The sequence below is a fragment of the Bos indicus x Bos taurus genome, chromosome 12 (genome assembly GCF_003369695.1).
Source record: "Bos indicus x Bos taurus breed Angus x Brahman F1 hybrid chromosome 12, Bos_hybrid_MaternalHap_v2.0, whole genome shotgun sequence".
In the NCBI taxonomy this organism is placed as follows: Eukaryota; Metazoa; Chordata; class Mammalia; order Artiodactyla; family Bovidae; genus Bos; species Bos indicus x Bos taurus.
This window is the reverse complement of record NC_040087.1, coordinates 78,826,641-78,898,729: the sequence shown is the minus strand read 5'-3', so window position 1 is coordinate 78,898,729 and position 72,089 is coordinate 78,826,641. Positions and strand designations below refer to the sequence as shown.

Sequence of the window (72,089 nt, the reverse complement as noted above, 5' to 3'; positions counted from 1 at the left end):
TTTATATATATTGTTATTTCTATCATCATCATCACCATCTCCACCAGACCACACTTTGGCACAGACCTCTGCCTTGACACTTCGCCCGACCCTTTGGGGATTAGCTCAGAGTCTCAGTCTGGCTTATTAGAGAGGGACCCCAACACGTCTCTCAAAGAAGCAGGAAAACTGTCCACAATTACTTCTCTCTGAGCCACAAGGATCACTTCGTATTCCAGAAGAGCAGTCTCCCCTCTGTGGCCCAGCACACAGCTCCCCAGCTGTGTTTATTCGCAGGGTCCCCTGAGCATCCGTTTCGTTAACGAGTGTGTTGCCCTCACCACGCTGACTCAGATGGATGTGAAAGGGCCTCGTGCCGACGTGCCTGAGATCTCAAATGTCCTTCCAAACAAGAGCCCAGGACCCAAAAGCCCATTTGTTGTTGAGACAGACGCATTTGTTCCCCTTGCTGAGCTGCAGGCAAAGTCCAGCAGTTCAGAACCAGGGAAAGGAAAAACAACTTTTTACATCGCTCTGTCCTGTGTATGATCTCCATCAAAGTGCCAAGACCAACCAAGTAACGAAACCAGACAAATGTATTTCCTTCACCAGTTTTAATATATTTGTGCAGATAGTTTGTGAAAAACTAACTCTTCGTGTTGTGAATTCCCAATCTCAGTAACCATCTATTTATGTTATCGATAAATCCTTGACAATATCCATGTGTGATTTTTGCCTCCTTTTCTAGGATGTGAATCTTGGAACACTGCCTTTATTACTTATTCACGTTCCTAGGCTCTTTACCTGCATAATTGCCTTTTTTTCTGTTTTCCTTTGTAAGCTAAATTCCAATGCCACCACTCCCAGACTGTGTAAGCTTGAGCAAGTCGCTCCCCCTCCTTCTACTTCAAGTTCTTTATCTATGAAGTGAGAATATAATAGCCCCAAACCCACAGGATTGATGAAAGGATAGAACATCTTGATACACTGAGAAGCACAAAGAACTGAGGTGGGCAGAGACCAGGGACATTTTCAGTTTGAATATCCATTCAGGAAGAGATCAAAACATCAGGTGACAATATCTGAAACTTCAGTAATACAAAATGAATATTAAAGAAGTATTAGCCCTCATTATTTATTACGCAAGGGCCTTGTACCCAATAGGGCCATGTTCCAGGCATCTCAGTCCTAGACAGTCTTTTTCTTTTTAATTTATTTATTTTAATTGAAGGATAATTACAGTAAAATCAGGCTTCCCTGATGGCTCAGGCTGAAAAGCGTCTGCCTGCAATGCGGGAGACCTGGGTTCAAGCCCTGGAACATCCCCTGGAGAAGGAAATGGCAACCCACTCCAGTACTCTTGCCTGGAAAACCCCATGGACGGAGGAGGCTGGTGGGCTACAGTCTGTGGGGTTGCAAAGAGTCAGACATGACTGAGCGCCTTCATTTTCTTTTCTTTTACAGTACAATATGTATGTACCTCCACCCTACATGAACATGAATCTGCCATAGGCATACATGTGTGCCCTCCCTCCTGAACCCCCCTTCCCCCTCCCTCCGCACCCCACCCCTCCAGGCTGTCACAGAGCACCAGCTTTGGGTTCCCTGAGTCATACATTAAACCCCCACTGCCTATCCATTTTATATATGCTAATGTGTATGTTTGGGCTTCCCAGTGGCTCAGCAGTAAAGAATCTGCCTCCAATTCAAGAGTCTCAGAAGCCTCAGGTTCAATCTTTGGGTCAGGAACATCCCCTGGAGGAGAGTAAGGCAACCCACTCCAGGATTCTTGCCTGGAGAATCCCATGGACAAAGGAGTCTTGTGGGTTACAGTCCTCCAGATCTCAAAGAATTGGACATGACTGAAGCAACTCGGCACGCGTGCACACGAGGTATATGTTTCAGTGCTGTTCTCTCAAATCATCCCACCATCTGCTTCTCCTGCTATGTCCAAAAAGTCCGTTCTTTACATCTGTGTCTCCTTTGCTGCCCTGCATGAAGGATCGTCAGTACCATCTTTCTAGATTCCATATATATGCATTAATATACGATATTTGACATTCCAATTTCAGTAAATCATTTTCCACCCATTATCTTCCCATCATTCATTGACTCCTGACTCTTTAGACTTTCCTCCCTTCTGGTACTGGAACCTCATGACAATTCATCTTCTGTGTTTCCACTTTTCATACTCCCAGCAGGGACGTTTTTGTGCTTGTCCTCTGGCCTCCATCTCTTCTGTCTTCAGTTGTGGATACCTGTCCTCTAATGCCTCCCTCAGGACACCCTCACCAAAGGTAACCAACCGATGAGAAATAAGAACTTGGGCAATGGAGGGACTGGCTCAAGTGCATGCTGGGAGGATGGAAGGGCCTCCTGTGCAGGACCAGAAAAATCAGCAGAGATGCACTTTTGGAGTTGGTTGGAACTCAGTCTTTCCTCTGGCACTTTGTGGTTGAAAGAGTGATCCATAGCATTTTTAAATGTTGCTTTCATTACATAGAAGCAGGAAAAAAGCTAGCCATCAAGTAGAAGCAACCTTGGCACATTCCCTACTTCTGTTCTGATTCCTGGCTTCCTAGGAAGGAGGAAGTGTTTGGAAGAGAAGTGTGAACATGTTAGTCACTCAGTCCTATCTAACTCTTTGCGACCCCAGGGACTGTAGCCCACCAGGCTCCTCTGTCCACGGTATTCTCCAGGCCAGAATACTGGAGTGGGTAGCCATTCCCTTCTCCAGGGGATCTTCCCAACCCAGGGATCAAACCCGGGTCTCCCACATTGCAGGCAGATTCTTAACTGTCTGAGCCACACAGGGGAGCCCTGGAAGAGAAGTGAGGCACACCAAATGTGAAGCAGCGATGAGCTGACTGCCTCAGACCAGCCAGTCCCCCTTGAAAGCCGGCAGGAGGCCCCCTGACTGGGTTCTCAGCTCTCCACCCCTAGGACCACCAACTCCCTTCCGGCTTCTTCAAAGCCCTCCCAAGTTAGCCCCCACCCACCTTCCCAGCTCCATCTACTTCAACTGCCTCCATACAGGATACCCTGAAGCAAGGCTGGAATATTTGACGTTCCCTGTGATCTCTCTCAATGATACATAATAATGTTTCTACCAGAAAGCTCTTCCCTCCTTTCTCCCCCCATCTCCCTCATTTTCCATATCAAATTTTACTTCCCCGCTAACCACAACCACTATGTCCTCCCACTCTCAGCACAAGATATAATCTCTCTCCATCAAACCGCTTTTAAAACTGTGGGTATACCTCTCCTTGGGCCCTTATTTCTTCTGCCCAATGCTATAATCATTCACATATTGAATCTTTTTTTCTCTTGCCACCATCAAACCATATTCACCTTCAAAGTAAAGACTGACTGTATCATTGTATTCCCTGCCATGCCTAAAACAGCTTGGCACGTGGAAAGCCTTGAGTAAATATTTTCCAAGTCGAATCGAAGATCGTATTTTGGATAAATATCCTTTGATTTACTTTATATTTGTTTATATTTATTTAATTTTATTCTGCAAACATTGCTGACTCTATCAACTTCGTATTTATTTTGCCCTTTTGTTCCTTTAACTGGCAATGAAGAATACTCTCTGTAGAGTGTATATATATGAAACTCAAAAGAGAAAAAAGAGTGAAAAAAATTAAAGAAGGAAAGAAAATGGTGAACCAAGCCTTGTGACATTCTCAGATAACTTGCATACTACACCAGCTATGGCTCCACTAAAATAAAATAATATTTATAAGCAAGGTTATTATTCTTTGAGATCATGCTTCTCAATTATCCTTTCATTTATCTCTAAATCATCTTTCATCCCTGTGAAGTTTAGCGTTCTGTCCCTTTTTCCTTTGTAAACAATTCACTTCACAAATGCTGAATAATGAAATTAGGTTTAATAAGAGAAGGTTATGAATGTTGATAGAAGATAATTCATCTCTCTTTATCCTCCCTGTGCTTTGCTTCTCAGTTTCTATGGTTTCTTCTTTCTGGATCTGTGTCTCTTCGATGCCTTAAGGTCTGAAAGTTGAAAAGTAGAAAGGATGAGAAGAATTTCTGCTAATGAGGACAATTGGGTACTGTGACTTTGTAGTCAATATTCTCAGCACAAAGCAAAAGAATGCTAATTTCAGAGCTAGCTTAAATGTTTCATCTTGTTTTTCAACAGGAGCACCTGGAAGAATATATTGGTTTTGTTTCAATCGATTTTTTATAAGGCCCATCCTAGCCCAGCATATTATGATGGAAAAATAGAGCATATGCTGAAAAAACAGTATATTATTATGGTATTGAACAGAAATAGTGTGATTGATTAAAAAAAAAACTGTCAATATTTTTGTTTCCAAATTATTTAAAAGACGTTGACTCACTGAACCAGTAAAGAGAGAGGAAGGAAGGAAGGAAGGGGAAAGAAAAGAAAGGGAAAGAAGAGAAAAGATGCTGACATGGGAGAAATAACTCAAGCTCTCTGTTATAATAAGTACATTGAAAGAGCAAAGACTTTCTACTAAATTACACAGTGCCTGTCAAAGTTCAGGGTTGAATCTATCTAAAGGAAACAATATGGTCAGTTTTTTATAGTAAAGAGCTCCAATAAAGCCATCTGAAATGTCTAAATGTTTGTTTCTTGTGACTCACATTTTTCAGGAACACACAGTCATGTACTATCTGTTGTATAGTCAGCGACACATAAGGTATTAATGTCTTTTCCAGGTTCAATGACCAAAAGGCTGCGTGTTGAAAACCCTTTGTCCTCCACTTTCAATAGCACTTGTGCTGATGTAAAGAGAATAAGGTGGGTGGAGGGTATTCAGAAACTGGAATATACATTTTTGTAAAGGAAATCAGCGTGCAAAAAGAGGGTCTCTTTCGAGCACTGCCCTGCATCACAATTCTCCACTCAGACGTTCTTACTCAAAGACTCAAATTCTCTTAAAAGCAAAAATACTCCCTAGTTTTCTCTCACCATTTCCTTAACTTAATATTCCATCTATTCTGTATTTCTCTTTTTAGTATTGCCAGATTTTGTGAATGTATACACAGGATGTCCAGTTAGGCTTGAATTTCAGACAAAAAAAAATTTTTTTTAGTATAAGTACATTCCGTGCAAACTGGGAAATTTTACACTTACAAAAAAAGAGTCACTGAATCATTGTTTTGAGTATAAGCATGTTCCAAATACTTCACAGGACACACCTACACTGAGAAGTCATTTTTGTTTATCTGAAGCTCAAACTGAACTGCACCTCCTGCATTTAATCTGTCAACTTGGCTCTTACGTCAAATCTGCCATTATCCAAGTCCAGACCAAATCCCATACCTTCAGGGAAATGTCTTCATACCTATCTTATTTCGAAGGGATTCATGCATTTATTCATCACCCCCTGCCAATCAACAAATATATATTGAATACCTATTTTCCTCCAGGAACTGTGTTAGGATCTGTAGCTAAAAGGCAGAGAGCGGCTAGAAGACAGGGAATAATGACACAGGAGAACAAGTGCCATGGAAAGAGACGCACAGGGTAGCACGGGAATTCCCCAGGTGAGTCTCTCAGTAGAACAGCTGACTGCCCATCCCTTTTTAAAAATCTCTTATCTAACTGTATCTTGTCCAAGGCCAAACACTATTTACATTCCTGGTTACTACCAGACAACAGCAGATCTGCTTGTTCTGAGAAACTAGAGTCATGAAAGCTTTTTAAGTAACTGTTTAACTTAAGGTTAATTATCATGTAATTAAAATATAAAAATATCCTTACACATTTGTTAAAAAAAATATTAGAGAAAACCAAACATAGTAAAGAGAGATATACTTGGGATGGAGTATTGTAACTTTATTACAAACCTAAGTAGGCTGAATGTTCTAAAGTCTTAGTGACTTCCAAAAGGTGACCTTATAAGGCTACGTAATGAATGTCAAAAATATCCATTTTTCCATTTGCCTAGAATGAGGATACTTAAAACATAAGAGATTAATTTGGATTCACTCCAAAGCTCCATTCTCTAACGAAGGGCCAGCATGTTCCCACTTTTTGATGCTCAAGGCTTCTAGCAAATGCGTCATGATTTAAATTTCAGCTACCTGGATACTGATAGGAACCAGAGAACAAACATTTTTCCCATGGAAAGAGACAGCCAAACTGACAATCCTCAGAGAGTTTCAGCTTCAGGAAATCACCTTTGTCTGTGAAAAAACAGAGGATGCTGTGGTCTGGTCTCAGTGTTCATGTTCCACTTAGTTTAATGCAGTAAAACAGAGAGGAACGTTAGCCCTGTGTAATCGTTGCTAATAATTAAGGGTTTCCCTGGTGGCTCAGACGATAAAGAATCCACCTGCAATGCAGGAGACATGGGTTTGATCCCTGGGTCAAGAAGATCCCCTGCAGAAGGGAATGGCTACCCACTCCAATATTCTTGCCTGGGAAATCCCATGGACTGAGGAGCCTGGTGGGCTAGAGTTCATGGGATCATAGAGTCGAACACGACTGAGCGACTAACACTTTCTTTCACTTTAAGGTATTAAAAGAAGCAAAGTTGGTATGGCTGAGTCCCTTTGCTGTTCACACGAAACTATCACAGCATTGTTAACCAGCTATATATTAATAAAAATAATACTATATTTTATTAATATAAAAAAGTTAGAAGTAAATAAATAAAATAAGCAAAAAACCAATGGGAAGAGCTGTTTGTCTCCAGATGGCATACTGATACCAAAGCTAAGACTGACATTAATTGTGAAATACAGTCTATGATCTCTCATTTCAGAGTCAGAAATGGAAAGCTATCATATCACATTTTAATACTCATACAAATAACATTTCAAAAATATCAAAAATACACAAAATCTTCTTATTTTGGGTAAATTTTCCAACATACACATTGGTATGAACTTCATATATAATTGATAATACAGAGTATGACCTTTAGAAAAACGTAAAATGTCAACAGAGACATCCAGAGTGAACATGTCACAAAAGCCTGTGTTTATCACAATAAAAAATAAATAGGTTTGGGGGAATAATAGAATCTCAGAGACTGAAAGAACTTTAAAGGTTATCAAGTTTACTCACTGGAGATTTAAAATACTCTCCAGTATCTTTTCCCAAATCTAGGCAGTTCTGGCTTAAGTATGAGTGACTGTGGTGTCACCCAGGAGTTTGCAGCCTGTGTATACTCAAAACCATCCCAGAGATTGACTTACTGAGAAAGAGAAAGAAAATGGGACCAAGACTGGGAAAGGATTTTGAAAGCATCTGTTTTCTACCAATTCCACAACAAGTATTTCTGTCTCTCTTTCAACTTCCACTCTGTCTTCCAACTCTTCGAAAGAGAACTTGGGCCCTTGGAGGAGGCCTGGGTGAGTTGGGAGTCATGGTTTATAGGGAATTGCTATGCACAGGCCTGTACTGTAATTAACAGAGCTTCTTTGATAAATAAGAATGACTTTCTCATCACCCCCAGGTGAAGGGCTGGGAGCAGTAAAAGTAATCGTGGAAAAAATATCTTGAAAACAAAATGTTTTTGTGACTTTTTACTGCTCCCAGCCCTTCGCCTGGGGGTGATGAGAAAGTCGTTCTTATATTTTCAAAGAAGCCCTGTTAATTACAGTACAGGCCTGTGCATAGTATATTCCCTACAATGGTTGTAAGGAGAGTGAGGGTGAGAATGAGTGTGAGGTCAGTGGAGACAGTGCGGAGTCCTGAAGGAGAATAGCAAGTGTCTCACCTTGGCCTGGAGATGGGGTGAGGCCATGTGATCAGAGACATTTCTTTTTTTAAAAACTGTAGGAAAACACACATAACGTTTACCATCATAACCACTGTCCATGAATACTGGTTCATCATCATGGTTCTCCTGTGTATTCTTGCCACCTCTTCTCAATATCTGCTGCTTCTGTGCGGTCCATACCGTTTCTGGATTTTATTGTGCCCATCTTTGCATGACATATTCCCTCAGTATCTCTGATTTTCTTGAAGAGATCTCTAGTATTTCCCAGTTCTAGTTTTTACCAGTTCTGGACTGAACTGAACTGAACATCATGGTTCAGTCATTACTCTCTCGTGAGTTGTTTTAAGGTGTCAGTGTTTGGAAAGTTGATGAACTCCAACCTCTCTGAGCCAGCAAACCAAAAGATAAGACTGTCATAGGAGGATCTCCCCAAAATTCTGCCACTTAAAGCACATTCCATGAGCAGCTGAACTCTGTCACAGGCTCATCTTTGGTGTCTAAATTTCATGTCGGGGTAAAGATATCTAGCTATCTACCTAGCAATAGTGAGGAATGAATCTCAGTGGGCAGATCTACCACAGGTTGTGAAGATCAAATCTTTCAACCTGAGATAAAGGATAGAACCTGGGACAGTACCTCATAAAAGCTCAAGTTTGGAAATGCACGCAGTCATGAAAACCAGGACATCCAATAAAAATGAAGAAATAAGCTGGACAGTCCCAAGCTATGACAGGCAGGGCAAAAAGAAGCAAAAGCAAGAATCAGAACCGATGTGCCTTTGACAACCTTCAGTCCTCTCCAATCGGCGAAAGTACCCCTCTGCCATCTTCACCTCATTATCCTTGATGTGAACCTCTCCTCTGCCCCCTTTCAGACGAAATTCTCAGAAATAAATATAAAATCAATCATTTATACCTTAACATGAAATATATTCTACTCAGTGGGCCCTGAGGATTGATTACTTGGATATTAAGCCTCACCTTCTATGATGAGGCACCACGGCAAGTTGAGTCCCTGGAAAAAACCATTTCGTGGTTGTTGTTCCATCGCTAAGTGGTGTCCAACAATTTGCAACCCCATGGACTGTAGCCCAGCAGGCTCCTCTGTCCATGGGATTTCCCAGGCAAGAATACCGAGTGGGTTGTCATTTCCATCTCCAGGGGATCTTCCCGACCCAGGGATTGAACCCACATCTCCTGCTTGACAGGTTGATTCTTTACCACTGAGCCACCAGGAAATAACCATAAAGGTATTTAAATGGTCAGCTGACAGAGGAACCAAATACAGTTATCAATAGGTGTCCCAGGCCCAGGTAGGCTAAATAGGTCCAGAATCAGAAACCCAGGCAAGTCAGAAGCTCAGATTAGAAACAGTTCTGACCTGTCTGGATGGATTTTGCAAGCCATCAGTCACTGACGCAGCTTTTATTTTGTTTCCTGGGTGTTTGTTTGTTTGTTTGTTTTCTTTTCTGTTTGCGGTTTTGATGTGTCTGGCATCCTGATGGTTGCTGGTGGGGATGGAATGAGGAAGAGAGTGGACTGTTCATTCTCTAAGATAAATAGACAGGGATGACCAGGATTCTGAGTCCTAGTTTTCACCAGTTGTTAGAGTATCTATAGCCACCTCCAAAAAGGCCTGGGGTAGTCATACACACGAAGGACAAGGATGCACAAAATTATATTGTATGACTTTAATACTCTGCTTCACAACCCTTAACCTAAAGTAACTCAGTACACCACTTCTGCCCTGTTCCTATATGCACCTATTTCAATGTCTGTTCTCTCTTACTTTAAAAATCTGCATAAAGTTGGTACATATACACAATGGACTATTACCCAGCTATAGAAAAGAAACATGTTTGAGTCAGTTCCAATGAGGTGAGTGAACCCAGCGCCTATTATACAGAGTGAAACAAGTCAAAAAGAGAAAGACAAATATCATGTATTAACACATAAATATGGAATCTAGAAAGATGGAACCAATGATGGGATGTACAGGGCAGCAAAGGAGACACAGACATAAAGAACAGATTTTTGGACTCAGTGGGAGAAGGAGAGGGTGGGGTGGCTTGAGAGAACAGCACTGAAGCATACAGATTACCATATGGAAAACTGATCGCCAGTGGGAGTGATGGATGGTGAAGGCACCCAAAGCCGCTGCTCTGTGATGACCTGGAGGGTTGGGGTGGCCAGAGAGGTTGGGGGAGTTCCCCAGGGAGGGGGCTCATGTATGCCTGTGGCCGACTCATGTTGATGTATGCAAACACTATCACAATATTGTAAAACAGTTATCCTCCAGTGAAAATAAATCAATTGTTTTTTAAAAACCCACAGAAGGACAAACCCAAGGTGAAAGCATGCCAAAAGAAGGAACGAATGCAGTCCTAAGACCACCTTTGAGAAAACAATGTAAAAAGCTAGAGCCATAAACAAAAACCAGCCCAGGCCATCTATTCCACCCTTCTCTCTCGATGGCCATCACCCTGGTTCCTATTTGAGAGTACAATTCCTCTACTACTTCCTGAGTTACAGAAACCCCAAAAGTGGCCAGCTGCTAGGAATAAAGATGGAACTCTTACGGTAGAAACAAACAAAACATCATACCTCAGAAATTATTTTGCCACACATGCAACAAAAATTCAAAATGCCCTCCTCAATAATTATCAAATGTTAAGATAATCTTCAGTGAAACAGATGGAATAAATCACTGTGAAATATTTACACATTTATTGGGGCTGCAGCAACTTCCCAGACAGTCTGAAATCCCAGAGTAATATTCCTCACGATGCAGCAGAGATTCTGGGGGAGTCATTACCACATCTGAGAAGCTCTGCTATTTCTATTTGGTCCTCAGGAACAGAGAAGGGCATTCTGATGGATGACTTCCAAATCAATGAGATCTTCTGTTTGTGGAAATAAGATATGCCGCAGGAAAATCAAGCTCATATGTGAGTAAATTGTGGTGCCTCACATCGCTTTATGGGAATTGACATCCATTGATTTTTTGAAAGTACACGCTTTACCAGAACTCAAGGATGTTTTTAAACACAGTTTTCTCATAGAGTATCATCAGCTTCCATCACTCTAAAATGAGATTCAATTAACATGTCCCAAGTGCCAGAGGGGCTGGCAATAGTGACAACGTTTAGTACAGTCGATCATAAAAATTAAAATGTTTGCTCTCCATAGCACTGCATTACATATGATATGCCTCTTAACTTCCCTAATTTTCCATCTTAGGAACCTTGAGAATTATGGTTTCTTATGGTCAGTCATAAGAAGAAGACGGAGAAGGCAATGGCACCCCACTCCAGTACTCTTGCCTGGAAAATCCCGTGGATGGAGGAGCCTGGTAGGCTGCCGTCCATGGGGTCGCTAAGAGTCGGACACGACTGAGCGACTTCACTTTCCCTTTTCACTTTCATGCATTGGAGAAGGAAATGGCAACCCGCTCCAGTGTTCTTGCCTGGAGAATCCCAGGGACGGGGGAGCCTGGTGGGCTGCCGTCTATGGGGTCACACAGAGTCGGACACGACTGAAGCGACTTAGCAGCAGCAGCAGCAGCATGGTTGGTGATACATATCAACATATTTTAAAGACAGGTTTCCTGGTAGATCACATAGTATGAAAACAGAACAATCAACTCATAACAAAAGTGAGAAGGTTCCATATCCAACCCTTCTTTCTTGTCAATTGCCGTGTTGAAATTAAGCTTCCTGGAAGAGATCATCTTTGAGGAGGAGAGAAGTGTAGTTTGAAAAGATGAAATGAAATATTCCTCAAGCTATGTAATAGCAACCTCCTGTTCTGCCAACGAGGAAGTATAAGATAAAATAAGATCTAAGCATTGTACAATCTTGCCTATAATATTTAGTGGCTTCATGAGCATGAGCAAAATAACATGATACGAGTAAAAACAGAAAGTAAATAGCAATAAACTACAGTGTGAAGTGTGAGGTCAGTATAGCTAACTGCCACATCATTGGACATGAATTTGAGCAAACTCTGGAAGAAAGTGGAAGATGAAGGAGCCTGGCAAGCTACAGTCCATGTGGTCGCAAAGAGTCAGCACGACTTAGTGACTGAAAAACATGTTATTTTCAGAATAAAGGTTAACATGTGAATTACTAATTTCAAATAACCTAATTCATTGACAGAGATAAATTCACATACAGATATTAATCAACTGTTGTCATTGTATAGTCGCTCAGTCATGTCCAACTCTTTTGTGACCCCATGGACTATAGCCGAACAAGCTCCTCTGTCCATGGGATTTCTCAGGCAAGAAGTGAGTGAGTTACCATTTCCTTCTCCAGGGAATCTTTCTGACCCAGGGATTGAACCTGTGTCTCCTGCATTGGCAGGAGTATCCTTTACCACTGAGCCATGAGGGACGCCCCAAAAAAGACAATTAGGAGAATCTATATATTTGGCAAATATTAATATATACTTCTAAGTAAACCTTGGATCAGAGAAGAAATTAAAATGAAAATTAGAAAAAGAAATTACACCCTAAAACATGCCTCCCTAAAGGCCATAGTATGGCTTTATTTCTTATTTGCATATTAAATAAATGAAATCACAGACTACAGTTTCTGGTATTGCCAGAATGTTTCATGGTGATTGATGTTTCATGATGATATCCTACAGACATCAATAATACATTTTGGCAAAAATATTAAAAAGAACTATTTGAAAGTAATGAGTAGTCGCCAAAGACAGGAAGAAACTAAAAGATATTTGATTTTTGATACAAAAATGAACCACCTGGATGAGATCTATGATGACAAAGCTTTTCTCTGAAGGCGGACGTCAGTCCCTGCAGCGCTGTGTGGGAGAATTAGAGCAGAGAGCCACGGAAGCTTGAGATACCTGAGAAAAAGAATTTGGAATTGCCAGAGGATCTAAAAACTAAGGGAAAATCCCGAGGAAGACATAGGCAGATCTCCCCAAGTCTGCATATATTCTTCCCTAAATCCTTGGCTGACTTCTGAACAGCTGAGGTGCAGGGGAGATTTCAAGGAGCAAACCATAAAGCCAGAGCTGAGAGTCTGAAAGAACAGGGCGTAGATTTCAAATTTTTGTCCACCACTGAAGGAACAACTTTCGATTTGCGTTCCAACAAATTAGAGGCGATTTGTAAACACTTTGGGCTTCCCATCAAAATCAAAGAAGGGCCATGCCTCAAAAATAAAATATATGTGTCAAGACGAAGCTGTCTAGACATCAGACTAGACTAAGTACAAAATCAACAGTCTCACTCATAAAATGAAAAGCCGATACAAGTTCAATGTAGTAAGCCAGTAATTTAACTGTCCACAGGATCAATAAGCAACACTCCTCAGAGGAAGATTCTATAATTAAGTTCTCTGCAACAAATAATGCACAATATCCAGTACCTATGAGAGGATAAAACCTAGGCATGTGAAGAAGCAGGAAAATGTGACCCATACTCCAGTGAAAAAAATAATGTCTAGAGAAGACTTCAAAATGTACATTCTGTATCAAAAAAATAGTGAAGTCCACCATTCTGCCTCAAAAAGAAAAAGAAACAAGAAATCTGGAAACAAATAGGTTGGATATATAACCCAAAGCTAAGAATGTCAACATACAGTATCCATGTATTACCCCTTCAATGGATGAACAGATAAAGAAGTCATCTGTTCATATATATGAAATCCATGAAACACAGTTATAAAGCAAGATATAAATATTATAATGAGTGAAATGAGAAGTCATCCTGGTTCCCAGTTGATGCACAACCTAACGTCCTCACTACGGCTTGCAGGGCTCTGCTTGGTCAGCCCTTCCATCCTATAAACGTCTGCCTCTTCCGTTCCTCTTCTCTTTCCTCACTCCAGTCCTGCCCCGCTGGCCTCCTCTCTGGTCCTATAACTGCCAGGCAGGGCTGAGGGATTTCATCTAGGATCTTGCCTTCAAAATGAATTGTGAGTATAACCTTCTCTCAACACCATACCTGGCACTCCTTCTCCTTACCATTTGTTTTTCTATTTATATTTATTAAATTATCATCATGTTTACTTTCATTATTTATCTTCCATCTCCCTCTGACCACAGTACAAGCTCCACAAAGACAAGAATCTGCCCATTTTATCCCCCCGAGTGTATCCCAAACACCTAGAATAGTTCCTGGCTCATAGTAAGTACTCAAATACATATTAATTAATACAGGCAGAGGTTGGAAGGCAGAGAGCAATGTGAAAATGCTAATTTTTGCCGTCTTTTATGCTAGGGAGTCAAAATTGCATAAAATTCATTATGCGTTTTTAAATACAGTCAACAACATCTTATGATTTCCATAATGTGTGTGTGCATGTGTGTGTGTTGTGAATTCACTTCAGTCATATCTGACTCTTTGCGACCCTATGGACTGATGCCCGCCAGGCTCCTCTGTCCATGGGGATTCTCCAGGCAAAAATACCCGAGTGGGTTGCCATGCCCTCCTTCCCGGGGACCTTCCCCACCCAGGGGTCGAACCTAGGTCTCCTGCCGCTCCTGCATTGCAGGCGGATTCTTTATCTCAGAGCCACTGGGGAAGCCCATGCTTTCCATAAGACTGTCTCAGTATTTATCTGAAATCCTTCATTTTCTATTTTTCTGATAAGCTCATATGAAATATTTTTAATTCATCTTATTTTTACAAGGACGTGCATACATGATCTCATTTTTATAAGCTTATCTCTCTCTATGCCAACAGAAAGACATCATCCTTCCCTCAGCATATCTGCGTAGGGACATATCTGACCTGACACTCACTTAATATTAACAAAGGTTATTTCTGGAGGCTAGTATTTGAACATTTTTCCTACTTTCTTCTTTGAACCTGTTTGCATTAATTGCATTAATTTATAATAAATATTTATCAGTGGTAAAAATTATAAAGTTAAATTTAAAAGATAAATTATTGCCTAATGAAGTATCTCTACCCAAATGTCCCCAAAGCAGCTCATATTCAACATGTACTCAAAACAGAAATTGACTACCCTCATCCTATTTACCCCAAGCTTGTTTTCTTGTGCTTCACTGAGGATGAGGCCTGCTTATCAAATTGCAACTTGAAATTTAAATCTCTCTTTGACTCTTTCTGACTTAACAAGGCACCTAGTTACCAAGCATTCTTTGTTTATAACTTAAATTAGTGTCAGAACCATCTCGGCTCCTCAATCCCATTGCTGTGATCAAAAACCCTGTATAGGAAGTAGTCCAAATTCCTTCATTCATCACTCAAATATCTGATCATTTGTCCTTAACCTCAGTCACTGCCTCTCCCCAGCCTAGACACCCTTCTTGAACTCATAAAAGCCTGGAAAATTTGCCTATATCTAGGCTTTCCTGTATTTTATTAATTTTGTTTTCTCCTCTCTTTGTATTTAGTCAAGTATCCAAAAAATCTAACATGTCTCCAAGTACAGAGGAAAACAAGGAAAGATATCTGTCTGTCTGGGTTTTTTGTCTTTTTTCCCCTCGATATAGAAGTTTGACAGGAGCTAGAGTACATGATGGAGAAGGCAATGGCACCCCACTCCAGTACTCTTGCCTGGAAAATCCCATGGATGGAGGAGCCTGGTAGGCTGCAGTCCATGAGGTCGCTAAGAGTCAGACACGACTGAGCGGCTTCACTTTCACTTTCATGCATTGGAGAAGGAAACGGCAACCCACTCCAGTGTTCTTGCCTGGAGAATCCCAGGGATGGGGGAGCCTGGTGGGAGGCCGTCTATGGGGTCGCACAGAGTCGGACACGAATGAAGCGACTTAGCAGCAGCAGCAGCAGAATACATGCAGACGGTAAAGAGATGGGGTAGGTATACTCCCGGAAGGGAAACCAAGGGAGAAAATCCGAGAAATAAGACACAATCAGAGTGCATGTTCCAGTGTGCTTAGTCGCTCAGTCGTGTCCAGCTCTTTTGCGACCCCCTGGACTGTAGCCAGCCAGGCTCCTCTGTCCACGGGATTCTCCAGGCAAGAATACTGGAGTGGGTTGCCATTTCTTTCTCCAGGGGATCTTCCCGACCCAGGGACTGAACCCAGGTTTCCTGCCTGGCAGGCGGATTCTTTACCACTGAGTCACCCAGGAACCCCTTCTAGGGTTACATCATCTGCTTAACTGGCTGACCCTGCCACTTGGAGAGGTCTATTGCCCGGATGCCACTCTTCCTGTTTTGGAAGGTATGTGTTTTATTAGAAAGGTTGGTACCTTGAACTTTGTTTCTCAAAGTACCCTTGCACATGAAGCTCCTGACATGACTGACATATAATTGGTGTGTAACGACCAGCCGCTTAACCCCCTCTGAAGTCCAGCCAGCCACAAAGCCACATCTAGGGCATCTCTCATGGATAAGAGGTCTGGCTGTGGTGGACAGGACCAGTTTCTTGAAGACCAGGAAGGACAATGGTAATCCAGGCATTTGCAGAGAGCTATTGGAAGTCAAAGTGAAACCATGCTCAAGGACACACGAGGCTGGGGCTGGTAATAAATCTGAGATCAAGAAGGGGGGTGGGGGAGAGTTGCTGAGCAAGAACAGTAAATGCCACTCATGTAGCAACACTGATAGGCGAGGCAGAGAGGAAAGGTGAGGATGGATGATTTATACGATCAAGACGGAGGAATCTTGCATGTGGACATCGGTCATGGAAACCCCCATGATTGGGGTTTTCACAGCCTGATACAGAGCACGAAGCAAAGGTCCAGTTGAACGTTTGCAAGAAGAGAATGTTCTTAGGCACTTGGTTAGCAGGACTTCTTTCCTGACTCAACTCTGATGCAAAATATACAGCAATGAGTAAGAGAAAGCCATGCCCCAGAAGGACTGAGTAGGAGTTGGAGCTAAGGATTAAATTGTGTCCCTCCAAAAATTTATATATTCAAGTCCTAATCCCCAGTACCTCAGGATGTGGCTTTATTTGGACATACAGTTTTTACAGATGATCAATTTAAGATGAGGTCATTAGAGTGGATCCTAGTCTAATAAAAAAAATTGCAGGTCTCATTCCAAGGTTTTTTTTAACTAATTTCTACTGGAGAGTAGTTAATCTACAATGTTGTGTTAGTTTCAGATGCACAGCAAAGTGAATCTATTATACGTATATTCGCTCTTTTTTAGATTCTATTCCCATATAGGTCATTACAGAGTGCTGAGTTGAGTTACCTGTGCTATACAGTGGTAGATCCTTACTAGTTACCTATTTTATATACAGTGGTATGTGTATGTCAACCCCAACCTTCCAATTTACCCCCTGCTTAACCTCTGGTAACCATAAGCTTGTTTTCTACATCTGTGACTCTATTTCTGCTTTGGAAATAGCTTCACTTGTACCATGTTTTTAGACTCCACATATAAACAATATCATACAATATTTGTCTTTCTCTGTCTGACTTATCTACTTAGTATGATAAACTCTAATTCCATCCATGTGACTGCAAATAGCATTATTCCAACCTCATGTGAAGAGTTGACTCATTGGAAAAGACTCTGACGCTGGGAGGGGTGGGGGCAGGAAGAGAAGGGCAGGACGACAGAGGATGAGATGGCTGGATGGCACCACTGACTTGATGGACGTGAGTCTGAGTGAACTCCGGGAGTTGGTGATGGACAGGGAGCCCTGGCGTGCTGCGATTCATGGGATCGCAAAGAGTCAGACACGACTGAGCAACTGAACCAAACTGAACTGAATCTTTTTTATGACTGAGTAGTACTCCATTGTGTGTGTGTGTGTGTGTGTTAATCTTTTTCATGACTGAGTAGTACTCCATTGCATATATGTACCATACATTCTTTATCCATTCTTGTGCCAACGGACATTCAGTTTGCTTCCATGTCTTGGCTGTTATAAACAGTGCTGCAGTGAACACTGGGATGCATGTATCTTTTCAAATTATGGCTTTTCTCCAGATACAGGCCCAAGAGTGGGATTGCTGGATCGTATGGTAGCTCTATTTTAGTTTTTTAAGGAATAGTCTAATATAATTGTGTGCTCCTACAAAGAGGAGATTTGGACATAGAGATACAGTGGCACAAGACATAACACCTTGTGAAGATAAAGGAAGATATTGAGGTGATGTTGCTATAAGCCAACGACCACCAAAGACTGCCATCCAGCCCCCAGGAGTCAGGATACGCCATGAAACAGTCTCCCTCAGGAGGAGCCAGTGCTGCCAGACAGCTTGATCTTGGACCTCTACCCTCTAGAACTCTGAGTACCAGTGTGTGGTACTTTGCTATGGCAGCAGGAACAAACTAAGGTGGGTGGAAACTGACAATAAAAAAAGTGAACAAGTAAACAAGCAGTGGATTTCCACTAGCAGTGAGGGCTTTAAAGAACAAGCAGGGGACTTCCCTGGCAGGCCAGTGGCTGAGAATCCACCTTCCAATACAGGGAAGTTAAACCCCTGTTCACAGAACTGTGAGCTAAGATCCCACATGCCACGGGGCAGCTAGACCCATGTGCTGTAGCTACCGAGCCTACACACTCTGGAGCTCACACTCCACAACTAGAGAGATGCAGCAAAGACCTAGTGCAGCCAGAAATAAATAAGTAGATAAATAAAGAGAGTTCCAATACCTAAAAAAAAAAAAAAAGGACAAGCAGAGTATTGGGATTAAATGCAGACAGAGTATTTTTTAAACAAGGTCATCAGAGGAGGCTTCTCTAAAGAATGCCATGTGAAGAAGACTTAAATGAAGTGAGGGAATAAACAGTCCTGAAAGCAAATGGAAATGGTTCTGGGCAAAGCAACAGGGAGCCCAAAATCCAGAGGGAGACATGAGGCGCTCATGTCTTCAGAAACATCAAGAAGACAAGAGTGGCTGAAGCAAGACCATGGCAGAGGTTCAGATTAAAAAGATGGGGCCAGGCTATGCAGAACCCTTTAGAACACAATAGTTTGGGTTTTATTCTGTGTGTAACGGGAACTTATATGGAGAAGTTGAGCAGAGATTGGCATAATCGGATGAGTTTAGTTTTAGCTGTTTGGGCATAAAGATTGCTATGTGGAGAGCAGAGGATGGCGGGGAAAAGACGGATAGCTGGAGGTAGGCTGTAGCTCAGGTGATACTACGCTGCCGGCCGGAGAGGGGCGGTAGCAAGGCGAGAAGATGCCGCAGGATGTATGGCCATCCTAGGAGAAGGGACCAAGCCTCGTGAAGGGTCGTGAGAAGCCGTCAGGACGAGGGAAGAGTTGGTATTAACACGTGGGTGATCTGGCTGAGATGCTGGCTCTAGGACTAAAACTTCAGATGTAAGGTGGGAGGAGCTGAGTTTCTGAGACACTTCCTGCTTAAGTGAGCCAGGTCAGGGTCAATAGCAGAGGTGTTATTGAGCTAAAGCACAGTGCACCTTGAGTCCGATGGGAGTAGGTTTTCTGGCGCAGAGTTACCCAAGTCGCAAGTATTTCCTTGGCCACCAAGCCTGGAGATCTTGCCAAGGGAAGTAGTCTGTGTGTGTACATGCTTGGGGCGGCGGGGCGGGGGCGGAGGTCTACACGCTGAATAAGCATAAAGGTGTACACAGCCTGGCTTCTCACTGCCAGTGGGAAATTGGAGATACAGTGTGAAATGAGTCCCTTGGTGTCTCTGATCCAACAAACCTGATGCCCACATCTACCTGAGGCTCTGAGGGAGACTTATTTTTTTAAAAAGGAGCTGGTATACCAGGGCTTGCACACCTGTGTATGTGAAATGGTTTACTTCCTCCAAGCCTCAGTCACTCCATCTGCAAATTGGAGGTGATAATACCTTCCTCACAAGGAGATGGACTGTTACTCTATGTTAACAATGTCACAGTCTTACTCTTCCGAACTTGACAGATGATACAAATAATTTAAGAACCTGGTGACCCTCTCTAAGAAGCAAACTGTAATCTATTGAGGGTGTAAAAATTCATAGAGAATAAATGATTGAGGAGCTGAGATTATGAGACCACTCTTTGAGATTATGCATCTGTATCTCAGCCAGCTCTTGATGATATGAGTACACGCTTGAAGATCCAGAGAGAATCTGGCTCACATTAGAACACAAATTCAATTTTTTTTAAAGATAGTGCCCATTTTCAAATTTAGTACCACTTTGAAATCAGTGAGTTGCAACTGATTTGTAATTAGCTGTGTTTGTATACAAATGGTCTTGAACCACAAAACTAAAGAGCATACCCAAGAAATAGTGATGGTCATCATCCTAATAAGGGACAACACGACCCAGAAAATAAATTCATGGTTACCAAAGGGGAAAAGGGGTGGGAAGGGATAAATTAGGAGTTTGGGATTAGCAGATAGACACCACCATGTATAAACGAGATAACCAACAAGGCCTTACTCTATAGCACAGAGAACTATACTTAATATCTTGTAAAAACTTATAAGGGAAAAGAACATGAAAAAAGAATGTATGATTCACAGTAAGTGTATATTGTATATCTGAAGCTAACACAACTTTGTAAATCAACTCTACTTCAATAAAATTAAATTTAAAAAATATTATGAGTCACTGAGGAAGCAAAAAGGACCCAAGCATTGCCTCTGTAGAAAAGGGTTTGCTTGGAGGTTTATCTAGAGTTGATTAACCCAAGAGTACTTTATTAAAGACTTACAGAGAGCAATGTTTTTAGACACATAGAGAATGTTTAACTGATTGCCACAAAATGACTAAGCCGTAGTTAGTTAGCAACCATAGGATGGTAAACCAAACCAACCCTTGTTAAAAGGTGAAGATGAAATATCCATCTCCCTACCTCCCTACATCCTGATGCTCCTCAAATCCCCTATTTCTACCCCCTACTTTATTCTCCCACGAAATCATCTCAGGTCTGGTCTTATCTTCCATCATTTGCCTTCTCTGGGCCAGGACCTATATCAACCCCCCCACCCCCCAGTCTGTTCCTGCAACCACATAAGTGTTATTATTTTTTAATCAACTTCTATTGGAGTACAGTTGCTTTACAATGTCACGTTAGTTTCTGCTGTACATCAAGATGAATCAGCTATACGTGTACATATACCCCCTCTTCTTGGATTTCCTTCCCATTTAGGTCACCACGGGGCACTGAGTGTGGTTCCCAGTGCTGTACACTAGGTTCTCACTAGTTACTATTTTACCATAGAATCAGGAGTGTATATGTGTCCACCCCAGTCCCCCAGTTCATTCCATCCCTCTCCTGCTTTCCCGCTCGGTATTCATATATTTGTTCTCTACATCTGTCTGTGTCTGTATTTCTGCTTCGTGAAAAAGATCATCTAGAAGTGTTGCTACTTCTAACTTTCTGTTAAAGAACAGCAAGCTTCTCACGCCTTCAGTCTCCTTTCTCCCACATCCAAGGGTAACCGTCTCGACCTCTAACCCCATAGATCAGTGTCGCTTGTTTCTGTATGTGCTGTTTCCTGTCTGGCCTCTTTTACTCAGCATTCACCTTGTTGTAGTAGATCATTCATCCTAATTAACGCACGAAATTACATTGTGTGGCTAGACCACGATTAACGTACCCATTCCACCCCCCGTGGACCTTCGGATAGTGTCCAGGTTGGATCTATTATGAATGGTGCTTCCAAGGACTTTCTAGTTCAAATCTTTCAAGGAACTCAGTTGATGGATTTGTTAGGTCTTTACCCCGGACTTGAATGACTGGGTCACAGGCCACGTGTATGTTTAGCTTGAATCATTCTTGTAAGTGGTTACACCATCCTTCAGACTTTTAATATGGCTTCACATTCAAAAGCCTTAACAGTTGGCCCAGTGTCTTCAACAGAAGAAGACCTAGAATTCAGATCTTCTGAGTCCAAGTCCAGTGCTTTTCACATTCACCAAGTTCTAAACCCTTCATCCTAAATACCTTCCTCTTCCCAATACTTTGCTCTCATTTTTCCTTCACAGCCTCTCAGATGCATGCACAGCTAGTTGTTCCTGGGGCTCTTCTCCCCAGGGTATTTTTGTCTCAAAGAGGGTCCTTGGAGACTCCAAAGAATAATTCTAATTGTGGGATTTTCAGGTTCCATAAAAGCTCAATCCATAAGAAAGTACGGGAGAAAGGAGAGAGGGAAGTTGTTTCAGAGAGGACTGTGCAGAGAGGACTGTGCAGACTCTCTCAGGTCCCCAGGGCTGTTCTCTGAACAGAGCCATTCTTGATGGAGCACAACCGGAAACAGAGAGCTCACTTCTCATCATGTGAACTTCAGAGCAAACACCTTGCACGTGTGTGTGTGTGTGCGCTAAGTCACTTCAGTTGTGTCTCAGTGACGGTATGGACTGTAGTCTGCCAGGCTCCTCTGTCCATGGGATTCTCCAGGCAAGAACACTGAAGTGGGTTGCCATGCCCTCCTCCAGGGGATCTTCCCAACCCAGGGACTGAACCCACGTCTCTTACGTCTCCTGCGTTGGCCAGCAGGTTCTTTACCACTAGCGCCCCCTGGGAAGCCCGCAAACCCCTTGGAAAGCTATTAAACCCTCATTTCTCCAAAACCATGTATCTACACCAGAACCAGAGGGAAGAAAGGCTGAGCCATTCAGCCCACGACCCTCCATGTCTCCACTCAGGAGGCCAGGAACAGAAACCGGCTGCTGGCTTCTTGAAGGAGGCCTCGTATCTGAGCCCCGGGCATGAAGAAGCTGAGCAGAAAAGACTGAGAAAGATGACAATGGAAATTGAGCCCCAGCCTCCCAACGGCTCACTCAGGTGTGCATCTGTTCCCTGATTCTGTGTCGTGATTAAAGCAAATGATTTTTTTTTTCTTCATGTTTAGATCTTTCCTCTTCGTCCTGGTCTGCTGCCTGAATTTGAATGCAGCTGAGTTAAGGGTATTAATTAATTGTGAATCACTCCCATACTTGAATAGAAGGCCTCCAGAGCCTAATGTGCAAATTTATGTAAAAACAATGTGAAAATTAGAAATGCACTGGCACATTTTTTTTTAAACCAGAACAGTAGCGCTCCAGTCTAGTCAAACAGACTGCTCATTTGCAAGTTGTCTATATGCAAAGCATTCAGCCCCTGGGAGCCTCAAACCTCCTTAGCAAGTCGTCTGAAATTTGAGAAGAGCTTTGCTCCCCAGCCTGATTTTCTCTCCCTTCACGGGTCTCTCCTGTGGACCAAGGGCTGGGAGGCTTGTACCTGGCAACTCCAGGCACGGCCAGAACACGTAGCTCATCCTGGAAAAGTCCTAGCGCTTCCACACGAGCCACAGGACCCTGATTCCCCTTTCCAGACCAGACTCGGAGTAGGAGATGCTGTGTGCCCGCGGGTCCTGGGCTAGCTCTCAGACTCTCCGGGGCGATGCTGGAGGTCAGAGCAGGGCAGCCGCTTGGAAAGCCAATCATCGACCTTAGGTAGGAGTGTGTCAAGTTCACGATTTTACAGCTGTGCACCGGGCAGTCCCTCCCCTCCCCTGGCTTGGCTTAAGGGAGTGGGAGGGTGGGGAAGAGCTCTCAGGGCAGTGCCAAGGTGTAGCAGCAGGGGGCACATTCCTGTCATCAGTGCTTGGCTGGCAGGCAGTGAGCCAGAAAGGGTCAGAGGTCAGAAGATGCTCAGAGCCACTCAGCAAGGCAGGGCATGTCATTCCACTCCCAGGAGCTGGAGGGGGCAGCCAGGATGAGAATGAGCTAGCTCTAATCTTTTAGCTAGTCTAGTCAAGGCTATGGTTTTTCCAGTAGTCATGTATGGATACGAGAGTTAGACTATAAAGAAAGCTGAGCGCAGAAGAAATGATGCTTTTGAACTGTGGTGTTGGAGAAGACTCTTGAGAATCCCTTGGACTGCAAGGAGATCCAAATAGTCCATCCTAAAGGAGATCAGACAGTATTCATTGGAAGGACTGATGTTGAAGCTGAAACTCCAATATTTTGGCCACCTGATACAAAGAACTGACTCATTTGAAAAGACCCTGATGTTGGAAAAGATTGAAGGCAGGAGGAGAAGGGGACAACAGAGGATGAGATGGTTGGATGGCATCACCGACTCAATGGACATGGGTTTGGGTGGACTCCGGGCGTTGGTGATAGACAGGGAGGCCTTGCATGCTGCGGTTCATGGTGCCGCAAAGAGTAGGACACAACTGAGCGACTGAACTGAACTGAACTGAATCTTTTAGCTTCGGGAGGGGGAAGGGTGATGGCAGAGAAGGAGGGTCTCCCAGGAATTGGCAGGCAGAGCCCATAAGCCCACCCACGTAGGGAAGGCAGGAATGGACCCACCCACAAGGGGTAGGCAGTCATGGACCCAGACACCCAGGGAAGGCAACCCTGGAGCAGGCTCCTGGGACAGCAGGGACCCTGAGTCCCTGTCACCCTTTGAGGACATGGCTCAGGGTTTTCCCAGCAGCTCAGCCCCAAACAGAGGGGTCACGGTCAGGGATTTCTGACTCAGTTGACTCCGTTGCTGGCTTAGTGGCTGGCACCCCCATCTCCCACCCCCCCACCCCTACTGCCCACAGCTCCTATTCACTCAAATTATGACAAAGTTTGATTTCCCACATCGAGTTGCTCTGTAAACACTGATTGCAGTAAGTTCTTCAGTACGAAAGTAACCGGTAAATGTGATTTTCACCAGCTTGGGTGCAGTTGGCAACACCCTAACGCGGGTATTGAGACCAGTGTGATGCCTGGATCAGCAACCTCACCCTGAACTGGGAACTCGTCGGAAATGCAGACGCCTGGGGCCCACCCCAGCCTTCCAGACTCAGAATCTGCATTTTAACAAGACCCTCTGTGATTCCTGAGTCCACGGAGTTCAGAGAAACCCTTTTTAAAGGTATTTCTCTTAGTCTCCACCAGGCTAAACTGAGTTTCAGCTTTCCAGTTAATATCTGCTGGACTCAGACAGTAAAGAAGCTGCCTGCAACTCAGGAGACCTGGGTTCAGTCCCTGGGTTGGGAAAATCCCCTGGTGAAGGGAATAGCCACCCAACCTCAGATCCCTATCCCCCTCCAAAATTTTTAATTCCAGTTCCTGACACCCATCACTTTGACCTACTCCTCTGAGGTTCATCCCTCCAGGTAATTGTATTATCTCTCTGGCCATGAAGCCCTTTGTCACCATGGTGACGCATACATAATTATAACTGATGGGGCTTTCCTGGCCAGCCTTCCCACCAGACGACACGGAAAACATCCTACCCTTCTGCGTGTTACTCTCCCATAGGTGTGCAACAAGACCCTACAAGTTTCTCAAACTTAAATATTCCTTCCACGATCACTATAGACCAACACACACAGACAGATCAATGTGGAAGGAAAACTATTTTGGGGAGGAACTTGGTGGTCTGGGTTCTAGCACAAAGCCTGATACTGATCAGTAATTTGATTTGTCACAAGGCACTCGGCTTCTCAGGACCCAGTTCCCCCACATTGCACAGAGATGAGACAGGCCCCTTCTGTAATAGTTCAAGCTGATTTTAAGTGTCACTTAACTGAGATTATTTAACAAAGCTTCCCAGCATTAAACATTAACACGGCTCTTTTTATAATGCACAGTTCGTTATCATGCTAATAAATGATTAATTAGATTTCTCTGTCTGGGCCAATAATTTGGCAGGGCTTTTATGATTCATAATTTGTGCTGTGTTGTAAGGTTACCTCTCGAAACTGACATTCTAGCATTTATTGTTTTTTATTGCCTCTCTGAGGTGGCTTTGGAAGGAGACACCAGGTGACACGTGTTTGAAAAGGGTTTAAAAGTTGGATGCAGTTGGAGTGGACGGTGTTTATCTAGTAGGAGCAGTGAACTGGAACTGCTGTGGACTTCAGTGAGCGTTTGAGCAGAACAGCCAGCAATGGATAACTCAATGGTCTGTTTGGCCAATGCAACAGTTTGCAATGGCACGTCCTGTCTGGTACCAGAGAGCAACTTCAACGCCATTCTAAGTACAATCCTGAGCGCCGTCCTGACTATCCTGTTGGCTCTGGTGATGTTCTCCATGGGATGCAATGTGGAACTCAAGAAATTCCTTGGGCACATAAAGCGGCCATGGGGCATCTGTGTTGGCTTCCTCTGTCAGTTCGGGATCATGCCCCTCACAGGATTCATCCTCTCCGTGGCCTTTGACATCATGCCCATCCAAGCTGTAGTGGTCCTCATCATGGGATGCTGTCCAGGAGGGACTGCCTCCAACATCCTGGCCTATTGGGTGGATGGCGACATGGACCTGAGGTAAGATATGTAAGCCTCCCAGCATCGCATTAATGGCATTGAATTAACCTTCTCAGTAGCCTGTGGCATCGTGAATGCCCATCTGCTCTGCCATGGATATGGGGTCCAGCCAAGACGAGAGAGAGCTGCCTTTAACTCGCCTTCCTGCACGGCCGCTGTGCTGTGGGAATTCAAGGGTTCTTTTCCGTGTTTGTGTTTTTGAATCTAACTCAGTTAACAAGGAGTTGGATAATTGCTGTTTCTCTTTGGGAAAAGAGTCCAAGTTTTTCCAAAAAAGAAATTCTTTCCAACCCAGAAGCTACACCTGAGAAAGTTTTCCTTGGTATCAGGAAAAAAAAAAACAAAACTTTCTTTGTGGTGATGAGGAGTCCTGAATGGAATCATGAAATCAAAGTGTCCAGTAAACATTAGACCCTAGGATGAGACCATGACCAAACACAGCCAGTTTTGGGGGACAAGATTTCTCTTGGTATAAAATCTAAAATAAAATTTCAAAAATGTACATTTGCTTCACTTCTACTGGCATTAAATTAAAAAAAAAAAAAAAGACTACAGCAGTTTTTTAAAAAATTAGGCTTACCTTCCTATAAAATAAACAGAGGATGGTTTCTCTGCTTCCCACAGAGAAATCTTAATTGCAGTGTTTGTCCATTTCATCCTATGCTAATCTGAACTAGCACTGGGGGGGAAAAAAACTAATCGGAATAAGGTGAAGCATTAATGGGAGGGGACCAAGAATTTTAATGCTACAAATTGAGTAGACAAATACGTTTTTCCTTCCCTCACCATTCCTCATTTCCGGTGAAAGGTGTGCATTTCTGCAAACCAGCTGGGTATCAGGATAATGTGTGCTTATTAAATCCTGAACAGTAGGCAACAGGCTCTGTTCACCCCCTCAGCAACAACACTCAGAGAGACGCTCACGGTGGAGAAATATAACCACCGCAAACTGTCAAACCGGACTCCGGATTGATGCGGCACCCGGTGGGCACGCGGGAGCCTGACACCTCAAGCTCTGCTGATGCCCATTTCTCCAGAAGCTTTAGAAAAATCACTTCAACGGTATATCTTCACGTTACATCTCTCTCACATAAGGAAGTACCTTCTCTTCCCTGTAACAGATTTTTTTTTTCCTTAATGAAAGTCCTGTGAGGAGCAAAGGATGGCAAGTACTGTTCAGATTTAGTTAATCTGTGAACCGCCATATAGCAATAAGGCCTCCTTACATTCCATCTCAGTCTGACCCGGATGGAGGCACAGGGGTGGGAATCTACAAGCGAGTTGAGGGGGGTGAAGTGAATTGAAGACAGGACTTTGCCACCAAACAGCTTTTATGTAATATTACGTAATGCAATTTTTCAACAAAATGAAAGAGCCTGTATCTCCATGTAAGGCTACATGTGTGATCATCTGTAAGACAGAAAAGTGTGTTTGGTGCTGAGTTGATCAGCTTTGGGGGTAGATTCCCTTCTGGGGGCTGAAACAGTAAAACCTTATCTAAAGGTCCTCACTCACACTTCCCTGTGGCTTAAAGGAAATTCTATTTCTCTGGAAACAGGAGATGATTATGTAATCTTGCTTCCCTTGCATAACAATTCCTGTAAGAAATAAAAATATTAAGAAATAAGAGAGCCAGAAGTAGAGTTTGAAATTGCAGTGGAAACCCCCCAGCTGAATCAGGGTAGATGAATCCTTCAGCAAGTCAGAAGAAGTCCTCTTATAGGACTGTGGTGTTGAAAATTGTTAATTTTTGTCCTGGAAAGTGCGCACTCCACTGATCCCCTTGTCTTGTGAACAATACCAATACCCGCCCAGTGCAGTCATCATACCTCTCTAGCAATTTCACCTCTCTGGAACTCAAACAAGACCCAGTGAAAGACGCGGCACACCCAAAGTAAATCCTGCTTGATCTCATAGACGTTCTTCACACAGGACCTACTTACGTGCCCAATTCTCAAGCTTTGCTGTACTTTTACCCAGAACAGAGGATGAGACACAGGAAGTGGGGGTGGGGGAGGCAATCTATTAGAGGGACAGGATTGTGTCTCACGGCAGCAAGGTTCCCCCAAATCCTGACCTCAATTTAAAGACTAAAATGCCTCCAAAGCGAAGAAGACAACTCACAAAACACAGCAGCTCTTCTTTTTTGTGACCCCATGGACTGTAGTCCCCAGGCTCCTCTGTCCATGGGATTCTCCAAGGAAGAATACTGGAGTGGGTATCCCCTTCTCCAGAGGATCCCAATGCAGGGATCAAACCCAGGTCTCCTGCATTGCAGGCAGGCAGATAGGATTCTTTACTGTCTGAGCCACCAGGGAAGCCCTCAGTTCTTTTAGGGACAGACAGCTCTATGAACCCGTCACCCAGAAGACACCATTGCATTTTAGTGGAACAAGTAATAGTGTATCAGGAATAATAATCCGTGAAAGGAGGTTAAATTATACCATGATGAAGGCGATGAATTGCATTATGCCTTGCATCTGTTAGAGGAAAAACTGTTGAAATATTTTTCTTTAGAAAATATATTTTAGAAAAATATACTTCTAAATATATTTTCTAACTTCAGAAAAGTAGATTTTCTTTAGAGCAAATTAAGAAAGTGACGTCTCAGCTATCGGGAAACGGTTTGCCAACATTTTTTTTCTTTCCTTGTGAGCAGGGGATAACTAAAGTCTCCTGATCACGTGTGTGGATACAATTCTATCTAACCTTTATATTTCCAGTTCTGTCCTCTGGGGACTTTAGCTTCTCCATTTCCACGTAAATTCTAGCAATGGCAGCTGAGATGTGACTGATTATGCCAACAGGTACCTGCACTAGTTCAGCAGATACCACAGAACAGGAGCAAATCAGTATCATTTGGCTTTCACTTTCCTGGGTGTGGTTTCAGGGGGAAATTAAATTCTCTCTCTCTCACCCCATCGTCTTTTCCAAAACCTGGGAAAGTGAAAGTGAAATCACTCAGTCATGTCCGACTCTTTGCAACACCATGGACTGTAGCCTACCACGCTTCTCCATCCATGGGATTTTCCAGGCAAGAATACTGGAGTGGGTTGCCATTTCCTTCTCTAGAGGATCTTCCCCGCCCCAGGGATCGAACCCAGGTCTTCTGCATTATAGGCAAAAGCTTTACTGTCTGAGCCACCAGGGAAGTCATCAATTTGCAATCTCTGGTGACTACACACACACACACACACATTACAAAATAGAGACCTTGCTAATGAAATCCTTGCTTACTGATGTACAGCAAGTAGGAGTTCAGCTCCTTCACTCCAGTCTAGAAGGTTGTCCTGGGAACCTGATCAGGAAACAGGTGTTTTCACCTGTTCTAGCCCTGTCATGGGTGCATTAGGCACAAAATGTCTCGGGGAGAAACAGAGGTGTTTTCAGATGAATTTGCCAAAGGCCCAGGCTCACGGTTCTGGGAGCGAACACAGAGAGCCCCACCCCCTTGTGTCTGCTCTACATGCAAAGTCTCCCTGTTTTTGAATCTCCCCTTTCTTTAACAATGGCTTGGGCACACTGCACGGGCTTCCTTGGTGGCTCAGTCCTTAAAGAATCCACCCGCAATGCAGGAAACTGCCTGCAATGCAGGAGATGGAGGTTCAATCCCTGGGTCGGGAAGATCCCCTGGAGAAGGAAATGGCAACCCACTCCAGTATTCCTGCCTGGAGAATCCCATGGACAGAGGAGCCTGGCGAACTATAGTCCATGGGGTCCCAAGAGCCAGACAAGACTCAGCAAGTAAACCACCGCCATACCACCCAAGGATTTTTCCTTCCCGTTTTCTTTTTTCTCACTTCTTTGGGGAATTGCTGCCTGTGCACCCTTTCTCCCGTCCCCCCTAATTCCTTTATTGCTATGCGCAGTCTACACTCCCTTCTATTATTTTCTAGGAAAGTAGGACATTTTCTAGAAAAGTAGGGAAAGTTTCTAGATTTCCCTACCACCTCCTTTATTCTTCATCCAGGTGCCATTACATTTTTCATCTTCCAGCTTTGTGTTCACTGTTATTTGAGTTGCTCTAGGTTGACTCTCGGGCTTATCGCAAATTCAAAGCAGTTCCTCCCATTTCAACCACATATATGTCCAGCTCTCATTTAAGGATTAATTCAACACTATATGAATTTCCCTTTATTTTTCCCCTCAAAGGAACCAAGCCTTGCCTCTCTGCAGCATTTCTTTTTATTTACTGGCAAACACTTAGTGGATGCTGTTGGGAGCCACTCACAGGAAAAGCTCAGTTCAGTTCAGTCGCTCAGTCATGTCTGACTCATTGTGACCCCACAGACTGCAGCACACCAGGCCTCCTTGTCCATCATCAACACCCGAGTTTACTCAAACTCATGTCCATTGAGTCGGTGATGCCATCCAACCAGTGTATTTTATCCTCAAACTAATCCTCTGAAGTTAGTATTAATACTATTACTTTCTGCATTTGATAAATGATGAAATTAAGGCTCCAAAACTTGACAGAGGTAATAGTCAGTGTATGTGAGAGTCCAAATCAGAATCCAGATCTATTCATTTATCCCTGTCCAGACTCTGAGCCTCCGTTCCATGCCGATTCTATGTCATCGCTTCCGCTGTCCAGCCTCACCTATATTCACTTCTTTTGCTGTTTCAAACTTGGTGTTTCATTTCTAATATGATTAGTCTTTTGCGTTTTTCATCACTGACTTCACCAAATTCCTCAACATTCACTGAATTCTCATTTATTGCTTTCTTTTAATTCCAAAAGGAAAACAAGAAGCAAAAAAATTCTCCCTGGTAGTGAATAGGGCTAAGATAAGAATTTAAACCAAGAGGTTTCTTTTTTTCTTATCTTGTTTTCTCTTATTCTGACGTAAATGCAAACGCACGGTATAGTGTTTCCACAGTCAACCTCTTTGCTGTTTGTTGCTGTTGCTGTTGTTCAGTCACTCAGTCGAGTCTGACTCTTTGCGACCCCATGCACTGCAAAATGCCAGGCCTCCCTGTCCTTCACCATCTCCCGGAGCTTACTCAAACTCACGTCCACTGAGTTGGTAATACCATCCAACCATCGCATCCTCTGTCGTCCACTTCTCCTCCTGCCTTCTCCTCCTTGCTGTTTGCAGAACTTCTGATTTTTTATATAAAATGACCTTTTCCTTTTGTTAATGTACCCTCCTACATTGCTCCTTAAAATCATTTATCTGAGTTGGTTTTCATCTCATTTCGAGTAGTTCAACCCTTCTATTCTCGTGCCCTCTGCAGTGTGTTAATGCTCCCGGTGGCCACTAAACCTAAACCGCCCCCTTCTCCAGCTCCTGTCCTGGCCCTCCTCCTGGCCTCTGTGAAACTGTTCTTGCCAAACTCAAGACTATGATACAACTTCACAGACTGTATTAGCAATGAGTCAGAATTGAAGCTTTTACAAAGAAATTTGAAAGAAAAATAAGGAGAGAAACAGACTTCCTCTCAAAAGGTGTTCTCATGGTTAAAAACAAAAGGTACTCACCTATCTCTTCGCTGTGATCTAGGTAATGAACACTGCCCCCTTCTCCACCCGTTCTTGTCATCTCCACTCTGGAAAGCATATTGGATGAACTGGAATAAAAGTAATTTGATTATGGGGATAACTTTAAATCCATCCTAATTTATTTTTTAAAATAAAAGATAAAAAAGAGGATGACAAAGGAGGAGAGAAGGGGAAAAGTTGTCCACAAACTCCAGGACTTTACTTATAAGTAGGATCAAACACTGTTTATGACAAATTAACTTATTATTCTGGCATAGAACTCTGCCTTTAGCATCCTCTCGTGTATCTAAGTTAAGGTAACCTGTCACCATAATAGACTGAGCCTCTTGGAAATACTTCATGTACATCCTCAGCATTGGTTACTGTTACACTATTTTAGCTCTACTAAGACAAATTTTATTTTCTAAATCCTTTAGACATATTTTAAATGAGTTCATTCTGTTTGTTTTTTAAAAAAAAAAATATTATCAGGCAAGTTAAGCCCCCTGATAAACATTTCCCTATTCTTTATTTTGCAAAAACTGGGGTTTTTGGGGGGGCAGTGGCGGGGAGCTGGTGGTGTAAAATTATTTAATATTTTCCTTGAAGTCCACATACAATCCTTTTAAGAAGTTACTACTCGGATAGTCTCAGTGCTACAACTATTAGAGGGCCTTTCAGAAAAAATTCTCTGTGCCAAAACACAACACACACATGCACACACACACACATGCACACACACACATGCACACACACACATGCACACATACCCAATTGCCAGGCAGGGTTAGGGCTAATTGGCTCTTTGAATCATTCTAAGCGCTGGACACACTGGGTCCCTCAGCCTGTGAGGTGGTAACAATTATGATCTTCATTTCAGAGAAGGAAACTGGCCAAGAGAAGTCAAGTAAGCTAAGAGCCACGTAGGTGGACAGCCCTGCTTCCAAGCCAGGCAGGGTCTGGCCCAGCCGTCTAAGGGCCACATTTCCTGGGAATAGACTATACACCACCACCACCACCCACCGAGTACCTTGCAGAGGCTGGAAGACCCCTTACCCGAAAGCCCTCTTCCATCCACGCAGTGGTGCTGAAGACGCATCATTCCACACCCTCCACCTCCAGAGCCGATGTCCTCCTACTCAGCCAGGTCCACTCATTCACGTGCGGATGCTCTTGGCAGGAGACTCCCAGACCTTGGTTCTCTTTGAAGTTTTTTATATATAATTTTACTTACTTATTTGTTCTGTATTTCTGGCTGCCCTGGGTCTCCGTGGTCTTGTCTCTCCAGGTCTCCCCGGCCTTTTCTCTAGCTGGGGCGAGCGGGGGTTACTCTTGGTTACAGCGCTCGGGCTTCTTGTTGCGGGGTCCTCTCTCTTTGCAGAGCTCAGGCTGTAGGTGCTTGGGCCTCAGTCACTGTGCTCCATGGGCTCAGTAGCTGTGGCTCCTGGGCTTAGTTGCTCCGTGGCATACGGGATCTTCCTGGACCAGGGAATGAACCCATGTTCCCCGCATTGGCAGATGAATTCTTACCCACTGCACCACCAGGGAAGTCCCAGACCTTGGTTCTGCTGAACTCCATTTGCTGAATCCTTTAGCAGTATAAACGAGGTCCACCCTGCCTGCTCTCCTGGTTTCTTTGATTTTTGAAGTCAATTTCCTCTCCTTTTCTCAAGCTTTTGGGGGGTGGGTCGAGGAATAATTTGACTGCTTTAAGGAAAGACACCGAGACTTCTTCCCTTGGACATGCGCTTTCCTTCAGGGGCTGTGGAGACCCATCTCATCTCAAGCTGGACAGACACGCCAAAGCCCACGAAGTCTTGGCAGGTGTAAATATGTTTGCTGTTCTCTGATCGGAGGTTCTCAGGGCGGCATGTCCAAGCACCTTGTACCTTGTTTAACAATGAGTTTAAGTTGTCACGAAATATCTTCTCTGATGCTTGAGAAGCAATGGAAAGTGAAAGTGTTAGCTGCTCTGTCATGTCTGACTCTTTGTGAACCCCGTGGACTGTAGCCCGCCAGGCTCCTCTATCCATGAGATTCTCTAGGCAAGAATACTGGAGTGGGTTGCCATTTCCTTCTCCAGGGGATCTTCCCGACCCAGGAATCAAACCTGAGTCTCCCACATTGCAGGCAGATTCTTCAATGTCTGAACCACCAAGGGAGGCCCGAGAAGCAATAGGGAGGGAGACAAAATACAAAGGGACTCAGTACAGATCTCACCATCTTGTCCCTGGTGTGGCCTGCACGGGACATGTATATTTCCATCCATCAGATCGGGTGGCACAGTTTGGAGAGAGTCTTTGGCAGGACTTTCTGATCATGGGTTGAGAAAGGAAACCACCTCTTCCCTGGAAAGCCCAGGTGGCCATGTCAACTTGCCCGTTTCCTTCCAGCGTCAGCATGACCACCTGCTCCACGCTGCTCGCCCTAGGGATGATGCCGCTGTGCCTGTTAATCTACACCAAAATGTGGGTTGATTCGGGGATGATCGTGATTCCCTACGATAACATAGGTAAGTCACTTGTCGGGCCAGACCCTGAACCTGGCCAGGCTCCCCTCTGCTTGCCCCTGGCTAGCTTCTCGGGCCAGACTCAGCCTCAGCTAGACCTCACCTCTCACACCCTCTATAGTCTGTGCATTCTTGCTCTTTGGAAGAAAAGTTAGGACAAACCTAGGCAGTGTATTTAAAAGCAGAGGCATCACTGGGCCGAAAAAGGTCCATATAGTCAAAGATACGGTTTTTCCAGTATGAGAGTTGGACCCATAAAGAAAGCTGAGCACCAAAGAATTGATGCTTTTGAACTGTGGTGTTGGAGAAGACTCTTGAGAGTCCCTTAGACAGCAAGGAGATCCAACCAGTCCATCCTAAGGGAGATAGGTCCTGAATATTCACTGGAAGGACTGATGCTGAAGCTGAAGCTCCAGTACTCTGGCCATCTGATGTGAAGGACTGACTCATCTGAAAAGACCCTGATACTGGGAAAGATTGAAGGCAGGAGGAGAAGGGGGTGACAGAGGATGAGATGGTTGGATGGCATCACTGACTCAATGGACATGAGTTTGTGCAAACTCCTGGAGATACTGAAGGACAGGGAAGCCTGGTGTGCTGCAGTCCATGGGGTCTGCAAAGAACCAGACACGTCTTAGTGACCGAACAACAACAAAGGCCGTTAGGACAAGTCTCGCCTGCGTTTGAATGAGGATTAGCAGAATCTGAATTCCAAACCTTGAGCCCATGGGAGAATTGGTTTTGTCCTCCGCTGAAATCACCAGGGAGAGGGGCTGACGGGAGGGACCCCTGAGCACAGCTGTCTGGACCTAAGGGGACTGGAGCCTGGTGCACAGGAAGGCTCTGTCCTTCCCATAATCCAGAGCACAACTAATCCAGGGGGGACGAGTCTGCTCCCAAATACTCAAGTTAAAGAAATCCGAGAAAACATTCTACTGATGATTTCAAAATAGGGCCCCCAGTAAGCAACAGCCACGAGAAGCCTTCAGGTGAAACACACTGTTTATAACTGTCCCCTGGGGACCGTGTCTTGATTCAGAAGATGATCTACCGACCCAGCTTGTGTATCCAGTCCCAGGAGTCCAGTGTGCAAGCTGTAACTCTGTGTCTACTCGTCTCAGCTCCCAGATGGTCACCTCCACACCCAAAGGGCTTCCATTTCTAGGGGAACACATAATGGCAGGAGATTAGGTACCTGGTGGAACGTGGGGTCAAGGGCAGGACAGGATAGTTCCTGGTCTACGCAAACCAGGCATCTGCCAGAACCAGGACCATTGCAGCTGAGATGTGGGTGAGTTAGCACATCAGGACCCATCGCTGATATGCTAATAGTCTTTTCTCAACTGCCCTTGGAGACACATATCTCCCTAATGGGCTGCCACAAAGAGGTGTGGGGGTCCCATGGAAGGCTGCATGTGAATAAAGACTGAATGGTGCCTCAGAAAGATGGTTGGTTGTAAAAAGGATTCCTGTTGGCATGGAAAGCTGTCCTGGATGGCTTCCATTTCTAAGAAAGATTGGTTCTGTGATTAAAAAAAAAACAAAACATGATTCAGGTCTACAGAACTGAATCAGAACAAACTTTGGCACAGCCCCTGGGGACAATCTGTATTGTCGTATCTTCAGATGGTCTCTACTTTCTCTCTATTCCTACCATGGCCATTAGACAACCCCTTCCCCATCCCTCCCAAAAAGCAGTTCTTTTTGGCACACGTGTTCAGTATGGGATTTCCCCTCCAGTGGTCCTTCTACTGACCCCAGGGAACTCCTTCCTGCCAGGCATCATCTACTGCAAGTAGGCCTTAGCTGACCCTGCACAACCGCCTGCCCAGGCCTCATGCTGCTCAACCCCCAGTCTGCCACCTGGGAAGGGCACCTTCCTAAAGAGGGCAATTTGCTTGAGTGGTGTACACTTCTCACAGAACTTGTTTGCTGAATGAGAATTTTTAATTCTAAATCACTTGTTGTTTAAGAAAAAAATTTAGTCTGAAAGTATCCTCCTCTTAATATTCATTCCCTTCTGGAAAATGCCCCATGGCAATATTGGGAAATTCTAACTACAGTGTGAATGATTGATAGCAAGGAAAAGAAAGTGAAAAAGAGTCATTAGTACCCCCAAAGGAGAAAGACGTCATCATACAAGACATGAAGGGCAAAAAGGAAAAGAAAATAGAAGTGAAGAGAAACAGAGAGGAAAAGATTAAAAAATCTTCAATGAGAGCCTGCCAAACAAAGATATTAACTCTGCTTATTCACCATTTTGTCCAGGCCTGTTTTCCAACCTAATCTTCTTGTTATCCGTTAATGTGGAAAACACACAATCTGATTAATTAACAAGATGTTATCACTACTTTTTCAACCAGGCAATTTAGGCTCAGGGCATATGTTTAATTTGTCCAAGATGAGAGGGAAGCTGGGAGTAGCCCTCCCGTCCGCTCTCACCCTGCTCTGTAGGCAGGGCTGTTGTGCCTAGCTCCCATACGGTGCTTCCGATGTTCTGATAACTCAGCAAACACGCCCTGAGTCCCTCCAGAGGATGAGAGCTAGGTAGAGACCAAGGCCACTTGCGCAGCCGGTAACACCGCAAACACCGCAACAAGTTGCTGTTTCTCCTCCTCCCTCAAAGCATTTGAAGCAGTCTAGGACCAGGAACTGTGCACCCACTTCACCATCGGATTCTCACATCAGCACCGTGAGACGGAAAGCTACCCATTCCACAGATGGGGAACCCAAGACTCAGGGGCACAAAGCACTCACAGTTCTCACAGCTTGTGAATAAGGTCCCGCTCTGAGTCTGTCTGGCTCCAGGTTCCACCGCGTGACTCTGTTCCCCATTCTCTTTCCTTCTCTTTTTTTCTTTCTCCCTTCTTCCCTCCGGTACCTGCCACATAAACTTGGTTAAAGATCCAGTTATGGTTCAAATGGCACGACTGTAAGCAGAGGCTTTCACATCGAAATAGACAGGTATTTGCCACAGAGAGCTCAGGCACACGGGGAATAAGGTACACAAGATCCAGCCTGCTGGGGAGTGAAGGACGACAACAACCCACCTCTCCAGGCGGGAGTCCTACACTCTGAAAGAGACGAAGGGCAAAGGGTGTCTTTTCCAGCCAACTGTGAGTCAACTTTCAAACTTTATGCGGTCTCATATGGATCAAGAGAGGAAATGCAATTCTGCCATCGACTTGAGCAGCTGGTCCTGCTTGTGTGTGTATCCTGCAGCCTCAGGCTGCCCCCAAAAGATAAAGACTCAGCAAAGAGGGGCCGAACATGGAGCTGGGCTGCCTTTGAACAGACCCAACATGTGACAAATACATCACCAAAGCCCAATCACACTCACATTCCAATCACAGTATCAGTCCCCAGATGGATGACGCTACAGGACGGTTGATATGCATCAGCATGGTTTTCCTTTAAGGCAGACAAACATCCCTTTAGGGAACAGTCTGGAGACCAAGAGGAAGAATGTTCCTCCCAAGAGCGGGATGCAAGGGCCCCCAAAGGGGATTTTTCTAGGAGCTCTTACCAGGATGTCCATCAGTGACCCTTTTCATTTCCTTTATTCCACCATTTTCTCCTTCTTCTGTCATTCCTGTTTTTCTTTTTTCTTTTCCTGCTTTTGGTACGCTTAGCTATTACTTAATCCCATTGTGTAATTTCTGGGGAAAAGTCATTGCAGACCCTTATACTGCCAGGAGGGCCAGAAGGCTGCAAAGACTTTATGTTTTTATCACTATTACATTCGTTTTAAATTGACATTTACAGACCTGGAATCCAGAATCCATTTCACAGTCCTAGTTCTATCTACTCCAGTACCGAGCAACACCCACTCTCAGAATTTCATTATTCGACTCCAGTTTCTCCTGGTGCTTTAAAAGGATGTCTGAAAAAGAAACAGCCTGTGAGAACTTACAAGTTGTTTGGTGGTATATTATCTAAAAGCAGCCACTGGACAAATGAGTGTTAAATAATAAGGAGAAACAAACCACATGTCGCAAGTACAGCAGTAAATTTAACACGGAGAAATTGAAGCATGACTCTTTCATCTGGCTGGGTGAGCACGTTCCTGCAAAGAAGTATAATTACTTGAGAGGTCGCCAAATATGTTATCTCATGGAAAATTTAAAGCATGCTTTTTCAACCTATTGTCTCACCTCTCTGCTGCAGGTTTGAATCACCCTAGTCAATTTTAACTCAAAGTCATTAGCCACAGAATGCCTGCAGAATCCTGGACTTTTTTCTTTTATTTCTACTACTGTGAAGTAACAGACAGATGTTAACTATCATCTTTGTACACCCCAAGAATACACACACACACACACACACTTTGAAAAGATATTTTTCATAAGATATAAAACTCCAAAGCCAAATAAGCCAAGATGCTGACAAGTTGAAACTAAAAGATATCAATTGATAGTATAAGGAAGTCTAAAAAAATTAATCTAAGATTTAGGGAAAGGATTTATATCATCAATATAATCGATTTTTCCACCAGAAATATTGAATTATTTACTGGAGTAGGTGAAGCAGTAGAGTTTGTGGGAGTTTGTTTGTTTTTTAATTATTTAGTGTCTTCAAGAAAGGAGTCTGATCTATATCTTAAACCTTTTGGAGACCACTTATTCTTGTTTTCATCCTCCCTGTGCTGCGTTCTGTCGATCACACTGCTCTCTGTCACCTTCAGGTATATCTCTGGTGGCTCTTGTTGTTCCCGTCTCCCTTGGGATGTATGTTAACCACAAGTGGCCCCAAAAAGCCAAGATCATCCTTAAGGTAAGAGTCCCACGTCACTCATGGCACAGGCAGCACACTCAAGGCCCCAACGTGTGTGCTGCAATGATGAGTCTCTCCATCAACTGAACTGGTTTTCTCACGGGATCAGAAAGCCCCTTCCAAGGGGCCTCCGTTAGTAGACACGCAGCCCACTCCTCTGGAATGCCCTTCCCTGTCCACGTGGCAAGTTTCTATCCACCCTTTGGGATTCCCAGTTCACCCCGTTCAAATGTGGCCTCTTGGCTTTTTTCTACTCTGTACACACACAGCACTTTATTTTACCTCTGCTCTGTGGGTTTGTATTATAAAATATATCTAGATGGCTGTCTTAGAAAATAGGTCACGTCTTTCTCACCCTTGTATCCGTATGGCCAATCCAGTGCCTGGCAATTGATAGATTTTATATTTATATAAATATATATATATATATGTGTGTGTGCATGTATATGGGTAAGTGTATATATACAGATAGAAAAATATATTAAATATATAATGTGTGTATATTACACACATATATATGTAAAAAATGATACATATATACATACACATACAAATGATGATGTATATAGTGAGTAACCATTCATTCCCTGTCACCAACTATATTCTAACCGGATGAGATGGAGATAGATGATACAGATATATAGACACGGACTGTATGCGTGGCTGAGTCCCTTCACTGTTCGCCTGAAATTATCACAACACTGTTAATTGGCTATACTCCAATACAAAATAAAAAGCTCAAAAGGAAAAAAAAAGATGTATATATATGGACAGATTCCACTTCCCAGTGGGCAAAATAAGCCATCTAGTGTTCTTTTTTTCCTCTCACAAAAAAAAAAAAAAAACCATTATCATCTCCATTTCTTTTTTTTCTAATGTGAAAAGGAGACAGCAATAACGCTAGTTTGGCTCGCCCATGCCTTTTTAACTTTCATAGAGTTTCATTTCCACTTTCTCATTACCAAGACAATCATAAAAGGTGACTAGGGCAGGATTTCATCTTCAATCCTAGATGAAAAAGCTGTGCCTCGGAGAGGGTTCATGACTGACCTAAGGAAGGCAGGCAGGGGGAGGTGAATTTGGAAGCCAGGTCTTCTGATTCTTCCTGGAGTGGGTTCTCCTCCCCTGTGACAAGGATGATTTGCAAGTAGAACATCTTCTTCAGGCCAACTGAGATTAACAGCACTCCGTGTCCTGTTAATCTTCCTATAACTGGAAGCGTGGGGCAAGCACCAGCATTTCCCATGGGTCTACCATGACCATCGGGCAAGAGACACACAGAGGGGTCACTGTTCTCATTTTCCCAGAAGGAAAGAGAGCCTTAGGCTTCTTCTCCCAAAAGAGCACTTGAGTTTGCTTCGACTCACGATTGTTGCTGCTGTTGTGTCTCTCTTCCAGATTGGATCCATCACAGGCGCCCTGCTCATAGTGCTTATAGCCGTGGTTGGAGGCGTGCTGTACCGGAGCGCCTGGATCATACAGCCCAGACTCTGGATCATAGGAACCATATTTCCCATAGCTGGCTACTCCTTAGGGTTTTTTCTGGCTAGGATAGCCGGTCAGTCCTGGCACAGGTATGGTGTTTTTAGTGAATCAGACTAGGAATTTTCTTCTGTAATAGCCACTGTATTCTTCTGCTCCGTGCGGGTGTGTGCACAAGCGCTCAGCCGTGTCCACCTCTTTGCAACCTCATGGACTGTAGCCCGCCAGGCTCCTCTCTCCATGAAATTTCTCAGGCAAGAATATTGGAGTGTGTTGCTGTATCCTACTCCAAGAGATCTTCCCGATCCAGGGATCAAACCTGCATCTCCTGCATCAGCAGGCAGATTCTTTACCACTGAGCCCCCTGGGAAGCCCAACTCGTTTGCTAGGGCTGCTCAAAGTACCAAAAACTGAGAGGCTTCAACAGCAGAAATCTGTCTCCCAGTTCTAGAGGACAGATGCCCAGAATCTGGGTGTCAGCAGGATAGGTCCTTTGTGAGGAATAAAGGGGAGTCTGTTCAGGTCCCTCCCCTTGGCTGATAGATGCATCTTCCCGTTTCTCCTCACACTGCCTTCTTTCTAAGGATGTCTGTATGTTCATATTCCTGCTTTTCATAAGGACACTGGTTGTATTGAACTAGGGTACATCCAAATCATGTCTTCACTATTAATAATTGTATCTTTAGTGACTTTATTTCCAAATCGTGTCCGAATCTGAGGTCCTGAGGGTTAGGACCTTTAGCATATGCATCTAGGAAAATACAACTCAGCCTAGAACAGCTGCAAATACAAGGCAAATTCAAAATTTCTCGCCTGTCATAACGTTCACCCTATTTCTGACGACATCACTCTGAGTAGATGCATTCATTCCTAAAGTATGCACATTCCCCAGGAAGACAACACCGACTGCCTCTTGCTGTTCAAATGCTCCTGGACACCCCGCATACAGCGCATGTTGACTCTTCTGCAGTCACATACTCTTATTCTCCAAACAAAGCGACTTCCACAAAAGCATCCACACCGGCCTTGTGACCTACCAGGCTCCTCTAGCCAGGAGCGAGATGAACTCATGATCCACACAGGTTGTGGCACGTGTGGGCCTGCTACAAGGAAGGGCATTTCATCTCCAACCAGCACATCAGAATGTAATTTTATTTTATCCTTTTTATTTATATAAAATGTATTCAGTATTCTGTTGAATAAGTATATGTCACTTATAAATGAACATTATCCAATATACTAAGTATAACATACATAAATTATACATATGTGCACTATAGAAATAGATGACAAGATATTGTCTACTGCTCAGAGGATAAAATAAGCTAACTGGTGTTCCTTGTTCCTCTGGACTAGAAATATTATAAACCTCAATTTTTTTAATGTAAAGAGGAGAAAACAGTAACAGCAGCTTTTGTTTACACAAGACTTTTTAACGTTTATAGAGGTTTTTTTAATTTTATTTTATTTTTATTTGGAGGATAATTACTTTACAATTAGTGATGGTTTGTGCCATCCATCACCATGAATCAGCCACAGGCTGATGTTCCCTCCCTCTTATACACCCCCCCCACCTCCCTCCCTATCTCACCCCTCTAGGTTGTCATAGAGGTTTTATAGAGGTTCATATCCATTTTCTCATTATTACAGTAATCATTAGGGTGACTAGAGTAAGATTTCATCTATGTATATGTAGAGAAAAAGGTAAAATATCTATATTATCTAATAATATATTAATAAGTTACATATTTGTCTAATATAAATAAAACTATGTGAATAAATGCATTAAAACAGATATATTTATACATACATATATATGTACTTGTTCTCACATTTGCTTTTTTTCTGGAGTAATTTTTTTTAGAATAATTTAGTGCTGTGTTATCTTCCAGTGTACAGCAAAGTGATTGTTATACATATGTGCATATTATTTTTCAAATTCTTTTCCATTATAGATTGTTAGAAGATATTGAGGGTTTCCCAGGTGGCTCAGTGGGTAAAGAATCCACCTGCAGTGCAGGAGACGCAGGAGACATAGGTTCAGTCCCTGGGTCTGGGAGATCCCCTGGATGAGAGCAAGGCAACCCACTCCCGTATTCTTGCCTGGAAAATCCCATGGACAGACGAGCCTGAGGGGCTACAGGCTATGGGGCCTCAGAGTCGGACACGACTGAAGCGACTAAGCACGCGGGCACGCACAAGATATTGAGTGTAGTTCCCTGTATATCGGGTCTCCTTGTTGATTACCTCCTTTATATATAGTGGTGTGTGTCTGTTAATCCCAAACTCCTGGTTTACCCCTCCCCGCCCTCTGCCATCCCCTTTGTAACCATAAGTTTTCTACACTCATGTTTACTTCTACTGTTCACAATAACAAAGCAGAACAACACCCAGAACAAACCGGTGAAAACACTGGTTCTCCGGACCTCTCCTTCAGGTGCCGAACCGTTGCTTTGGAAACAGGGATGCAGAACACACAGCTGTGCTCCACCATCGTCCAGCTCTCCTTCACCCCCGAGGAGCTCAACCTCATATTCACCTTCCCGCTCATCTACAGCATCTTCCAGATCATCGCAGCGGCTCTGTTCCTGGCAGGTGAGGGGCACTCACAGTCACCTTTCATGCTGACGCGCTTTGAGGAATCCTGAAGTTGCCAATACGGCATTTTTTAGTTCCCTGTTTCTGGCAGTGAAATAAGTGGGTGGTGAAAGTCGCCCATATTATTACGACTTGATATTAAGCATATCAAGATGATGTACTGAGAAAAATGGTTCCCTGGAGTAGGACATGGCAACCCATTCCAGTGTTCTGGCCTGAGAAACTCCATGGACTGGAGGGTTACAGTCACGGGGTCGCAAAGGTCAGATACAATGAGTGACACACACACTCACACACACACACGTATAGCATATTTATCAGAAAATTGGTGTAACAAGAGACATTTATCAGGCTAAGTTATATTGGAAGACATATATGTGTACATATATTATTTATATATATTTATTTATATATATTTTAGTAGCCATACAATTGAAACAGTTGAAGCACACTCATTCTTTATTTCAAGTATGGGGAATAGCAAGTCTGATTTTTTTATTTTATTCTAACGTAGCATATAGCTCTGATCCATTAGCCCCTGCCACTTGCCAGCCTTCACCTGCCTGAAACTTTTCTCAACATTTTCTAATGACTGGTGATATTTGACCTTTGTTTTCAAACCCTGGTTTTCTTTATTTTTAATAAAGAAACTTCACCTTTAAGCTTCATGGCACTTTAACAGGGACAGCATAGTGAAGGCGGATGAAAAATTAACATGACTCTTAAGTGATCCAATAAGCAGAGATACAGTTTTGCTTTTCCACTTAGCTCCAATAGGTATTCAACTGGCCCATGGGAGCTAATCGTTCTCCACACTGTGGTCTTGAATGTAGTTCTCAAAGCACAGTTTTCCTTCCTAGAATAGGGCCCTCTGGATCCATTAGAAACGTTCCAGTGAGTTATCACCGGTCCAGGACAGAGGGCTCCATGGCCTAATTACCTTGTTTTCTCTTTGTTGGAGATGCACCCAATTTGGTGCACTGTGGGATTTTTCCAAATAAGTACTGGCGGCATCTACCAGACAAACCAGAGAAAGACTGGCGATGGAGCCGTCGCATAGATTTACTAGTTAAGTAACTGGGATTAATAGATAAGCTGAAGGAATAATGGAAAAGTGGGTAATGGCATCGGTCTTATATTTTGCCACAGTTTTAGCAGCAAGAATATAAACCAGGAGGCGCTTCTCCTAAGGACATGCAGTGCTGAGGTACATATTTTGGTGCAAAGATTATAAGTCTAAATGTTTTTTGGACCAACGAAAGGAAAGAAGGAGGGAAAGAAGGAAGGAGAAAATAGTTTGGTTAAATAAAATCAGTGCTAAGGTGAGGATTCCTGGCTTAAAACAGTGCATAATAAAAGTAGAATATTTTAATTAACCACAAGTTCAATTCAATAGAGTCAATAGCTCAGTGGCTTCGAAACTAATATATTAGAAGTGCGGGGACCAACCATGGAGATATGGATCTTGACGTATGAAGATCCTGGAAGCAGGCTGTTGTCTTTCTCAGCTGTGCGTCATCACAAGAGTTGGCGTTTACTGATCTCTTGGTCGTCTCCCAGGGTTGTACTACACACTTGAGCATTTTATCTCACAATTGCCCTATGAGACAGATAGCACTATTATATCAATTTTAAGTGTGAGGTACTGGAATCTGAGGGTGCCAATAAATAATACCTTCTCTTCCCCTATTGACTTTGGAACCAAATGAGAAGTAGAAGGGAAAAAATATCAGATACTTAGATAACAAAATAGCACGTTTATTGTATTCAATTGATAAAGCTTAATTAGAAAATACAGCTGGCAACAATGACCAGATTGGGCTTGTTAATACCACCCCTTTTCATTGCTTCCCACGGGTGCGTTTAGCACACAGATACATCAACCACAGGCTAGTCTGTCCAGGTGTGAGCTGATCTCAAAAATATTCTGACACAAGGCTGCTATAAGAGACTAGCAGCTTCATGGACGAGAGGAAGGCTGATCCCATCAGCCAGGGCCCCACCATCATGGGAAGAAGTGCGTGAAGGCTGGGAGAGACAGTTATTCCAGCTCAACTCCTCCAACACAGACCAGCAGACCAAGGTCTTGACAATGCACCTTAGCTTATCTGTTGAGGACCTGTGCATAACTGGGAGATGGTAGGGACAGAAGACGTGCTTCTGTGGTTGTTACTGGTAAGTGCCAGCAACCTAACTGATGCCTGCCGAAATCAAGTGAGCACATAGCCCCTCGTGTGCTAGGTCCTTCTGCAGTGCAGTCGCCCCTCTTACCATGAGGGATCCATGGAACTCAGAGCGGGGGTCGTGCTCACTACTTGCCTCCCGCCCACAGAAAATGCCAACTGTTTTTTGAGTTACCAGTTACAACGCCTGTCCAATGTAAGTTGGCAGCTGATTACTATGAAATTTGCTTCATCTGCTGTGTGTTGTTTTCTAGTGTACGTGGTATACAAGAAATATTATAGGAAAAACAATGTGGAATCTCCGGAGGGCAGAGACAACGAACCAGTACCTAAGTCATCGTTCTAACAGGTCAATGAAGGATTTCAACCAGACGAAAAGCAAACACCAGTGGACCAAAAAGCATCCTAAAGAATATGCTTTAGCTCTAACAAATACTTAATTCTTTGTTTGGATAGGATATTTGGCAGAAAAAAAGTTACAGTGAAAATTTAAATTTGAATTGAATTCGTGTATTGGTTTTGGTACCAAGCGACTGGCGATCCAAATATTTAATGTAACAAATATTTGTACACATATATGTGATTTTATATATACACACACACACACACACACACACACACATATGTATACATTGGTTTTGAGTATGGCCCCAAAATATCCTTGAACATCAGACTAAACCCAACATAGGACACAAGAGAATTTAATAACCAAATTAGAATCCAGCCCATAACTCGATAGGGATTTTTTACATCTGTCACTCAGCCTTGGGAGTCCAATGATGCTCACTTGATTTTTTGTAGGAAAAACAGAATTCTTCAAATTCAATGGCTTGAGTTTGGCAAAGCTCTTTGAGCCCTGGAGACTTGCCCATATGACTCTGGTTACTATGACAGCTAGCTGGTTCATAGGAAGCCCGCACAATAGACATTCTAGAGCAGAGAGGGGGCAGTAGGCACAGAGAGCAGGAGATGCTTTGGAAGAAACAAGATTGAACTCCATTCAATGGGAGATCATGGCAAATACAAGGAAAAGTGAAAAAACCAGAAACTTGCTTGAAATGTGAGACCAGAGTCAATGAGATACACAGGAGTAAGTAGCAGTAAGAATGAAGCCAGGGAGCCAGCGGGGAAACGAGTAAGGTATCACACAGTGAGGAAGAGGAGGACAAACCCAGGGCCCAGAGCAGGAAGGGCATTGCCAGCTGAGTCCCTGGGCTGCTGTAAACAGGTCTAACAGGAGGAAGCTAAGAGGATTTGGACAATGGCAGCGAGGTTTCAAGGCAAATGTGGAACAGCTGGCCAACAGTCGGGTCTCCATCACCAGGCTAATTTAATCTCCTTTCCTTCACTCTGCAGCGATTCATTCTCAATTCAGTTCAGAGTAGGTTAGTTCCATTTTCTATTGGGTTGACCAAAAAAATTCGTTTGGGTTTTTCCGAAAGATAGTACAGGAAAAACCCAAATGAGGTTTTTGGCCAACCCAATATTCGGCCATTTTTCACTGCCTCATCCATTGCCTTTCAAACGTCTTGGTTTCCAAGGGCCTGTTGCATTCGGTTGGTGTGAGTTTGGGTCAAGCTGGTGCTTCAACATTACAGGATCATGAATTATAGGATCAGCTCTTAGCTCTTCGAGTATCAACGGGGAGGGACTCTGCTTTGAAATGCGTCCCATTTATGCCTCGTTATACTAGGTTCACATTTACAATTGAATGAGTCCTCTGTATGCTTCCATTGTCAAGCAAACATATTAAAAGGAACTAGGGATTTGTTTAAAGGCTAGTAGGGGAGAGGTTTTACCAATCTTCCTATTAGGGAGGGTCAAAGACTATTGTTCCAAATGGTGCAAAAGGAAGACTTTTCCCTCTGTCTGTCAAGTTCTTCCTACACTTGTCTAATAAAATGGGAAGCAGGCAGATGCATTAAAGACATGCCATGAATTCATATCATAATTTCAAGATGCCCAAAGTCAAGGGCCTGGATGCCAGCAGCTGCAGCAAGCAGATTTTTTCCTCCCTGTTCATCGATATGTAAGTCAAACAGAATTTGGCTCTCTTACACAACGTAGTATCTTGTGAGTTGCAGTTTTTTTTTTCTAATGTGCTAGAGGGAAGAAAAATAGCTGAGCTTTCTCAAATGAAAGTTCTCTATTTTTAAATGGGTTTGAAAGCCTGATTAAATTATGTATTTTATTGCCTCTGTGAGTATCCTATTAAATGAATATTTTATTTTAAAGGCTTGAATAAATGAAAATAATTTTTGTAATGACTGGGCTGGTCTATTTGGATCTTTGCAACCACTGTCTTCAGTGTTCAGTTCCAGAGAATTTTCAAATGTTCAATTGTTTCTCGAAAAGTGCCTGAAAGAAACTCTCAATTAAATACTCTAATAATTAGTTCTCCCACTGATACAGATTGAGGTGGTCCCCAAGAAAATCATACTGGAGGAATATTAACCAAAGATTCTTAAAAACAGGGTGACAATGCCTGATTTTAAATAATAGTAAAAGTCAGGTGGCTCAGTGTCAAAGAATCCACCTGCCTGTGCAGGAGATGCGGGAGGCACGGGTCCCATCCCTGGGTCAGGCAGATCCCCTGGAGGAAGAAATGGCAACTCACTCCACTGTTCTTGCTTGAGAAATCCCATGGACAGAGGAGCCTGGCGGGCTACAGTCCACGGGGTAGCAAAGAGTCAGACACAACTAACCACACACATAAATAAGACCACCACCACCACTTTCTATGAAAAATGTACAGAGAGAGAGAGACAGAGAGATGCAGAGATATGGAGAGAGACGGAGATACTTCATTTATGGTTGTGGTGCATTAAAATCTCTCTCGTCGACAAGACTTGAAGAAATGCAGGTTATGACCTTCACTTGGCCGCTCACAGACACCACTGTGTTCTCCACTGGGAAACTCTCACTCTCTTCCAGAAGGGAACAGTTTACCTTTCTGGGAATATCTGGCATTCCATTGCCTCTTAAACTTTTACTTCTGAAGAACCACATTAGCTTAGAACAAAGGTCTTCAGGCTGTGGTATGGATGCTCCCAGTACATGAAATTGTCCCAGGAGTACGCAGGCATGGATGGGGAAACAGGTCCCATTTCTTCAGCTTGCACGCGTACACTTTCCCAAAGCTCCCCTGCTTAAATACCCCAACGCTTGAGATGCCCTGGGTTCTCCCTTCTCACCCTCTCCCAGCAAGATGCTCTCCCTTGAAAAAGGAAAACCTTACTCTCAACATCCCTCACCTTTTTACAGCGCATCAGCCCAGAATAAAAGACTTCTGAACACCAGTTAAAGGAACAATTCAGAATATCAGTGTCTAAGAAAGGCTTCTCATCTGTTTATTCAAGATTTTAGAAATGGAATGTTCTGACCTGCGTTGGAATATTTTGAATCTAGAAATACTGTACAATGGAATAGGAATGAAGATAATTTTCTGTTAATGGCCAGCATTTCCATCCTCAACTATTTACACACACAAAAAGAAATAAATCAATCCTCACTGCGAGAGCAATCAAGGGAGCCTTGGTTAGAAACACTGAGAGGAGACACACTCATCCAAGAACGAAAAACTTCCGGCAAATATCCAAATTTTATCTATCCTGAAGTCGGAATTCTGATGTGAAGGGAATGGTACAGGAACCCATGTTGAGGTATCTGTTAGGACTGAAAGATGGAATTCAATATTTTTTTTCTGGCAAAAAGTGTGAGTTAGCTGATTGGCTGGACAATTAAGAAACATGAAGGGCATTTTCCATAAAGTAGATGAGCAAAATCTGCAGCAACAATGTTTTCTAAAATCTATTTTAAAACATGTCATAATATAAAATTATCCTCCAGTTGAAAACAAAACCAAAATGATTAGACTATGTAAGGACTCTCGGGCTTCCCAGGTGGCACAAGTGGTAAAGAATCCCCCTGCCAATACAGTAGACACAAGAGAGGTGGGTTCGATCCCTGGGTCAGGAAGATCCCCTGAAGAAGGATATGGCAACTCACTCCAGTATCCTTTCCTGGAAATCCCATGGATAGGGGAACCTGGAAGGACCACGGGATTGCAAAAGTCACACGTGACTGAGCGACTGAGCACACACACGTATGAAGACTCTTACAAACCAATAAGAAGGAAAGTGATAAAAATGAGCAAAATTGAACAGACTCTTTAGCAAAGAAGAGCAGTAAAGCCAAAAGCACAGGACAATGGCAAACAATAAATGGAAAGATGCTCGACACCGTAAGCAGCTAAGTGACAGTGATGTCACGCAGTCGTATCCAAATCTTTGCAGCCCTATGGACTGTAGCCTATCAGGCTCCTCAATTCATGGAATTTTCCAGGCAAGAGTACTGGAATGGGTTGCCATATTCTTCTCCATGGGATCTTCCCGATCCAGGGATCGAACCCAGGTCTCCCGCATTGCAGGCAGACAATTTACCATCTGAGCCACCAGGGAAGTCCGGTATGAAGAGTTAAGATAACTTCAAGTCAAAATCACGAGGTATCACTGCATCCCAATAAAATAGCTAAAAGAAAAAAAAATCACTGATGACAGGGACTTACCTGGTGGTCTGGTGGCGGAGACTTCAAGCTCTCAAAACAAGGGACCCAGGTTCGATCCCTGGTGAGGGTACCAAATCCCACATGCTACAATTAAAAGATCCTGCATGCTGCAAGGAATATCGAAGATCCTGCCTGCTGCTACTAAGACTCGGCACAGCCAAATAAATTACTGATGACAGTGAGTATTGATGGGGATATGAACAGCAACTCTCAGAAACTGCTGGCAGTAGGGTCACTTCAAAACCAGTCTGCAGTTTCTAATAACATTACACACACACTAACTGTATAGCCTGCGATCTCACTCCCAGGTGTTGACTCAGATTCTAGAAGTAAAACATAGTAACAGAAAGATCAGGGCCAGACACCTGCAGGAGGCGTGGACTGCAGCAGGCTGGGGTACCATTGTGGAGTGATGGAAATGCTCCTTACCACGATGGTGGTGGGGGTTACCAAATCTTAAGCATTTGTCAAAATGCACAGAACTGTACCTGTAAAACTGATGAGTTTTACTCTGTGTAAATTACACCATTTATAAAACTGATTAAGAATTGATGCAAAGAGCCGACTTACTGGAAAAGATCCTGATGCTGGGAAAGATTGAAGGCAAAAAGAGAAGAGGGAGGCAGAAGATGACTCAATGAACATGAACTTGAGCAAATTCCAGGAGATAGTGAAGGACAGGGGAGCCTGGCGAGCTGCAGTCCAAGGGGTCGCAAATAGTTGGACATGACTTATCGACAGAACAACAGCAAATGTATTCCATTCCCAATCATCTCTGAGAATACTGAGATAAATTTGGAGCCTCTAAATCAAAGACTAACAGACTCTAAGAGCTATTTGATAAGGCTTAGCCAAGCCTTCTCAGTCTATTACATAGACATGGAAACAGTGAACAGTGCAAGTTCTAGAAATCTTTGGAAAACCAAGTATCTCCAATTCTTTGCTTTCCACAAAACTTAGAGATTCTAATCAGGTTGTCAACCTTGCATTAGTTTTCTTTATAGACAGCTGTGATTTCTTTGGCACGTAACTTGGAAGAAGTTCAAACTTGAAGGACAATAAATAGATACCAAAGTCCTTTCATTGTCATCTCTCTCTTTGTGTGAGACAAGGTTGATCAGCACTTCAATCTGTAAAATTCAGCAAGAGGAGCAAAGTAGATGCTGAACCCTATTCAGCTGAAGAAGACTTCTGAGAGCCCCTTGGACTGTAAGGAGATCAAACCAGCCCATCCTAAAGGAAATCAGTCCTGAATATTCATTGGAAGGACTGGTGCTGAAGCTGAAGCTCCAATACTTGGGCCACCTGATGTGAAGAACTGACTCACTGGAAAAGACCCTGATGCTGGGAAAGATTGAGGGCAGGAGGAGAAGGGGACGACAGAGGATGAGATGGTTGGATGACATCATCGACTCAATGGACATGAGTTTGAACAAACTCCAGGAGTTGGTGAAGGACAGGGAAGCCTCGTACACTGTGGTCCATGGGGTCACAAGGAGTCAGACACAGTTTAGTGACTGAACAGCAACAATCTCAGTCTAAGAACAGCAGCAAAAGTTTACCGGGTGCCTCTGTATTGCAGGCTTTCTTTAACTTCAGTACTGTGTGAACTGTTTCCATTCTCACAACAATTCTGTGGCATAAGTAATATTTTCTTCCTTCTATGGACGAGGACATTTAGGCACAGAGAGCACAGTAACTTTCTCAATATCACACAGCCAGCAGGTAGCAAAACTTGATTGGAACTCAAGAAACCCGGCTCCACATTCCACACTGCTGACCACAGTGTTGACTATATCATACTCATCCACAGACACATGGGATTTCGCATCGCTCACGAATGTGTTACATTAAAATAAGACTCCTCAGTGGAAATGAAATTATAATGTAAATCCAAGTAGAAAAACGGTGTGAAATCCCCAAAATACGAAGGCAGAACTTGTCCATAGTTTTTTCTTTCCTTTTTAAACAGCTTTATTGAGATAGTTATTTACCATGCAATTTATCCATTTATAGTATAGTTTTATGATTTTTAGTATATTTACATATAAGTGCAATTATCTCCATAGTCAATTTTGAAATACTTTCCCCACTTCAAAAATAAACATGCATTTCATCTGTTCAGTTCAATCAGTTCAGTCGCTCAGTTGTGTCCGACTCTTTGCGACCCCATGAACCACAGCACGCCAGGCCTCCCTGTCCATGACCAACTCCCAGAGTTTACCCAGACTCATGCCCATCGAGTCAGTGATGCCATCTAACCATCTCATCCTCTGTCATCCCCTTCTCCTCTCGCCTTCAATCTTTCCCAGCATCAGGGTCTTTTCAAATGAGTCAGCTCTTTGCATCAGGTGGCCAAAGTATTGGAGTTTCAGCTTCAACATCAGTCCTTCCAATGAACACCCAGGACTGATCTCCTTTAGAATGGACTGGTTGGATCTCCTTGCAGTCCAAGGGACTCTCAAGAGTCTTCTCCAACACCACAGTGCAAAAACATCAATTCTTCAGTGCTCAGCTTTCTTTATATTCCAACTCTCACATCCATATATGACTACTGGAAAAACCATAGCCTTGACTAGATGGACCTTTGCTGACAAAGTAATGTCTCTGCTTTTAAATAAGCTGTCTAGGTTGGTCATAACTTTCCTTCCAAGGAGTAAGCATCTTTTAATTTCATGGCTGCAATCACCATCTGCAGTGATTTTGGAGCCCAAAAAAATAAAGTCAGCCACTGTTTCCACTGTTTCCCCATCTATTTCCAATGAAGTGATGGGACCAGATGCCATGATCTTAGTTTTCTGAATGTTGAGTTTTAAGCCAACTTTTTCACTCTCCTCTTTCACTTTCATCAAGAGGCTCTTTAGTTCTTCTTCACTTTCTGCCATAAGGGTACACATATCTGAGGTTATTAATATTTCTCCCAGCAATCTTGATGAAGCCTGTGCTTCATCCAGCCCAGCATTTCTCATGATGTACTCTGCATATAAGTTAAATAAGCAGGGTGACAATATATAGCCTTGACGTACTCCTTTTCCTAGTTGGAACCAGTCTGTTGTTCCATGTCCAGTTCTAACTGTTGCTTCCTGACCTGCATACAGGTTTCTCAAGAGGCGGTCAGGTGGTCAGGTATTCCCATCTCTTTCAGAATTTTCCACAGGAACCCACCTATTCCTTCATACCTCCCAGCCATAAACAAATACTAATCTGTTTTTTGTCTTCATAGGTTTCCCTATTCTAGATTTTCATATGAATTAAGCCAAGTAATATTTAGATTTTTTTGTTATGGTTTACTTTCACTCAGCATAATGTTTTCAAGGTTTATCCAATCTGCCGCATTACCAGTACGCTGCTTCTTTGTAATGGCCAGGTAATATTCTATCGCTTGAATCCACTCAGGTGTCCTCAGTCATGTCCAGCTCTTTGCAACCCCATGGACTGTAGCCCCACCAGGCTCCTCTGTCCATGGGATTCTCCAGACAAGAATACTAGAGTGGGATGCCATGCCCTCCTCCAGGGCATCTTCCCAACCTAGGGATTGAACCTGAGTCCCTTGTGTCTTCTGCATTGCAGTCAAGATCTTTACTTATTTATCCAGTCATTGGTTGAAGGCAGAACTTAATCAATATTATAAATTAATTATTTTTATTAACAACGTTATCATGCCTATGAGGTACGCAGATTTCACTGGATACCTCTAAAAGTGATGTAACAATTGGGCTTCCCTGGTAGCTCATATAGTAAAGAGTCTGTCTGCAATGCAGGAGACCCAGGCTCAGTCCCTGGGTGGGGAAGATCCCCCGGAGAAGGAAATGGCAACTCATTCCAGTATTCTTGTCTAGAAAATCCTGTGGACAGAGGAGGAGTCTGGTGGGTTATAATCCATGGGATCACAAAGAGTCAGACATGACTGAGCAACTAACAACGACAACACAGTGTATTTACAAAATTGCCTTTGCAACTGTAGTTAGAAATTGAATCTATAATTATTTAATCTTGTGATGAACAATGGCAAAATCATCTAAATATGTATAAAGATATTCACAAATTTTAAAAGTTATTTGGGATTATATGAAATCTAGTGGGTTGTTTTTTTTTTTTTTTTTTTTTATTTCAGCCTTCTGGCCTTCTGGTAACTTGCTAAGTGCTGCATTTTAAAGCCTGCTCAGTGTTATAAAGATGGCAGGGGAAGTTGAAGAAATACAACTTTTTCCACAAATAAAATACATAGGGACACAAAGACACACATATAATGCCAAAAGTAATAAGAAAGATAGTTCTCTTGACCTATCTAGCGATAATTTTGATCACTCTTCAAAGTTAAAATAGTGGTTTGGGCTGTTTAAACACAAAGATTACTTGCATGTTGAACCAGCAGAGTTTTCAGCTGACTGACTGATCCATCCATTATGAAAGTTGTTAAGTCACCATGGTTACATCATTCTCAAACCAGGGGAATTTTAAAAAAAAAATAGCTTTTCAAAAATAACAAATATGATTGGGTCCTTCTGCTACTGTGGATATAATAACTCTTGCAAGTAATCTCTTGGAGCTAAGGAACGTTATAATGGCTACTAAGCTGGGATCGCTAACAATGTCTATCCTTTAAAGGAATCAGTGCAGGTGATACAGACATTCATTAGGACAGAAGAAAGCAGCCAGAGGGACACGGTTATGAAATAATGTGAAGTGAAAAAATAACTTAGTGTTTAATTATCTTTCCACTGAAATGCATGTAAATGATATGAATCAAAAGGAAAATAGAAGCATGAAAACCAGTTAAGGAAACGGCGATGAGAGATGGTTTGGCAATCTATTTCTGTATTATTATATAATATGTGAGAATCAAATAAAATCAAGAGGGAAAGAAAGAAACACTAAGAATCACCTCCAGGGTACAACAGCTCCCCACATGTCAATATGCAGATCGGGGTGAGTGTGGATGGAGGGGGACGCCGATGGTGATGCGAGCAGCCTGTGTCCCCTGTGCCTCCTCGTCCAGCTGGTCCCTGGGGGCCTCTGTTCCTAATCGCTAGAGCCCGGCTCCCCAGCTGTGGCCGGCACTACGGCCTGGTTAACCCCACTGGGTGTTCTAACCCAACATTCAGCTCTGATTCCCTTCTCCCGTTTCCTCCCTCAACTAAAATCTCACGCACCCACTTTTCTTTGCAGCTAGGTGGCCTTATGCCTCAGTTCTAGACAATTGCACGGAGGCAGAAATGTCCAGGGAGATTGAATAACAGTAAAACCTTTGGTAATTTCTGGTCGATGTTGCTGTAAGGTTAACAGATGCGTCTGGCATTGCTTCTTCCTCCACGTCCTTCTGCCTTCAAGAAAAAGAGTGCCTGGTGCCAGTCCAGCGGCTAGGAGGGAACAGAAACCCAAACAGACACCAGCCCTAGGACCTCTAACCACTGACCAATGCCACCAGCATCCTGCCTCCGAGCTTACTGAACCTGAGAAGAATAAACACTACTTAGTGAAGCGGTTGTTGCCCAGACGTGCTGTTATTCGCAACTAGAAGCATTCCTAATTCATAGACCTAGTCATCACTATCACTGGAGCTGCCTCGGGTATAAGCTCCCACACAAACATCTGAGGACACAGCCATGGACAAGAAGAAGCTGAAAGGTGTAGGGAACAGTCAAGACAAATCTTCTCCACAGACAGCTGTGCTCAGGGCACAAGTGGCAAGTTCTGTAAAAGCGGTGATTTGCAGGGGGGAGGAAATGCCACACAGTTGGCAAGATCTTAGTTCCCTGACCAGGGATCAAACCTGAGCCCCTGGTAACGAAAACGCTGAGTCCTAACCACTGGCCCACCAGGGAATTCCCAGTTTGTCTACCTCTTATCACAAAAAATCAGTACATATTTGTGAAAGTGAATACACTGATCCTGAATCAAATTACAAAAAGCATTGCTCATTTTCAAGCCAAAAAAATCTTCCCATAGACTAAAAATTAAATGAAAAGTAATAAACACAGAAGTTGCAGATATAAGGACTAGGAATTTTCTGGATTATTTCCAAGTGTCTATTGCCAAGCTACATGTTGGAATATTTTACTTTGTACATAGCATGATTATAATTTTATTAGTCTTCCCAGACCATGAAAATTTCTTTAAAGTATATTTACACTATTCATTTGCTCTAATGTAAACAAATGTCCTGCCCAACACTGATCGAATGAGATTGGAAAGACAAAAAAAATCAAAAAATTCAAATTATATAATCCTAATGTGTAGTAATAGTTTTTAAAGCTTTCAAATGCATGCTTATTACATCGGGCTTCCAATTGCACATAGAGGCATCACTCAGATGGTTCTTTTATTGAGTAAATATGCATTAGGCGCAATTTTAAGCACTCATTATTAACTCAGCCAACCAGAACAAATCCATTAGCAGCGAGCTTATCTAGTTTATCAAATGAATCTAGACTAGGTTCTTAGGAATGTGCTTAAATGTTATATTTATTCATTAGACTTCACTGGAATCCCAAAATAATATATTCATTATGCTAGGCATTTTTAATGGACTGTGTCAAATGATGTTCTCCAAAATGCTGAAGTGATATAATACAATTAACTTTATAACCCAGGTGTTAATTCTCATGATATAAAGGGCCATGAATGAATCACCAACATTATAAAGAATTGTGTTACCTTTGGTCTCTAAGCTCCCCATACTGATGTCTTCCCAAACTTCCAACCCCTACTTACCATTCACATTTGAAACTGTGATCTTTTATTCTTTACCTGGAGATTCTGCTGCTGAACCTGAGAAATTTCCTCAAAGTTGATATTTCCTCCATACCACTGGACAGGGTCCACTGCTTGGGAATGCTCCTAAATCCAGATTCTATCAATTTAGTGCCTCCAAAGGTGAGAATAAAATCACTTGTCCAGCATGAATTGGTATCTTTTTTTAAAAAAAATTTATTTTATCTTACATAACACATACCACATCAATCAAAATGCTGAAAATGATTTATTTTCAGATTTGGTGATCTTATTATTATTCTCTACCCATAAGTTTTTCTTTTTTAAACTTTTTTTATTGGAGTATAACTGATTTACAATGTTGTGTTAGTTACTGCTGTACAGCAAAGGGAATTAGCTAAACATATACATATAGACGTAGGGCTTCCCTGGTGACTCAGACAGTAAAGAATCTGCCTGCAATGCAGGAAACCTGGGTTTGATCCCTGGGTCATCCTGACCCTTTCTCCAGATCCCCTGGAGAAGGAAATGGCTCCCCACTCCAGTATTCTTGCCTGGAGAATCCCATGGACAGAGGAGCCTGGCGGGCTACAGACCATGGGGTCGCAAAGAGTCGGACATGACTGAGTGACTGAGCACACACACAGGTAGACTGTGATGGAGATTAATTGTATAAGGACTGTTTTAATGTACTATAGATCTTTAAAACACTCAGAGTGTCTTTATTCCTTTATCATGCCACCTGGACAAAAGGTTCTTAATCTTATGTTTCAAAAATTCATTAATCCTACAACATATTGTTTCATAACTCACAAAATATACATTGGCTCATACCCAATGTTTTCTGGCTAAACAAGCAAGCATTTATCGAGGGCTCATGCCTCACTGAATTTCAATACCCTTGGAAAGAACTGCAATGATGAAAAGAATTTCTAAAGGGCAAATGCGATTATGCCTGTGTGTGTGTGTATGTGTATGTGTGTGTGGCTTCGTGCATGCACACACACGTTTTGTGTATCTAATTAGTACACACAGGATCCTGATATTTACAGGGAAGACGATTTCCACAAGAAACAGCAACTATCCTTGCAAAGGCAAGATGCATCTTTACAGAGAGGCGACCTTTGATTATAACATTTGCAGGCTGGCTGCCTTCTGAACCTTGCTTGCCTTTGTTTATTACACTCATTTCTGACAATTCAGAAAAGACTGAGTCTTGCAGTTAACATCTACTCAGCAGCTTCATTTCCCAAGGAAACGTGCCTCAAGGACCCTGCCCCACCTCTTTCTGCAACTCCCTTCTTCAAGGACTTGGGCATTTTATAGACTTGTAAAAAAGCTGTGTTATATCTGATGATGACAAGCACATCAGTCGTTTACCTAAAGTTCTGTCCCTTCCACACTCTACCTTATCTCTTCTTTTATAACTCTAGTTTATTGTTATTGGCATTACTGAATCATAAACCTAAGAAGAAAAAAATGTTTCATTTTAAAATATCTTCTATACTCTTTGGGGGTTACACCCATACTTTGAATCTTCATCACATACTGGAGTAGGAAATGGCAACCCACTCCAGTATTCGTGCCTGGAAAATTTCATGGACAGAGGAGTCTGGCAGGCTACAGTTCATGGGGTGGCAAAGAGTTAGACATGACTGAGCACTGAGCATGAACATATTGCATATCAGTTCTTTAAAATCTCTGCGTGTTGTATCATATCACATAAGAGTATTTCAAGCTGTCTTGCCTTTCCCCCACCAATATATAATCTCCATGAGGCCAAGGACATTTATACGCAATCCCATATAACCTTAGACCTAAAATAGTGCCTAGCTCATAATAGGGGCTCAATACTTGTTAAGGCTTCCTGGGTGTCTCAGTGGTAAAGAATCCTCCTACCAATGCAGGAGATATGGTTTCCATCCCTGGTGCGGGAAGATCCCCTGGAGAAGGAAACAGCAACCCACTCCAGTATTGTTGCCTGGGAAATCCCATGAACAGAGGAGCCTGGCGGGCTACAGTCCATGGGGTCACAAAAGAGTGGGACATGACTGAGTTACTAAACAGCAACATTTGTTAACAAAGAGTATGAAAATCTATTGTTGAAAATATTAACACGTGAAACATTTTTCTGCTCCCATTTTCTTCCAGTTACCCTGCTCCTTATAAATCTTCTCCTCATTCTTTCCATAAACGCTTATATAATCTGTGATCCTCTCCATTATTTCTTTCTTGGCTCTATGATCTTCAACTACAGTGTAAGCACAGTCATCCCTTGGTTTCTATGGGGGATTGGTTCTAGAACTGCCATGGATATTAAATTCAAGATGCTCATGTCTCATATAAAATGTGGTTTTATTTGCATATAATCTATGCACAGCCTCCCCTGCGCTTCTCTGATGGCTCAGTGGTAAAGAATCCGCCTGCCAATGCAAGAGACACCAAGAGGTGAGGGTTCGATCCCCCGGGCAGGAAGATGCCCTGGAGGAAGAACCAGCAGCCCGCTCCAGTATCCTTGCCTGGAAAATCCCATGGACAGAGGAGCCTGGTGGGCTACAGTCCATGGGGTCAGACACAACTGAGTGCCTGAGCGAACACACACATACACACAGAATATCTAATACAGTGGAAATGCTATGCTAATAGTTGGAAATACAATGCAAATACTATGTAAATAGTTACTAAGCTCTGTTGTTTAGAACTTTCTGGAATGTTCTCTTCCAAATATTTTTGATCTAAGGTTAGCTGAGTCCTTGGATGTGGAAACTGTGGATATGGAGGGCTGACTGTAAAATGTCTCATTAAAATAGACTTAGTGGCTTTCTTTACACCGTTAAGGACGTATACCCAACCCTGATCTCTCGTTTCAACTCTAGTCCTGGAACTAATCGCATGTAGGATACTGCTCCTTTAAAGTAAATCTATCCTCTTTACTCCAGCATTGCATGCACTCACCTAATTTCATTCCTTCTATCAACAGCATTCGCCAAGTCAGCCCAGCTTGAAACTCTGAAGCCACCTTCTCCTCTTCCCCTTTCCTTCATCTCCTATAGCCAGCAAGTTAAATGATGGCTCCAGTATGAATTCAAAAGGCCTCTTAGAAAAAACAGGGTCATTTGTAGTGCTGTGAATGGACTTAGAGTCTGTCACACAGAGTGAAGTAAGTCAGAGAAAAACAAACACGTGTCACATATTCATGCGTGTATAGGGAATCTAGAAAAATGATACTGGTAAGCCTATTTGCAGGGCAGAAATAGAGACACAGATGTAGAGATTGGGCATGTGGACACAGTGGGAGGAAGGGAAGAGGGGGACGAATTGGGAGATTAGGACTGCTGTAGATACACTACCATGTGTAGGACAGACAGCCAGTGGGAACCTTCTGCGTGACGCAGAGAGCTCAGCTTGGGGCTCTGTGATAAACTAGAGGGGTGGGATGGGGGGCGTGGAGAGGCTCAAGAGGGAGGGGACACATGTATACACAGGGCTGATCCGCATTGTTTGTCGTACAGCAGAAACTAACACAGCTCTGTAAAGCAATTATCCTCCAATAAAATTTTAGAAAAGCCCTCTAAGTCCAGCCCCTCTCCCTCACTTCCATCACCATAGCCCACACTGGCCCTCATTTTCTCTTGTCTGGGCATCTTCATTAGCCTCTTGGGTTCCCTTCCTCCAGTTTCTCTTCCCTCCAAAATCCTCTCCACCCAGCCCTTGACAGCACATCCAACCAATGTTAGGAGTTGACTGCTGTTTGTTCAGTGAATGAATGGAAGAATGGATTCATGAATAAATGCTGTATTGCATAAAGTGCCTTTCATATTTCACAGTAGTCACCCCATGCCAATATGTCTCAGCTCAGACTCTGAATCTGTCTACAGTCTGATACCAGCTTCTGTCTACTATTTTCAAACTACCCTACCAGCCCAGGTAGTTTGCCCTAAGCAGGCCAGAATCAAGTTTCTCTGGCTCGGGAAATCACCCAAGCTTTGACACATGCAAACTTCACCCAGCTACCTCCGTGAATGCATGTCTAGAATGACTTGTGCCCTCCCTGGCCATCCATCGTCTCTTAATTCCTATAACATCCCCTAAACAGTAGTGATAAATTTTGGCATTCTATCTGCAACGTCACATTTCACTGTTTCTTGCCCATATATCTCTTTCTCTCAGCTAGATTTACATAATACTGGAAAATGTACAGTATATTTTAAGGTCTTTGCTCAACTGGCTACAGTGATTTAAAGGCCTATGTATCTCTCTAACTCTTGATATACTTCATTTTGCTGATGCATACATCCCACAAAGAATAAGAAGGAAACAAACTTTAAAGCAAAGAAAAAAAATGTACACATAACAGACTCCTGGAAGGACAAGAAACCACATGTTCTATACCAATTAATTAACATGAAGCATATAACTCAAGAGAACCTATAGAAGTAAAAATTTCTAAATGTTTACATTTATAGTCACAAAATTGAAAAAATGTAAATGATCAGAATTCGAAGCAGAATATTTTATTGTTTTCATTATTGCTTTCTGAAATGCCAAAACTAACTTACTGCTAATATCAGTTAGTTGAAATGAGAATATATATATACACACACATATACATAAACATTCCTGTTGTATAAAAACTATCTAGAAAAATTTACTTAATTTAATGGTTCTCAATGTACTTAAGAATAACAAACTGTACAACCTGTTTTTTTTAAAGTGCCCAGTAATAATAATGTCAAAAGACAGAGGATAAATAGAGACAGAAATCAGATATCAAAGAAAGTACCATATAATTTTATTAAGGATGCTTGTTCCTGCAACTCAAAAGTTGAAAATGTTCTTATCGGATAAGTTTCAAAGATAAGAAGAGCAACTGAAGATAAGAGTTTATTTTTGACCCTCCAAGGACTAGCGGGCATTTAGTAGGGCATTAAAAATAATAAAGGAAATAACTTACATTTTTGGCTTCAGGAAATACCCTGCTGTTTATGGAAATAATTTCCCAGTCTTTATCCCCTGTTTTTTCAGATAATTATTTCAGTGTTCATTTAGCTTTGGTGCTTAATAATAGAAGTTTTTAAGGAGAGATTCTAGACAAAAAGCCTAAGATGTAAGCAGAGGGACTGTGAGGGGGATGGTGCGTCTTCCCCTACTCCTACATCCTGCTTCCCTCTTCCTGCCAAGTGCCCCGCCGTGGGTCATTTGAATTTCTAGTCTCACCTGGCATTCCTTCCCCGGAAAACTTGCTCTCCAATAAGGCTGACCCTCTTCAACATTTTACCGTAACTCCTCATGCACACTTGACTCTCCACCTTAATATCAGCCATTTCTGTAGCCTCTGACATCTTCTTCTCCCCTTTCCAGCAACCCAGGTTTGACCATCCTTGGAGGTCCCACTCGAATGCCACCTCCCGTGAGGCGCTCTCCCTGATCACATCAGAATCTTCAGAAATGCTGCTGAGCTGTAACATTCAGACAAATGCTGTGTCTTCTCTCCTCAAGTGGGTTAGCCCGTACAGGTGGGTTGACACTGTCCATGAAAAGAATCAATCAACAATCTATAATAGGAATAGGAGTTTGGGGACTTGCCTGGTGACCCAGTGATTAAGACTTGGCCTTCCAATGTAGGGGGTGCTGGTCAGGGAGCTAAGATCCTACGAGCTTTGGGGCCCAAAAACCAAAACATAAAACAGAAGCAACACTGTAACAAACTCAATAAAGACTTTAAAAATGGTCCACATTGGAAAAAAAAAAAAACTTAAAACAAACGCTTTATTTGAGCCACACTGAGGACTATAACCCAGAAGCCAGCATCCCAGATAACTCTGAGGAACTGCTCTGGAGAAGTGTAGTTTCAGCGCAGTTCTACATCTGCCAGAACAAAGAACAATGAACAGGTCAGAGATACATGCCTTCAAGGTTTCAGAAACACAGCACCCACACAGTGAGTCATCCTGGCCTTGGCACCTGGGAAGGGAGTCTTATCATCAAAGGAGTCCCTGCCTTGGCACCCCAGGAAGGAAGGCATTTAATCTACTTTTAACATGAGCATTCTTTACCTCTGGTCAATGCACCCTTTCCTTTAATAATTCAAGCAGATGTACAACATACATTTGAAAGTTGCCAACCGGCTGTTTTAACTAGCATAAAATTCAAGTTAACTCACGTATAAGCCATAGAGACTTCCCCAGACTTCAATAAGTGGACATTTCTTTTATCGATATCATGTTTTATGCTTCAAAGGACAAGGGATTGGGGCCAAAAACGAGCCTACTTTGCTTCAAATGCCTACCTCCTAATTCCTTCTTCTTAAGTCTTCACATGGTGGCTCCCCTGATGGCTCAGATGGCAAAGCATTCCCCTGCAATGCAGGAGACCCTGCATCGATCCATGGTTTGGGAAGATCCCCAGGAGAAGGAAATGGCAACCCACTCCAGTACTCTTGCCTGGCAAATTCCATGGGTGGAGGAGCCTGGTAGGCTACAGTCCATGGGGTCTCAAAGAGTCCGGACATGACTGAGCGACTTCACTTTCACTAAGTCTTCACATCTTCTTTACTGTCTTCTATTTTGGTGAGTTTCTGTTTAAACATGTCTCATCTCCCCTAACAATAGGAGGAACTTCTTAAGAGCAGGGCTCTGTCTGGTGTTGTAGGATTCGACCACCAGGATGTGGAGTGTCGTACATGGACTAAGAAATAACCGGGGACTCAGGAAGTATCCCTTTAATAATTGTAACACGGTGGTTTAGAGTTCAAACATCTGGAATCCAATTCTGACTCTGTCGCCTACACCCCGTGGCAGTGTGGTCTAGGAGGTTGCTATTTATCCTCCACCAGCCTCGGTAGCTGCATCTGGGAAATGTAGCAGCATCAGCTATTTTTCAGTCCTGTTTTGGGTATTCCCAGGGCTGTGGTGCTTTTAGTGGTCTTCTTCCACCCATAACTGGGAGAGGGGCCATGTCTTTGGTGAGAGACAATGCTTTGTTTACAAAATTGTAACTATCCCCTTAAACTCTCTGCAGAAAATTTACTCCTTTTCACCGTATTTTTCTGAAGTTTCCCTGCCAAACTCGTAAAAGTATGGGAAGGCAATAAAAACAAAGGAAAGGAAGCATTTATAATATATATGTTGACTCTGAATAATAACCCAAACAAATAACGCTGTCAAGGTCTTTGCTGTCAAGCATCACTTTGGAATCCTTGATGGGTATCCAACCTCACTTAGAAGCAGTAAGCTGAGTCCTGGAGACACTTTTGTGGTTCCCTGCAGCCTTGGTTGAAGGCTTTAGCCCATGACACTCGCTTCAGTGAAAAGTTCAACCACCTTCAGTCCTTTCAAACAGAACAACCCTGCCTGGCCTTGTGCTGTTGCGTCTTGACTACTGCCTGGGGAGCTGCACCAAAAATGAACTGATCTGAGCAGCCAAGTGGCAGGCTTCTGGGAGGCTAACATTCGCTCGCCTGAGTGACTCTCTGATTCTCACATGCCAAAACAATTAAGGAAGCAGCAGTGGGTTAAAAAATGTCCTTTTTTTTTTTTTTCCTGTCTCAGCCATGGCACACAGCTCCTCTGCATAATTTGTTTTCCATTATGCAGACTTCAACATCTTGTTTACCACCGCTCAGATGGAGTGTTCTATTTAGGAAAGTTTCAGGGTTTCTATGAATTGATTAAGAGTGAGATTTAAAAATATAAAAAGTGATCAGTATTCAGTGAAAGAGGCATTGCGGATCAGCCATGAGTATGTGCAATGATGCACCAGCCAGGGAAGTGAGCCAACTCGGGATCTTTGCTCGTTGGAGTATCATTTATCTACTGAGCAAACCTTGTCTGCCAGCCATCGGGCTTGGCTTTGGGAGTAGATCAATTTCCTTGCTTTAGGATCCTGCATATTATCTTTTATATTTGTGATTCATAATTAACATGATCTGATTAGCAAATCAAGGAGAGAAACATCGACACTCCAGAAGATCCATCTGAACACACACAAAAAGTTTAAAACCAACTTCCCCACAATATGGTACTGTCCAGTTAACTTCACAGCCATGGTCTTTAAAGGTCTCCCATAAAAGCACCTCTCCAACAACATTATGTAACCCTTTCCACTTTTTCAAGCCATGAAATGTATTATCTTAGCTAAAGTCAGCTCATCATAGGCTCTGTGCTATAAGCACTTACTTGATTTAGCCCTTTTAAACATTTATTTCACTGTTTTTTGCCATCCTCCCAGTCCTTGGAAAATAGTTTCTTCCACTCTACCAAATCAAGACTGCTTCTCTCAAATTCAATCAATTAGAATCATTTCTTCCAGAAAATCTTTTTACTCTGAGTTTCAGTCACAACGTTCATTCAAATAAAGAGTATCCCACTCAATCTCATATTATATCTAGATTATTTTACAATATAAATGTAAATATGCATTTACTATGCAACCTGGTGGCTCAGACGGTAAAGAATCCGCCTGTAATGCAGGAGACGTGGGTTCGATCCCTGGGTCAGGAAGATCTCGTGAAGAAGGAAATGGCAACCCACTCCAATGTTCTTGCCTGGAGAATTCCATGGACAGAGGAGCCTGGCGGGCTACAGTCCACGGGGTCTCAAAGAGTCAGATATTACTGAGCAACAAATACACTTTTCAAAACTTTGCACAGACCAGCTATATAATTAACGTCTAATGAATGCATAAAATTTCCTTCAGCTTCTCATCTCTCCACATGAAGAGTCTTTCCACTATACCATCAATTCCAGTAGTGCACATTCTGGCACATCAATGGTTTTGTTATGAAGAGAGACCAATTACAAAGCTATAAAGACCATTAGAGACACTTTTTTAAAAAATGCACGGGGTTTGTGGAAAGAGGAAAGTAAAGGTTTAGTCATTTAAGAGTCGGAGCCACTTCAAAGGGGCCTTTGATTTTTAGAAGTGAGCCCTGGGAAATATAGACTAAAGCAAATAGAACAGATGCTTGGCAAGTTAGCCCTAGTTTTCTAAGAAAACACACACACAATTAAACAATGACTGGTCAAAGCATAAATGACTGGTCAAATCATAAAAGATGTCTTTTATCCAGAAATTTCAGTAATGAATAGACAGATCCAGGAAATTTGCACAGAGAAAAATAGATTTCCAAGCTAGGTGCCCAATGAACACAGATCAGCAAAGCAGTCACGGTTTTAAGCTGGCCTCCCAGATGTCTCTTTGGCCAGAAATGGTGCAGACCTGCAGAAACTTCTCAAATTAGCCCAGAATCCCAGGACTGACCTGGAAGGGAACCACAGGGAAGTTGGAACAGAAGCTGTTTGGTCCTTTGCCAACCTTGACCTCAGCAAGAAACTGCCGAATAAAAAAGCACCATCAAATCTTTAAGAGAATTACCCTTAACTACACAACAGTCAGAGGGCTGAATGGGCATGAAAATGCACCTTTTTACCACACCTCTTCTGAGCTCAGAGCACTGAATCTTGTCTGAAATCTGACAGTAGAAAAGATTATTTCACCTGTTTGGTGTCAGAATTAACCCCACGATAACACCTTAAGTCAGACCATGAGAAGTGGTTGAGGCTGTTCCTGATGTAGGTACAGCAATGCTGAGGAATTTGAATGTGAAAAGGGAAAGGAGAAATTTGCAGGACTTAAACTGAAAACATTATATGTCTATCTATATAGATAGATAGATAATGGGGCTTCCCAGGTGGCTCAGTAGTAAAGAACCCACCCGCCAGTGCAGGAGATGCAGGACACACGGGTTCAGTCTCTGGTTCGGAAAGATCCCCTGGAGAAGGAAATGGCAACCCAGCCCAGTGTTCTTGCCTAGAGAATCCCATGGACAGAGGAGTCTGGTGGGCTACAGTCCTCTGGGTCGCAAAGAATCAGACATGACCATGCAACTGAGCATGCACACATATTTAAGATACATTTAACAACAATGCATATTTAATAAGTTATATATATGTGTGTATAGCTTAACTTATTAAACTTGATGTTCCTTTCCTCTGAATGTCTTATTAAAGGAATAGAAAAGAACCATCAGTTGGTTATGGCCCCACAATACAGTTTTCTATATATGTGTATCTCAATACACGGGCAGTCACTTGAGATAGTGACTCAGAATTGAATGCCGAAAGGATTTCAGTAGAGATCCCTTTTGGTGACATTGCAATAGAAACTCACAAGTTAATCAAATGCCATGAAATTTTTCTGCGATAATCTCTGCTGCCAACACTGCATGGGCAAGTAGCTGTTTCCATTTACAGCTTCCAAGGAGGGAACTTAGGCTGACAGGTAGGACACAGACCATCCTAGGAGGAAAATATGCTTGAAATACAGGTTTTTTCGTCATGTTCTTAACATCCTCTCCCCTGCATCTGCATCCAGTCCCAAGAACGGCAGCTTCTGAGTCGTGACACGCAATCTGTTGGCTTCAAGCCCTGTAAGAAGTTGGACGGGTGCCCTCTTGGGATGTCACTACATCCTCTTTCTACCGTGTGACCCTCCACAGATGCCTTGTCGTGTCCGCCTCTTCAGCTGTCTGCTTTTGAGCATCCTGCTTCTGAGAACACGGGCGGTGAGCTGCTGAGGCGGGGTTCAGGAGCCCCACTTCCACGCCACCTCCTGCCCAGTGGCTTACCTGCTGATCTTAACCAGTACTAGTCAACTCAGCCCACACAGTTCAAGCAGACCCACGTCCTGGGTCATCTAACTACATGGCCTTCAGCACAGTCTGTCCTTTTTTTTGTAGTTTTTTTTAATCTTTACCTCTTACTAAACTTAATAACGTAACACCGTATCTGATTTTTTAAATTATATATATATACACACACGCGCACACACGAAAAAAGGAGACTTGAGGGAGGAGGTCAGACGCATAAAAGTGTGATATGTCCAGCCAGAGCCAAATTCCTGAAGGGTGAGCCCACTACCTGGCCAAGCAAAATAAGACACGATCGGCGCTAACTCCATTTTCAAAAGTTCCCACGTGCGGGTTTACGAGGGCCTGGAGGGACGACCTGCTCTCAATTGTGTCCTGTTTAATTTGGCCATTTCAAGGTCTAACTCTTTTCTCACTTGGCTCTGGTTGGAGATATCACACCTCGACGTGTCTGAACCTGATTCTTAACTCGGCTATTTCAGTGCCCATTAAATGTTTCTGATTTGGTATCACTCTAAAAGAATGTGTGAGCGGTTTCTTGCACCAATGTCTGGACGGACTGGGGTCACATGTGATTGGTAGGTTTCCACTATTCAGCTATTTTGCACCGCCTCACCCCCACCCAACAGCTGTAACCTCGGGGTTCATCTTCTGTGTGGGAGGCCAAAATATGCTGAGGTCAGGCACCAAAGAAGTTAGATTTGCACCACTGCAATCACAAGAAAACAAAAAATGACAATGGCTTAGAATGAAATAGATGTGTTCTCCTTGCCTGGGGTTTCTCATTAACACGGTTCACAAGTGGAAAAAAAAAAAAAAAAATAGATAAAGAGGCGTTGCTAATCCAGTAGATGAAAGGCAGAAATCACTTCCTTGTGTCTGTCAGTTTCTTCATTTATTAAGTGGTGAGACTACTGTGTATCACACAGTAACTCAGTGTAGGGTTTAGAGAGACAGTGGAGGACAGGGAAGCCTGGCGTGCTGCAGTCCGTGGGGTCACAAAGAGCCAGACACGATTTAGCGGCTGAACAACAGCAACAGGATTTAGTGGGAAGAAACTCAAATGGGATGAACTCTAAATTCCTTCGTAGAAATGCACTGTATTTATTTCTCTCCCCAAGAAAGAATTAAATTCAGTCTAAAGAGACACATAAATACTAGAAAACCTAAATTAAAATATTTTAGAAAGAAGATTCATAAAACGGGGTAAGGAATGAGCAGATGGATCATGAAGGTTACAGTCAGAAAACAGCATTGGAACCCTGGTTTATAAGCTCTCTAAATCATTTGTCTCATGGAGCCTCGGTTTCCTTACGTGTAAAGTAGAATCTCAACTAAACTCTACTTCAGTGGATTTTTGAGAGGATCACATGAGACTGTAGACATAAAAGTATGCTGCAGAGTACAAATCCCGATAAGATATTTCACTAACATCATAAAAGAAGTCAAGAGTAACTGTTAAAATAGGTGGGACTATAACTGTAAGGGTAGCGCTAATGGTGAAGAACCCCTCTGCCAATGCAGGAGACATTAGGGATGTGGGTTCGATCCCTGGGTCAGGAAGATCCCCTGGAGGAGGGCATGGCACCCCACTCCAGTATTCTTGCCTGGAGAATCCCATGGACAGAGGAGCCTGGGGGACTACAGTCCATGGGGTCGCAAAGAGTCAGATAGGACTGAAGCAACTTGGCACGTATGCACGTATAGCTGGAAGAGTTCACGGAAAGATGGAAAGAGATTATTAGCGTGAATCAAAGAAGGTTAGAGAAGTGTGCTTTAGAGCAGGTGCAGTTTTAGGTGAGCCTTGAGGACAGGTCCAATCTGAGCAAGTACAAGAGAGGAAGAAAGTCTTCAGGGAGAGAGGAGTAGCATACAGGTTCGGGGGTTGGGGAAGTGAAGCTGGAGGGTCTCAGGTGCAAAAGCAGGTGACGTCATGGTGTGGGGAAACGGTGCTCCGGTGAGAGCCCTGGCGTTGGGATGGACACCCAGGGCACGAATGAGTGCCAGTCCTGCTGTGGACTGCATATCTGGGTCCTCCCCAAATTTGCTGAATCCTAACTCCCAGCGTCACAGTCTTCAGGAGATAAGGAGGGTGAGGCCAAGTCAGAAGGGCAGGGCCCTGGTGTGACAGGGTTAGAGCCTTTGTTCGGAGAGTCACTACTGTAACAAGAGTCAAGGGGATCATTTAGAGTCATGCGAGTATTCAGAGAGACAAGGCCTCCTACAAGGCAGGAGAAGAGACTTCAGAATAAAAACCCACCTTACTGACCCTTGATCTAGGACTTTCTAGCCTCCAGAAACACCAGGATCAAATGTCTCTTGTTTAAGTGGCCCCATCTGTGGTATTTTGCTATGACAGCCCCAGCTGACTACGACAAGCTCCAAACATGGGCAGCCTCGAGAAGCAGCCAGAGGGACGGGGCTGAATACGGTAGCCTGTTGGTTCCTGAGGGGGTGGTGAAATGAACTTGGTGATGGTGTGCGGGGTGAAACGGAAAGGAATAAGGCTGAAAACAGATGAGCGTGTGATGAAAATGGCTGGGAAGGTAGCAGTGAGGTGGAGAGACTGAATCTGATGGGCTTTCGTAAGACTGAAAAACAACAGGGGACTTGCCTGACTGTCTGGTGGTTAAGAACCCGCACTTCCATTGCAGCGGACGTGGGTTCGATCCTGGGGCAGGGAACTAACGACCCCACATGCTGGGCTCAGCACAGCCAAAAAATAAATAAAAACAAGTTTTAAAAATACATTTAAAAAAAATAAAAGACTTAAACAACAGCATCCAGAGATTGGGAATAAAGGAGCAGGAAAAGCCAGCCTGATTCCTAACTTTGGCTCTTATGTTTTAAAAAAGAAAAAAGAAAAAATGGATCAGGGGCTTGGAGTAAGCACGTTGAACTGTTCAAAATAAAAACTCAAATATTGTTATAATCCATCTTCTTCATTTTAATACACAGCACTAAGCCTTTGCTCATAGACTGGCCAATCAAAGATTAGGATTCTAAGAGTACTATGCTCAGTTTGTCTTAATTCCAAGCTTCCAAGAGAGTCACTGCTATATCCTGCTGCTTATACATTGAGCTAAAAAGGGTTAGCCAAGCACTCCATTCCTTACTGGGTAAGTTTATTTGTAAATGAGTGAGCTAGCATTTGTGAATAATGGGACCCCTGCAAAAACACTGCCATGCAAACATAAAAATTAGTATGCCGAAACACACAGTCATTATAATAAATATTCATGATCAGTGGAACAACTAACTCTCAAAAATTCCACATTTTCAATCAGGAACTTCCCGAATTATAATTTGGAATTTCATTATTGGGCTGTCTGTTAGTTATTCAAAAACTAAACTTAAAATTTAGATATACAAATCCTGAAAGTTTCCTGTTTAATAAATTTATCTTAATAGATATTTTCTCAAATTTATAAAGCTGCTTTTTTCCTTCTGAGTCTGTATTTTTGTTAGAGTCATTCGAAATATTCTGGAGATGTAAGCAGAAGAAAATATTACATTTATCAGACCAAAGAAAATATTTTATTCATTTCTTTATTACTAAAAAATGTGAATTATTCATTTATAGATAGAGATTATAGATATAGATACATAAAATCTAATTCAGAGCATTAAAGCTAGTGGTAATTTTACAAGTCATCTAATGTACTGCTCTTATTTAACAGGTCAAACCACTGAGACCCAAACTTCCAGAGCCCGACCTCGTTTTATTGTATTCTGCTTTATTGTACTTCATAGACACTGTGTTCTCTACAAATTGAAATTTTATGGCAGCCCTGCATGAGCAAGTCTGTGAGCATCATTTTTCTAATAGCATCTGCTCACTTTCTGTCTCTGTGTCACATTTCAATAATTCTCAATTTTTCCATTTTATCATATTTATTAATATTAAGATGATCAGTGGTCAGTGAATTTTGATGTTACAATTGCAAAAAGATTACAGTCCACTGAAGGTTCAAATGATGGTTAGCATTTCTTAACAGTAAAGTAATTTTTAATTGAGATACATGCTTTTTGGGACATAAAACATAATAGATTGTAGTATAGTGTAAACATAACTTTTATATGCATTGGGAAATCAAAAATTTTGTATGACTCACTTTATTGCAATATTGTGATCTTAGCTTTATTGTTGTGATATGGAATCGAACCAGCAATGTCTCCATAGTATACCTTCACATCCACAGACTCAATCAACCAAAAATCAAAAATAGACTTTTTTAAAGTCCAGAAAGTTCCAAAAAGCAAAACTTGAGCTTTCCCTGCACTGGTAACCGTTTACTCAGCATTCACATTATATTAGGTATTATATGTAATCTCAGGCTTGTGCTTAGTCGCTGTCATGTCTGACTCTTTGCAACCCCATGGACTGTAGCCCAGGGCTTCCCGGTGGCTCAGCAGGTAAAGAATCCACCTGCAATGCAGGAGATGCAGGCAGACGTGAATTTGATCCCCAGGTCAGGAAGATTCCCTGGAGGAGGGCTTGGCAACCCACTGCAGTATTCTTGCCTGGAGAACCCCATGGACAGAACAGCCTGGAGGGTCTTAGTCCATAGGGTCATCAAGAGTCAGACTCAACTGAAGTGACTGAGCACACAGGCATGCACTGACTGTAGTCTGCCAGGCTCCTCCATCCATGGGATTTTCCAGGCAAGAATACTGAAGTGAAGTGAAGTCGCTCAGTCATGTCCGGCTCTTTGCGACCCCGTGGACTGTAGCCTACCGGGCTCCTCCGTCCATGGGATTTTCCAGGCAAGATTACTGGAGTGGGTTGCCATTTCCTTCTCCAGGGGAACTTCCCGACTCAGAGATCGAAGCCTGGTCTCCCGCATTTGTAGGCAGACACTTTACCGTCTGAGCCATAAGGGAAGCCCCCAAGAATACCGAAGTGGCTTGCATTTCCTCCTCCAGGGGATCTTCCTGACCCAGGGATCGAACCTACATTTCCTGCATTGGCAGGTGGATTCTTTACCACTGAGCCACCATTATAAATAATTTAGGGATGATTACTTATATTCCAACGAATATTCATTGGAAGGAAGGACCGATGCTGAAGCAGAACCTCCAATATTTGACCACCTGATGCGAAGAGCTGACTCACTGGAAAAGACCCATGATGCTGGGAAAGATTGAGGGCAGGAGAAGAAGGGGACAACAGAGGATGAGATGGTAGGATGTCATCACTGACTCAGTGAACATGAACTTGAGCAAATTTCAGGAGATAGTAGAGGACAGGGAAGCCTGGCGTGCTGCAATCCTTGGGG

General features: G+C 42.9%; 1 protein-coding gene across 2 annotated transcripts; it reads left to right on the top strand.

Moving 5' to 3' along the window:
* Window positions 1-25,268: 25,268 nt before the first annotated feature.
* Window positions 25,269-61,799, top strand: SLC10A2 (solute carrier family 10 member 2). 2 transcript variants are annotated; one of them, XM_027557942.1, is made up of 6 exons: window positions 25,269-25,854; window positions 33,730-33,848; window positions 38,530-38,618; window positions 40,017-40,192; window positions 42,538-42,695; window positions 61,524-61,799. In XM_027557942.1, the coding sequence occupies exons 1-6, from the start codon at window positions 25,478-25,480 to the stop codon at window positions 61,535-61,537; spliced, it is 933 nt and encodes a 310-aa protein (XP_027413743.1). In that variant the 5' UTR covers window positions 25,269-25,477; the 3' UTR covers window positions 61,538-61,799. The 2 variants fall into 2 exon arrangements, with proteins under 2 accessions (XP_027413743.1, XP_027413742.1); XM_027557941.1 differs by lacking the exon at window positions 61,524-61,799 and adding an exon at window positions 45,136-45,445 and having other exon boundaries at window positions 25,273-25,854.
* Window positions 61,800-72,089: the final 10,290 nt, after the last annotated feature.

Excerpts from the sequence above, each read along its gene's own strand:
- SLC10A2 (XM_027557941.1), top strand. The coding sequence starts at position 25,478 with ATGGATAACTCAATGGTCTGTTTGGCCAATGCAACAGTTTGCAATGGC. Across the intron at positions 40,193-42,537 it reads GCCGGTCAGTCCTGGCACAG|GTGCCGAACCGTTGCTTTGG; the intron begins GTATGGTGTTTT and ends CCTCTCCTTCAG. Across the intron at positions 42,696-45,135 it reads AGCGGCTCTGTTCCTGGCAG|TGTACGTGGTATACAAGAAA; the intron begins GTGAGGGGCACT and ends GTTGTTTTCTAG.